This window comes from Leptodactylus fuscus, chromosome 9 (assembly GCF_031893055.1).
Source record: "Leptodactylus fuscus isolate aLepFus1 chromosome 9, aLepFus1.hap2, whole genome shotgun sequence".
NCBI lineage: Eukaryota > Metazoa > Chordata > Amphibia > Anura > Leptodactylidae > Leptodactylus > Leptodactylus fuscus.
The window spans coordinates 46,457,239-46,529,327 of record NC_134273.1 but is presented as its reverse complement, the minus strand read 5'-3'; positions in this window follow the sequence as shown (position 1 = coordinate 46,529,327).

Below are 72,089 nucleotides of genomic sequence, written 5' to 3'. Positions count from 1 at the left end.
TGCAGTCTCAGGCCTTACTATAACTCCTAGGCAGCATGCCCGCTGCCTAGGGGTTATGATTGACTCAGACCTTTCCTTCACCCCCCATATTGAATCACTCACACGCTCATGTCGCCTCCATGTCAAAAACATCTCCAGAATACACCCTTTCCTCACCAGAGATACACTAAAGACACTTATTGTCTCTCTGATTCATTTTCGCCTTGACTACTGTAACTCCTTACTAATCGGTCTTCCCCTCACTAAACTCTCCCCTCTACAATCTATTCTGAATGCAGCGGCCAGGCTCATCTATCAGGCTAGACACTACAGCGATGCCTCTGGTCTGTGCCAGTCGCTACATTGGCTGCCTATTCATCATAGAATAAAATATACAGTTATCACTCTCATCCACAAGGCTCTCCATAATGCCGCACCTCCCTACATTTCCTCCCTCATCTCTGTCTACCGCCCAACCCGTGCTCTCCGTTCACTCAATGACCTAACACTTACATCCTCTATTATCAGAACTTCCCACGCCCGTATACAAGACTTCTCCCGAGCTGCACCACTTCTCTGGAATGCTCTACCCCTGACAATCAGATTAAATCCCAATTTCTACAGCTTCAAGCGCAAACTAAAGACACATCTTTTCAGACAGACCTATCACAATTTCTAACGTAAACCCTTCCGTACCGTAATTAGAATCCCCAAAATCTAACCCTCCTCTGTCCCCGCTCCCACATTACCCCACATGATATGATGCCATTTCAGGCTAACTTTATAGGTCCAAGCTCCATCCATATGTTAAAGGACATGACTGGTGACGGCTCATAAAGTTTTATGTTTGTGTAATGACAGTCACCTCTATTACAACTTTCTTTGTAATGTCTCATGTCAAAAAATGCTTCAAAAAACCATTTTCTAATTCCTGAAGCGGATTTTTTCCTGACCATATTCCATGACACCTAACTATGTGTGAACTAGCCCTTATAGAACTCAGCCAGTAAGGGAACTTTGAAGAGCTGACAAACTGCTCCATTTTCATCAGTCACAGGAAGGAGAATAGAAGTGTCGGGAAGAGCCATTGCTAATAGATAGCAGAGGTTGTCTGAAATCTAGCCGGTGAACAGTAAGCACTGAGGAGACATATTCAGCAGTATCTGAGTAAGATAAAGCAATGCATTGAGTAAAACATGATCCTGGAGATGGTAATGCTCTTTTAATTGGCACCCACAGACTTCCTCTACTTCCATACTGCACACTCACTTGTCAATAAATTCAGAAACAGCAGAAAACAGAGGCACCTATTTACTAATAGTTGCACAGTATAAATGTAAAATGTAACTCCAGCTATAGACAACTTTTCATAAATGAATAGTGCATTTGAATATATGAAACTTTATATCTTATTAAGGAGATGTGTTCCCTTCACCAATTATTACGCTGTTGTCCTGCTCCATATCTGCAAACCGACTGCTTGTTTACATAAGAGTTGTCTCTGTTTTCAGCCTTAAATACAGAGCTCTAAGGAGAAAGGAGGGGTTGAGCAGGTGGTTGCTGAAAGTTGATTCATTGAGTTATTGCCTCATTCTGTGCATTAGTAGCCTCTTATCTACAAGCCTATCGACGTTAAAAGAGGACAAAGTAACAGCAGCCGCAATTATTTGAGTGCATTCTCTCAGCCTTTTCATCCCTCTTTCCTCTTCATAGACTAATATGTAGAAAGTAACTCCTAAGCAAAGCCTGAAAAGTGATAAGGAAAACATATTTCTTTAATAAAATATATTACAAATTTTGATGTAAAATTCTGGCTTGAATTATAAACTTAGACCAAGCCGTCTAACCATATGCCAGATCTATCATTCAGCACCAGCCATTGTGATAAATCAGAAGTATTTTCAGACTGCCTGTCTAGGTTTACACTGTCTAATTGGGAATAATCCTGGACCTCGCTGTTTCAGCTCTATATAGAACATTATAATTTGCAATATGTTTAATATAAAGGAAATACATAACTGGAGTCTCAGGTCTGTATGAAGCATCCTGCTTCTCTGGACAGCCTGGGTTGCCATGTTGAGGTTTTGTTCAGCATGTTTTGTTTTGCTTTCTTGAAGACAGGATTGGATTGTATAAAAGAGGAGGAGTAGCATGTGTCCTATATAGATTTTTTGGTTTGGGCTTAAAAATAAACAACCTGAACAAAACCTCAATGTGGATACTCAGTCTCATCCTCCAAACCCATGAAAATGAGTCAATACCACCTTTGAATGAATCTACAAAAGATTGCATTTTGTTCATCACCTGCTGTTCTGAGCAATACAACAATTAAACTATAAAAGTAAATGGGAGGATTTGTGAAGCAGTAGATAAATAGCAGTTAATCACATCCCCATTATTATGCCATTTCCCTGCTCTACTTGCAAAAGATCTGACATACATTTCCATAAAAGCATGAAGCAAACGCACACCATTACCGTACTTAATAAATCAACTTCTACTGCAAATTGGTACTATTATCCTGCTGCAATTCTAACGCAGTTGTTACTGAAGTATGTTATTCCTTACTTTTACTAACTGTATTATTTGTATGTGTTAATATAGTTCTTTCTTTGGTTGCTAAATGCTTAACCCTTTCATGACCAAGCCTGTGAGGACCATAATGACGCCATTTTTTTTAAAAAAAAATTCTCTTTTTTATCGTTATTTTTCGTATACACATAAGATGAACCAGTCAATAAAGGGCAGCTCATGCGTGATGAGGCCAAAATCACAACCTGGTGTACATAGAGAGGGGAGAAGAATAAAAGAAAATTCTCTCTTTTTTTTTTTTTTGTAAGTAGGACCTGATGGGGGTAAGGGAACTAAAGGAGTGTGGGATACATACATATGGCATGGCTTAAAGGGGTTATCCTAATAGGCCATCAATATTAGATCTGCAGGGGCAGTGCCTCAGTACCTACACTAACCACTCAGTTTGTAGGGAAAGTGAGCAGTGCAGCTGGCAGTATATAAACAAGGGGGTCTAATAAATGCGTAAAAAAGTAAAAAAAAAAAAAAAGTTCAATTCACCTTCCTTTCCCTAGAACACATATAAAAGTACTTAAATACTGTGAAACACATAAACATTAGGTATCCCTGTGTCTGAAAAAAGCCTGGTCTACAATTCTATAAAAATATTTTTCCTGTATGGTAAACTTTGAATATAAAGTGATCAAAGCAATAGCAATTTCCCAAAATGGTATAACTGAAAATTTGGTACAGTTTTGGATTTTCGTTAAGGCGTTAAAATGTAAATAAATCCATAAAAATTTGGTATCCTCAGAATCGTACCAAAACAGAATACAGTTGACGTGTCATTTTGGCTTCACAGTGAACGATGTAAAAATGAATCCTGTAAGGAAGTCGCACAAATGCACTTTTTCTTCAAATCCACCCCATTCTGAAATTTTTTCCTGCTTCCCATTACATTGTACGTCATAATTAATGGTAGCATCATGAAGAAAAATTTGTCCTGCAAACATTAACCCCTTCCCACCGACGGCATATTTAGATTTTCATTTTTGACTCCCCTCCTTCTAAACCCCATAACTTTTTTATTTCTCCGCTCTCAGAGTCATATGAGGTCTTAATCTTTGTGGGTCAAATTTTTCTTCATGATGCCACCATTAATTATTCTGTACAATATACTGGGAAGCTGGGGAAAAAATCAGTAAGGGGTGGATTTGAAGAAAAAATGCATTTGTGTGACTTTCTTACAGGCTTTGGTTTTACGGCACTCACTGTGTAGCCAAAATGACATGTCCCCTGTATTCTGTGTTTCGGTACAATTCTGGGGATACCAAATTTCTATGGTTTTATTTACATTTTACCCCTTAAAAAAATCCAAAACTGTGTTAATTTTTTTTTTCTATAAGTTGCCATATTCTAACACCCGTGACTTTTTTAATACTTCCATACATGGTGATGTATAGGGTGTCTTTTTGGCAGGGCCGGGTTTACTTTTCAGTTCTACCATTTTGGGGAATTGCTAATACTTTGATCACTTTTTATTCAAATTTTTATCAGAAGTAAAACAGTGAAAAAATGGCACTTTTGACTCTTTCCTGCTACGGCGTTTACCGTACAGGAAAAATATTTTTATAACTTTGTAGAGCGGGCAATTTCAGACACAGGGATACCTAATATGTATGTATTTCACAATATTTACCGTATTTTTCAGACTATAAGACGCACTTAGGTTTTAGAGGAGGAAAATAGGGAAAAAAATTTTTGAAGCAAAAACTAGTAAAATATTTAATATATGGGAGTTGTAGTTTTGCAACAGCTGCAAGGCCACATTGACAGGTGACCCTGCAGCTGTACGGGGATGCATAGAGTGTTTTTTTTTGCGGGGCCAGATGTACTTTTTAGTTATACCATTTTGGGGAATGTCTATTTCTTAGATCACCTTGTATTGAAAAAAAAACAGGAGGTGATTTAGAACTTTTATTTATTTCATATTTTTATTAAAGCTTTTTTTTTATTTTTACTGTTTTATTCCCCCCCGGGGGCTTGAACCTGCGGTCGCTTGATTGCAAGTCCCATAGACGACAATACAAGTGTATTGCCGTCTATGGGACATTCTGTATATTAGTATTACGGTGGCTCGTCATAGACCCAGCCGCAATACTAATATAGCAGTGACAGGCCTGGGAGCCTCATTAGGCTCCCGGCTGTCACCCGAACAGGTCGGCTCCTGCGATATCGCCGCGCAGGAGCCGGCCTGCAACTTCACAGGTACGGGGCCGGTGGGGACCGGCCCCAGGGGAGAAGGGGCCACCGACACTGACCCGGCATCCGCTGTACTAGAGAGGTGGATGCTGGCGAGGGATAGACGCCATCACAGGTGCCGGGGCCTGAGACATAGCTCCTCTGCCCTGCCTGAAGCCAGCGGCGGGGGGACGGAGGAGCGGAATAGCATCACTCCTCCCGCTGCTGGCTTCATGCAGGGCAGAGGAGCGCAGCGATGTCTCAGGCCCCGGTGTCTATCACTTGCCGGCTTCCGCCTCTCTATTACAGCGGATGCCAGGCGCCACATTCAGACTATAAGACGCACCCTTCTTTTCCCCCCAAATTTTGGGGAAAAAAAGTGCGTCTTATAGTCTGAAAAATACGGTAAGTACTTTTATATGTGTTCTAGGGAAAGGGGGGAGATTTGAACTTTTAATATTTTTAATTTTTAAAGATTTTTTAAAAACTTTTTTTTTTGCATTTGTTAGACCCCCTAGGGGTCTTGAACCTAGGGGGTCTTATCACTAATGCAATGCATTACAATGCTAATGCATTGCAAAATACCGGCACTACTATTGCAGGGTACCTAGCATAGCCTGCAATAGAAACAATAGAATGACAGGTCGGGAAGCCTTCACAAGGCTCCCCAGAGCTTACTCTGGGTGCTGGCAATCACAGCAAAAATGGTGGTGCCCAGGCACTGCCAGGAAAATGGCACCTCGGTAAGCTTTGACCAAGTCGCCGGAGGGGTTAATGCCCCTGATCGGTGCGGGCACCAACCGGGAGCATTAGCGCTGGTTGTCTAATGTATAAAACAGTAGACACCCGGCGGCTATGGCCGCGGCCATAGTTAAACACCTGGCATGCGCCGTACTAGTACGGCGAATGTCGGGAAGGGGTTAAGGCCTCATATGGCTCTGAGAGTCAAAAATGAAAAACGAAAATCGAAAAATGCCTGTGGCGGGAAGGGGTTAAAAATTGCAGCATGTCATGCTATGAAATGTATGATAACAATTAATGGTGGATTGTTAGATTGCTTTATCATGAAATTTTATATTGTAAACCAAGGTTGTTAATAAATGTCCTCAGTTGTCTGTGTCTGCCCCTGTATTAGACAAAAGGGGGAAAACAGTAACTCAATATGAGGATGAGATGATCGCAATGAGTTGTTTGTTCTTCAGCAGAAATGCATTGTGTTGGTCTCGAGGTGAGTGAAATCCACCTGCAGCAACTTCAGTATTCTGTCTAGAGTTGGAATGGACATCCCACAGAATTCAAGATATTTCTCCAGGTGTTGGCAAGGATACTGGTAGAAAGTGTGGACGTGTCCCTTCAAGGCCTGCTTGGAGACAGTGGGATGAACTTAAAAGCCCCCAAAATGGTCAGACATTTGGGAGACAACGGGTGACACACATCAATCGTAAAATGGAATGCGTCATTTAATTTTCACGATCAATTTGCATCACTGTCATGTGAATATAGATTTGTGTGTGGGATTGAAAGTAAATGTTGTTTACATAAAACTTTGTAGGATGCTTAACCCATTCTATACTGCAGAATGATAAGAACTATGTAGAAGAAAAGGAAAGGTTTTTCTTCTGTTATTGAGTCAAATACTGAGAAAAAGGAGTTTTACTACCAATTGGGGAATGGGAGATATTTTCCATAACAGCCTAAATCATTCAGGTTCAACAAAGCAACAGATGAAGGAAAACCTATAACAAGGTCTTTGATAATTGAGAAATTCATATTTGGAATGTTCAAGAGTATGAATATTAGTCAGAGACTAAAAGGTTAATGACCTAACTATGAAAGGATTGGGGCGAAGGTCAAGCAGATGTTGTGGAAACAGCTGGCTTTGGGACTGGTTGGAGCCACAATGACGTTTGTCTTAGAAGGTCTTTTTCCCACAAGCATGGTTGCTATAATGTATCAAATTATATAGAGAATAGAAAACTCACAACAGTATGATGACTGCAATATATCCTGTATACATATACATGCTCTGTCACAATGACTGGTTTCTAGATCTATGCAGCACTTATCTGGTATTATTCTGCAGAGAGATCACATGATGTAGACCTGTAGCAACTGGGTAAAAAATATGCAAAATTATTCTCCAGGATGTAATTAGAACAGTGCACTCTGTATGCTGCCCTCTAGAGGGCAGCATCCCTAACATCATGCATGACTCAGTTAAAAAGTCTAATATCATGATGTGGATTTAATTGCCAAATTAGTATTTCTATTCCAAAAGGAACAGATTCTCAACTATGGACAGCGCTGTTTCGGCCTATTGGGCCTCCTCAGCATAGCGCAGGGATACTGATTTGGCAGAGTGAGAGACTATAGACCAGGGTCAGGGGATAATCGTACACATCAGGGAGAGTGTGTGCCTACATAGGCAGTATGGAGACTTACAAGTCATTTCTGCTCCGCTAGGGATTCTGGGTAAAAAAAATATGCAAATCTATTCTCCAGGATGTAATTAGGAGAACAGTGCACCTTGTATGCCGCCCTCTAGAGGGCAGCATCCTTAACATCATGCATGACTCAGTTAAAAAGTCTACTATCATGATGTGGATTTAATTGCCAAATTAGTATTTCTATTCCAAAAGGAACAGATTCCCAGCTGTGGACAGCACTGTTTCGGCCTATTGGGCCTCCTCAGCATAGCGCAGGGATACTGATTTGGCAGAGTGAGAGACTATAGACCAGGGTACTAAATAATTGATGAAATGATCAGTGTTTCAGGGCTCATTTCTATCTGTGGGGCACATGGTTACCATTTCTTTCATGGGGCACACAGACATATGAATAACCCCATAGACTCTCATTATTTTAAAATTTTTGAATTGATCAGTTTTTTCTTAAAACCATTTTCAAAATTTAAAAGTGTATCTGCAGATTTTTGATTATGTCGCAGACTGTGAAAAAATTGTATAGTCAATAAAAAAAACACAGGTTCTTTTATTTAAATTTTTTAAAAATATTATTTAGAGATTCCAACAACTTCGACTCTTTGCATCTTTAAGATAGGTGCCGCTCCACTTATTCTGATGCAGTTGGAATTATTTTCCCTAATTTCCACCATTCAGCCCGGGCCACACGTGGCGAAATGCTATGGTTTGCCGTGGGGTTTTACAGTCACTGCAAAAGTGGATGGGATTCTAGCAAATCCCATCCTCATTTTGCAGTAAAATACGTGTAGTGGACATGCTGCTATTACCAAAACGTTGCAGTTTTGAAAATCGCAGCATGTCAAATATACCTATGGAGCTAGTAGTTTCCCTATAGGTATAATTGAAGTAGAAAGTCTGCAAAGGAAACCTCTGCAAACATTTTCTGCAAAGAGCTGCAGGAAGAACTGCAGTGCATTGCCGCCAGTGTTTTTCCCTCAGCGCAGGACCACTTACCTGACAACAAAAAGCCTTCCCTGCTGAAACTAACAGCAATTATTACCTGTGAGCAATATGGACTACAGAAAAAAGTGCAGCATCTATTGTAGGATGCAGCAAGCTGGAGTTTGTGGAGGTGGTGAAAGGTCCACTTTAAGATATGAAAGGTAACTCACGCTTACCTCTAATGGAATCATGCTTACCCTTGTCCCACCATAAGCTGCCTCAAGCTAGCCCTGTTCTCTGACCTAATCTTCAAATCACACATACAAACCCTCAACACCTCCTGCCGCCTCCAACTCAAGAGCAATCATCAAATCCGCTCTTTCCTCAATCCTGAAACCACGAAGATGCTAGTCCATGCCCTCATAATCTCCTACTTGGATTACTGCAATACCCTTTTTCATGGCTTGCCTGCAAATATTCTTGCCCCCCTCCAGTCCACCTTAAACTGTGCTGCTTGCTTAATCCACCTCTCCCCCTGTTCTTCATCGGCCGCTCATCTTTGCCAATCCCTTCATTGACTACCCGTTGCCCAGCGGATAGAGTTCAAGTTACTAACGCTGACATAGAAAGTGTAAATGCGGGACCTTCAGAGAAGGTAAGTTGCTGGGACAATCAGACGGAGGCAAGGATGTTCAGCTCACACGTGTAAGTTTATTGGTAATGGTTCAGAGAATCCAGCAGTAAATAAAACAAATTGGCTTTCTTCGGCAAAGGGATAACTCAAAATAGCTTTCCTCAGCACAAGGATAAATCAAAATAACATAAGCAGTCCTTACTTCAGGGTACAAGAAAATAAATTTCCAAGGTTTTTCTCACCAACACACCAGGGTATTTGTTTGGGCTTTTCTTTCTTCTTTTTTTTTTTAATTCAACAAGTTTTATTGATTTTCAAAAAATATTTTGTGGGGATACAGAAAGAAGAAAAGGGAAGGGGGTAGGGATACAATAAATCAAATCAACTTTAAACTAGTGATCATAAAAGCATGACAACAGCCCATTCTGTCAGGCCTATGTACAAGACATGTAAATCCTAACTGTCCGCTATTTACTAAACAACAACGAAAAGCGCTGTACGTCACATCTGCATATAAAGTAGATAAAACTTAAGGGCAGAGAGGGGGAAAGAAGAGAGGATGGGGGTGAGAGAGGAACAGGGGGAGGGGGAGGAAGCAGAGGTGTACTGTCTTACTAGAAAAGTAGTTATCTATACAGTTGTGCGTCCGAGGAGTCCTTATGGGTGGGTTGTCTTCCAGTAGGTGATCCAAGGATTCCAGTATTGTGAGAATTTGTCATGAGACCTTGACGACCAGCTGAGTAGCTCTTCAAATCTCGAAATCTCCTGGACCGTATTTTCCCAGAGTGTCAGGGGTGGGGCAATTGTCTGCAACCAGAATCGCGGAATTAGGAGTTTTGCTGCAGCTAGCAACTGGGTGACCAGAAGATCCTTCTGAGGCTTGTAGGTGGCAGTTGGCAGTGAAAGAAAAATAGTTTTGGGTGATAGGCCGATAGGGGAGCCTACAACCTGAGCAATTCGAGTCTCGACTTCTCTCCAGAAGGGAGCAATAACTGGGCAGTCCCACCAAATATGTAGGTATGAGCCTTCGTGAGATAGACATCGCCAGCATTTGGGGTCGGTGATGACCCCTCTTTGAGCCAGCCATTGCGGGGTTTTATACCATCTGGCCAAGAGCTTGAAATTGTTTTCTCTAATTCTCATACAGGTGGAGAATCCTTGGGAAGCTTTCAAGATTTGGTCTACTTCCTCTTTGTTTGGGCTTTTCCTCCAGACACATAAGGCAGTGTGTCTAACAAGGTTCTCCTACAAGAGACGACCACACCCCCTTCCCATGGGCAACCTCAGGTCTTTAATAGCTGATCACTTGGGTCAGCCAACAAAATCACTACTGGAGCATAGGCCTGGGTTTGCAATGACAGCTAAAACCTGGTCCTCTACTTCAGCCAGTCACCTTGTAGACAACAACCACCTCAGTGGAAGATACCTGCCATCTACAACTTTACCATCTGCTTGTCTACATAAGCCACCCGCAACCTGTCCTCTCCATATATCTCTGACCTAATCTCCCGCTACCCAGGGCCGCACCTCTAATGAGGCAAGGTGAGGCGGCGGCCTCTGGTGGCACTTTTTGACACAAAAAGAGCAAGCTGCCGGGAATGAGCCATATTTAATATTTTGTGTGACTTCCATGAGCTTGAAGGACTGCATCTATGTGTTTCGACAATGATTCATACAATTTATTGATGAAGTCATCAGGAATAGCATAGAATGCAGTCTTACATGCCTCCCAGAATTCATCAAGATTCTTTGGTTTTGTCTGCCAAGCTTCCTCTTTCATCCTACCCCAAACATGCTCAATGACGTTCGTGTCTGCTGACTGGGCTTGCCAGTCTTGGAGCACCTTCATCTTCTTTGTCTTGAGGAATTTTAATGTAGAGATGGATGTATGAGATGGAGCACCATCCTGCTGCAAAATTTGACCACTTTTATGATTGGGAATGTAAGAGGAAGGTAATACTCGATATTTTCGGCTATTGATATTGCCTTCCACCCTTCAAATGTTTTGCATACCCCCATACTGAATGTAACTCCAGACCATGATCTTTCCACCACCAAACTTAACTGTTTTCTGGGTGTATCTTGGATCCATATGGGCTCCAGTAGGTCTCTTGCAGTATTTGTGGTGGCTTTGATGTAATTCAACTGAAGATTCATCTGAGAAATCCACCTTCTGCCACTTTTCCAGTGTCCATCCGTTTAGCAGGCTGTGGGCCTTTAATTGCCTTTTGTTTAGTGATGGCTTCTGGGCACTGATTCGACCTTGGAGGCCATTTCGAGACAGAATATTACAAATTGTTCTAGTTGACACAGGGACTTCAGGTGACCAGGTCTGCTGCAGTGGAAGAGGGGCTGGCTTTTGATTTTCTAACCAACAAACGTTCCTCCTGAGCAGTTGTCTTGTGGGGTGTGCTGGACCTGGGCTTGCCAAAAACATCTCCAGTCTGTTCAAATCTTTTTGTAATTCTTTGTATTTGACGCTGAGACACATTGAAGGTGCCAGCCACCTCTACAGTGGATCTGGTCTTCAGCCTCTTTGACATGTTGTCAGAGTTGAAGTTGCAGTTCAATGAAAGTCTGGGTTGCTGGAGTTCTTTTTATACACACCCACTAATTAACCGAAAATGTGTACCTGTGAGGCTGTAAACTAGGATTGGGGGCATTATATGACAAGGCAACAATCTGACCTTTCTGTGTTCATTAAATGATCAATATTTCGCCAGTGAAGCCAATTTATTTTCTTAATAAAAACACATTTGGGAGGGTTTCAGCTTTCATATGAGTCATTTCTTAAACCAGTAGATGAATTTAAAGTCAGTTTATAAGCTTTTGATTCCACAACATGGATAAGCGACAGAACTTTTGTCAGGGACTGTATTCACTGTAATGTTACCGCTTTCACCCCCCCTGCTTCCTGATTTGGACAATCAAAAGAAAAATCACATAGCCCCACCCCCTCCCCCCATTCACCTGCCCCCCCCCCATTCACCTGCCCACCCCCCGGGGTTCTTTTAATCGTCCGCCTCAGGTAGCAGAGGCTACAGGGGTTCCTCAGGAAAACCCGATGGAAGTGGAGGGGTGGGGAATAAGTGCGCACCCCAAGAATTATCTTCAACAGTTTATTAGGCACGATGCATTTCGGGCAAACGCCCTTTCTCAAGTGCAATACAAACTACAAAAACAGTCCTAAATAGGAGCAACATATTAAAATACAATACACCAATACATATAGATTTCCGTAAGTATGTATGTATGTAATTCTTGGTGTGCGTGCTTACTTCCTAACCCTCCACTTTCTTCTGGTTTTCTTGAGGAACCACTGTAGCATTAATTCATGCTGTTCCATAGTGTTTGGGAAAGAGCTGCTGCATAACACCTTTATGTATGCCAACAAGATGTTGTGACGTATTCACATCAATAGGTAAGAGACCTACCACACACATATTCCAATATCAGTTTTAATTTACTACACTACATTGGTGCTCGGTGTCTTTCCCATTTTTGTATTTACTCAGGCAGCAGAGGGGCTAGGTTCACCACTGCTGCTACCTGCCCACGCATAAACCTCCAATCCTCCAAATACCTCCTACTCCGCTCTGTTCTTATCCGCACTTCACAAAACAGTCTCCAAGATTTCTCTTGAGCATCCCCCATACTCTGGAACTCCTTAACAAGACACATAAGACTGACCCCCACAATCACAAGATTCGATCATGTTCCATCATCCATAAAGTAGTTTAGTTGCCGTGAATAACTAATCCACTTTTCTTTTTCAGTAGCAAATTACACCACATAATATTATTATTGCTCTACATTAAATTGACAATGATAAACTGATAAAGTTATACGTTTCTCAGGACTGATTTCTATCCGTGGGTCCCCTGGACATGTGAATAGCCTGGTAGACTGTCTTTGTTTTTAAATTGACAATTCTTTTTTTCTTTTGCTTGATCAGTTTTTGGTTGCAATTCTTCATGCTATTAAATTCAATGGTGGAGAAAAAACTGGAAGCGGATTCATCAGGTGTCTGGGTATTTTGGCAGGAAAAGAAAGCACACCATACTGCAGTTTTATTTAAGGTGAAAGCAAAATCCTGACAGGATACAAACAGTAGTCTTCCCTTTGCATCAATCAAAAACTTACCAGGCAAAAACAAAAAAAAGTGATCAGGCCAGTTTCTAATCTATCTCTTAGATTGATGGATCCATCTAATAATGATATTGAGGGACTTCTTTGAGTATAATAAGTTGATTGTTTACTCCCTGACATCGCCAGACAAAAAGTTGTGCTTGGAGAACTTTTTTTTTGCTTGCACAACTTTTTCATCTATAATTTTAGAGCACTGGACTAAGGTTGGTTGCATGCGACTGTAGTGCGTAGTCCGTGTATTTCCCAGATAGCACACTGGCCCATTCTTTTCAATGGGCCTGTACTAGGGTTGAGCCGTTCTTGAGATTTCAGAATCGATTTTAAAATCCGATTTCCGATCATTTTCCAGCTGATCCCGATCGTGAAATTTGCTATATCGCTGATTGGGAGCGGTATCTTTCTCGATCCCAATTACTCAACCAAATTAATGATATATACATGGATAGGGTTGAGCCGATCTTGAAATAACTTCCAGCCTTGATCCCGCCAGAAAAGATCGGGATTGGAATTCCCGAATCCGATAACGATCACTTAACCCTAGTCTGTACACATGACCGTGAATTTCACGGTCCCGTGTGTGGGCTGACAGTCCGGACCGCAAAATATAGAACAGGTCCTAGTACTCTCGTTTGCAACTGGCCTAAATCAGTCTGGCCTACATCATTGCAGTGTATTTCGCTGGCTGCTGAATTGAGACTTGAATTACAATGGTCCACAGTGTTTTTAATTACCTAATGGACACAATGTAATAACTTGAAAGGAATGACTTAAACCTATTTAAAAAAAAATTACAAAACATGATGCATTTTGGAAAAAAAGACAAAGAAGGAAAAAAAATCTTCAAAATAAAAAAATAAAAATGCAATAAAATGTCAGGCTTTGCATAATTTAAACCATTTTTTTCCATAAAAAATTCTTCTTTTGTATTTTGTTCTGTTATTAAACAGATAATAGTTGTTAAGTAACCATTTGTAAGCACTCTCCGACAGAACATAATAAAGCTTCAAAATGAAGGAAAAAACATCTTACTTGAATTGTATAACACAAATGTCTGTTCCCGTGCCAGCTTCAGCACGTGATTTGTCCTTTTGCTTTTTACAACATTTGTTCTACCCAAGTTTTATGTCAATACTTAAGCCATAATTCACCTGCCATTTATCCAATTCCCTTTTTTTTCTAGATACAGATGTACATTAGTGTGAAAAGTGGCAGACTCTTGCTCCGCTATCTTAAGCATCGCAATTGTAGGCTGCAGAATGCTACATTGTTCCAGAACATTTCTATATTTTGAGGTTATACTTATTTCCACTCTTAGACCTGGCACATGGCAGAGTTGTGTGTATGGAGCCTTTACAATTCCCTAGTATAGAGCTGCGTGGCCCCTGTCTTTATAAGCTTCATCAATTACTGGATTTATCGAGCTATTCTCCCTTTAGAAGCAAGCTTTTCATGGGGTATGCCACAATATTTTACGGTCAGGTTGGTGTAGAATCTAAAAAATCTTTAAAATGAGAGGCATACAGTGGGTAACGCAAAGTATTCAGACCCCTTTATATTTTTCACTCTTTGTTTCATTGCAGCCATTTGCTGAAATAAAAAAAGTTAATTTTATTTCTCATTAATGTACTCTCAGCACCCCATCTTGACAGAAAAAAGAGAAATGTAGATATTTTTGCAAATTTACTAGAGTGAAAAATTTGAAGGGGTCTGAATACTCTCCATAACCACTGTATGTTAGATTATGCTTTGAGTAATATACTCTAAGACTATTATCACCATGACAATGCTCTTTCCATGTGCTGATCTGAAAAAAACAAATACCTCTATAAAAGGTCAGAAACAAAATACTTTCCATTTCTGCCTGTCATAATTTGCCTCAATTTTAAAAATCAATGGTCCCTTCCTACGGGTTTCTGTTTTCCCAGTGGAAAAAATAACAGACTGCAAAATTAAATAAATAAAGTAAAAAATAGAAATTGTGATTTAGTGTATGCTTGAAGAGGACCCTACATCACCTCCAGCAACTCTAGTTCTTACTATCTGTTAATAGCTGCTACTTCACAGACTCCAGCACAGTTGAAATAATTTTTCTATCCTCCACCATTCCTGAGCAATCATTGCTATTAGTTTTGATGTGTGATATACTACTTAGGCCCAGTTCACATCTGTGTTCGGTATTCCATTCAGGAGGTCTGCTTGGGGCCCCCCCCGAACGGAAACCTATATGCATTAAAAAGTGGTTAGCTAAGAAACCACACAAACCATAGACTATAATTGTGGTATCCCAAGGGATGCAGGTGTTATAGTAGGACCTAATGGGGGTAGTAGTCCCTCTGATAGCTGAGCTTTTGTAATGGTCATGGTAGCTGTAGTGGTGGTCTAGTGGGGCACCTCTCATAGGACACACAGCAAGTCAATTTTCAGAAGTAGTATAGCAAAAGACACAGTCCTTTGTTAACCAAAAGTTTCTTTACTGAGGACTCTGATAAAGTGCAGCAATATCTCACAGTGATACAGTCTCATGTACAATACAGCGGGTGCATGTGAGAAGAATTCCCTTGTAAGCTGACAGGTAATGGCTGATGCTGACACAACTTTCCTCAGATTTGGTATTTATAGTATTGAGGAGACACAGTCCAGGTTATAGCTACAGAAGAGGGATCTTCACTGGTTGGCTCCCGGCGGGCGACTAATTTGGGGTATATGTAGTTATTCACGGTTACTGGGCCGCGGTGTCCGATAGCCGGACGCAGACCTAATACACGTGGCCTGGAAGCCACGGAGCACTGGACTTGACCGGAGGCCTTCTTTAGGTCCAGGAATGCAGAAAGGCTCCTTTCTAGCTGCTCCTTTCTGTCAGGTTCTCTCCTTCTTGGAGGCAGGAGCAGTATGGCTGTTATCCCCTCTGTATGGACTGGTAAATGGTCCTAGGAGACTCTGTATCTTACATGGGCTGTGAGATTCACCATGTAGCTCCTAGGTTTGGCAGGAGGAATCTGAAAATCCTGCCTGGAGTTGAAGTAGCAGCAGGTGCTGTTACCTCACACACTACACTCTCCACAACATGGCTGCTCTGGTTTCCTTTCCCCTGCTAAGAGGAAGGCGGGGCTAAAGTCTCCACCCACAGCTTACTAGAAACTTCTCTGCAGCTTGTGCTGTGTATGGAGTGATTGGGATCCTATATCACATGCACCTACATAGAGTGAACCATAGGTGGCAGCAGAATAGTACATGGCAATAAACACAATGTATGCACACAGGAAATACAGATTATACAATAGATAGTGATACTCAGTATTAATACATTGTGAGAACATTACATTACATAGCATACAACTATTATAATGGCAAGAAGGAGTGTACTGGGACACTACATAATGGGGTTTGTGTGATTTCTGCTTGTTATCCGCACAAATCACCCGCAGAGAAAAGTACTGCAAGCAGTAACCGAGCAGAAACCACACGGACTCCCTGAACAGAATACCAAACACAGATGTGAACTGGGCCTTAGGCTCTGTACTGTCAGCTGAGCAGCGTCAGGCAGGAGAAAACGGGTTGTGATTCATAGCACAAATCAGAGGTGGACAGTGTCGGAGCTCAGAATCACACCTCATGTCTGACTCCGCCCTTCTGACAGTCCCAAGCCTAAATGGCATATCATGCAAAATATATATCAGGCACTCGTTTTTTGTACAAAAAATAAACTGTTTTTATTTGTAGATAATGCAATCCAATAGCACGGGTAAAACGTTTTTCAGTCTACAAAAAGGATCTTCATCAGACCCGGATTGCCCTATCGAAACAACAGAAGATAAAGACAGTAGCATCAGCAGAATACGTGAGAGTCTCACCAAGTAAATGATGCCAGGTAAGTATGCAGGCAGTAAAGCCTAGTAATTTGCTGCCTAGCCCTTGCCTCCATTTCTGTCCTGGGGTTCTGTCAGTAGCCTTCTGCCTGTATACACAGCTATAGGAGTCACCTAGAGGAGCCAGATCAGCTTAGCAGACATGGGCAGGAGGCTGCATTCCTTCTGTATGGTATCAGCCCCGGTTGCAGGGAAATTCAGTCTCCCCAACCAAAAGGAAGTGTTTAGATGCCTTCAAAGGTCTGTTATGACCTTATGGGGATGTAATGTAAAAATAAATCAATAGAAAAGAAAAATAAATAAAAGTAAAATAAAAATAAATAAATAAATAATACCACAATACCCACGTCACAGGATCTTTCCCCACCCCTGGCACAAAGCAAAATAAAAATTACCGTGACGGAGAGGAAAAACTATATTAACCACTTCAGTACCGGGCCTATTTGTGGTCCAGGACCAGACACATTTTAGGTTTATTTTGTATGTGCGGTTTTGAGGTCTGTAACATTTTTCTCGTATGTCTCAGTCAACTAATTTTTGCGTATTTTTTCGGGGACACATAGAGCTTTATTTTTATGTTGTTTTTATTTTCAAATGTGTTTTAATTTTTTTTTTTATATCCGGGAAAATATAAACAAAATAGGAGGGAAATTGAGTCTGGTTTTCAATTTATTTATTTATTTTTATTTAATAACGCAAAGTGTCACTGAAAAACTTTATAAAATAGTTTTTCCTCTCCGTTACAGTAATTTTTATTTTGTATGGTGTCGTCGGGGGTGGGGCTATAACCTTTAATAACAGCGTTTTATTAGCGTATTATTAATTTTATTATAATTATTTTATTTACATTTTTTTAAAAACTTTTTTATTATATTTTTATTTTATTTCTTTTTTGAGATTGTGTTCCCATAAGGTGATAAGAGACCTTTAGGGACATCTGATCACTTTTTTTTTGTACTGGAGGCTGATTTCTCCTATAACATTTAACCCCAGATGCAGAAGGAATCCAGCCTCCTGCACACTGTATATACAGCTTACTGAGCTGATCTGGGATCCTGTAGGACCCAGCAGCTCTTGTAAGACTCTGCTCCCGGCGGATCACGTGACCGCCGTGTCAGAGGGCAGGTGAATTATGGCAGCATCCATAGCTGTGTATACAGCGCTCATTGAAATCACAGCCGCAAAATAACGCGGCATTTACGATCCACGCTCCCATTGAAATCAATGGGAGCGTATACGGCCCATAAAATCTCACATAGCGTATACGTGCCACATCACGTGGCACGTTACTCCGTGTGAACTCCCCCAAAGTCTGACTGCTGGTTGCTTGTGCTGCAGCATTTGGAGTTGGGTCTGTCAGCCTTGTGATGAACTCCTCATTCTGGATCCCATTACTTTCAACAGTCTCTAAAGTCTTTTGACACTTTGAATTTTGTTCAGTTCCAAAGGACTCTGTGTTTAGATTTGGCTGAGTCGCAGCTCCAGAACATGCCTTGGAAGGCAAGGTTTCCTTTAGTGGCTCCATCTCAGCAGGATGATGATGATGATGGTGAACCTTGGTTAAATCTGGTGTTGGAAGGGAAAGTGGTTTCTGATCTACATCTAAAGTACTGGAGTATGTTGTTTGGGCTACTAACACCTGATCAGAACCCTGTAGAGGTAATGTAGAGTCCCATATTAGAGGACCATTATCGGTAGTAGTGGTTGCAGCCAATTCTCCACCTTTGCGCTCCTCTAAATAAAAGTTACCCCCAGGACTTAATGGCAAAATGTTATCAATTTCACAATCAAAATCAAGGTCAATGTCTGGGTCCTCAGTCCAATCCACTGCATCAATCCCACACAATGACAGTGATGGTTTTGGAACCACCGTTTTAGGGGCTAACAATTTTAAAGGGGCTAAAACTCTGCCGATGCAAGGCTCAACTCACCGAAAGGGCAAAAAACTCTGCTGGTGCAAGGCTGAACTAACTTAAAGGGCTTAAAACTCTGCTGGTAAAAGGCTCAAGTCACCTCAAGGGCCTCAATCTCTGCTGGTAGCTCAGCTTAAGGGACTCTTAACTTAATTTGGAAGGGCTCACATTAAGGGCCAGAAAAGTAAATTTTTGAAGGGCTTACCACATCACACACACACAATGACAGTTAAGGGTGGTTGCGGTTGGATTTCCCATTGCCCATCTGTGGTTGTCATGGGCAACGTGATTTAAAGGGGTGCATGCTAATGTTTCTTTAGCTTAAATTTGTGTCTCTGTCCATACTAATGTAGAGGAAAGAAGGTTTCCAAGTATTTTCCCACTTTCCATATTGAGTTTGGAGTGTCTAGTTGATAGACTGTGATAGTGGGGTAATACTGGGACTTGGGTGTGTTAGATGCCCCCAGGCATGCTTCCCCTGCTGTCCTAGTTGCATTACAGAGGTGTTGGCATCATTTGCTCAGGTGTCATAGTGGACTTGGTGACTCTTAGTCAAATAGTGGCTTCCCTGAAACGAGCATTTTTTCCCCATAGACTATAATGTGAATCAATATTCGGTGGAATAGTTGAATATTGAGGGGCTACTCAAAACAAATATTTTACTACTCGATCATCTCTATTTATTAGTTAAGCATAAAAAAAATCCTAAATAACAGATTTTTTCAGATTAGGGTAGGCAGAATCTACCCTTAACAAAAGAATTTGCCTGAACAGGACTGACTTTGTAAAAAAAGAATGATAATAATCATAATTAGATTATTGGCAATGAAGGAGTTAACTGTCCTTTGTCTGTTTAACTCCTGCAGTCAGGGCCACACAGGACAGATATTCTCCCTCACTCCTTTCTATGATTTATATCACTAATCTGCCTGTAATGAATTACATCTGACCAAACTGTGTTCTAATTCTCCTACTCCTAGCTGTAATGTAAGCTTTGCAGCACTCAGTGCTCTGTACCATGCATCCAACCCCTATTTCCATCATCTTTGATATGTCTCGTCTTCCAGTCCACACAACCTTATATGACATCAGCACTCTAAGCTGTCCATCTACCACTGACTAGTGGCTGAGAGGCTGTCAGGTGGTGTTAGAATGTTGCACAAGACTCTCTTCTGTATTTGCACTGTATAACATATGTGGTGGCAGCCATATTAGTTCATTCAAAACACATTGATATTCCAAGTAAACAATTTGCAATATTCAGGTTGAACCTGATTTGTGAACAATCAGTTCACCCATCTCTACTCCTTACACCTATGTGCAGTAACATCAATATTAAAATGTATAATTTATCTATTCTGAAGCTAGTGTACATTCCCAGCTCCCATGAAGGGTTGTTTCACAGATGGACAGCTATACATTCCAGACCCATTGACTTTGGATGACTTCATGGAAAAACATTAAGAGCTTCTCTTTTGCAGAATATGGACAAAAAAGTTTGGCAGCAGGGATCTAACCTTTTTAGTGACATAAAGGTCTAACACCCAGAGGACAGATGTTGATGAAAGTCGTACCAGAATATTTCCCTGTTCCCTTGAGGTACACAGAGTATATCGAATGGACCAGGATGTTCTGTTACTTTTTTATTTTATTTACTGAGAAATGTATTATGCTTGGAAATGTGATGTATGTTCAGAAACTTCTTTATTTACATCAATAATGCAAATTCCTTAATATTAGGCCATATGAAAATTTTGTGGCTGATGTCACAAATGTTTATAGACATGAACTGTCTGTAATTTTAAGGGTGGGTTAATTTTAACAGTGAGAGATAGACTATCAAAAATAAAATCCAGAAAATTACATTGTATAAATTTTATAAATTTATTTGCATTTTGCATAGAGAAATAAGTATTTGATCCCCTACCAAACATTAAGGGTCCATTCACAGGGAGGAAAATGGCGCTTTATTTGGTGCTGAATAGAGATGAGCGAGTACTGTTTGGATCAGCCGATCCGAAGAGCACGCACGCATTGAAATGAATGGACGTAGCCGGCACGCGGGGGGTTAAGCGGCCGGCATCAAAGTGGAAGTACCAGGTGCTTCCATTCATTTCAATGCGTACTGAATTTTCAGAGCTGAAAAAAAGCCTCCCATTGATTTCAATGGGTTCCACTAACTGTTTTTCCACTAGCGGACTTTTCCATGCTAGCTGCCAAGAGAGCCAAGGATGCTGCAGAACAGGATTTGGAGAAGAAAAAAATTAAAACTTTAATGAGAACTGTTAATAAAACAAAATGTTCTGTATAAAAAAAATCAAAAACAAAAACGGACGTCACATGGCCATTAATTACTGTTGTGTTAATGTAGCTTAAGGGTTTGGTTAAAACCTGAAACATATAAGCAAGTGCTGACGTTTGTCATGTCCCTTTCATGATTTTATATGACCTAATAAAGTCTTCAAATCCTTCTTATTTACTGCTAGAATCTATTTTTGTCTGTTCATGATAATTTTATAATTTTTTTTCCCATAATAAAGCATTTTGTAAGGAAAAGTTTCTTTTTGGGGGATTTTTCAAATTTTCATTAGTAAATCTCTGTTATTTCAAGATGTTTAGAAATACTTTGAACCCTGGGAGATGAATAGTCTCCAAAATGATGGCAGGGTATGCAGCACTTTAATAATAGGCTAGTTCTATCAAAGTATGGTAAAGGATTAGCTACACAATTGCTTCATGACTGGCAATTCAGATTGGCCAATTATATAATGTGTAGGAGGCCCTCCCAATGATCTCCCATTGCAGATGTAGCGGGGAAGAAGGATTTGGCTGTTACATAATGTTCTCAAGTAGATAAACCATTGCATAAGGCAGACCGGTAACAACAGAGGCCAAAACCTTTGTTACCTATGTAAGACCAGCCTTAAATTCATATACAGATAATAAAATATCTGCAAGTAAGTTCTTTTCTTTCTGCTTTACCTTTAAGTACGGTGAAACCAAACGAATAATCTGCAGATAAAAATACCTTTATAATTCTGTCATCTTATTTGTGCTTTCTTTTGAGGACGTTTAATGAGTGATTTTTTTTTAAGCTTTAACAAATTTCTGGCCTCATGCATGACCTGGTTTTGCATTTCAAAAAGATATGATCCCTGAATGTGAATAAAAATATGTCAGGTGTAGTGATGCATAAGCAAATACTTTTGGATCAACTTCAAGCTGTGTTGGGATATTCAATGCTAATCAGAAAATAATTTAATACCGCAGAATGCTATAAAATATGTAAGAAGGTACGTCAGTGGAAGCGCAGTCCTCTAATCGCTCATGTATTGAATGGTTACAACAGGACAATTAAATAAATCAAATCAGCAATGAGGCTGAAAGGAAGTCAGCATTGCCAAAAAACCATGGTATCAAAGGAAACTCTTCCCTTCAGTAAAGAAAATTTACATCCCTATTAGATCCATATACAAGATCCTTAGATTGCTCAAGTGTGCATTTTATTCCAGTGAGGAGATAAGCTGCATCCCAACATACCTGGCAGAGTTGGTTTTCCAAGGGATTCAGTAGATCTAGCATATTGAAATTCAACATGCACAGTGCTTGGATTCTCCAAACAGCAGTCATCAGGGGAAGTGAGTTTGCCACCGTACAAATCCATTTTTTGGCCTATCCCATTAAGATTGGTAGGGTTGGCCGATAATCATAAAATGTCTATTTATGGCAGGGTACTCGTTTGGAAGACTGAAGTTGGATTCACATTTAGATTATATTTAGAGATGAGCGAACACTAAAATGTTCGAGGTTCGAAATTCGATTCGAACAGCCGCTCAATGTTCGTGTGTTCGAATGGGTTTCGAACCCCATTATAGTCTATGGGGAACAGATACTCGTTAAGGGGGAAACCCAAATCCGTGTCTGGAGGGTCACCAAGTCCACTATGCCACCCCAGGAAATGATGCCAACACCTCTGGAATGACACTGGGACAGCAGGGGAAGCATGTCTGGGGGCATCTAACACACCAAAGACCCTCTATTACCCCAACATCACTGCCTAACAACTACACACTTTCCACATTCAAAAAAACCTCAATCAAAGTAGGAAAATACCTGGAAACCTTCTTTACTCCCCAAATGGATGGACACAAACCCCAATTTAAGCTCAACAAACAGTAACAACCACCCCTTTAAATCACGTTCCCCATGACAACCACAAATGGAATAGGCAATGGGAATTCCAAAAGCCCTCACCCTTAACTGTCATTTTGAGTGTGTGTGTGTGTGTGTGTGTGTGTGTGTGTGTGTGATGTGGTAAGACCTTCCAAAATTCACTTTTCTAGCCCTTAACATGAGCCCTTCCAAACAAAGTTACATGACCTTAAGCTGAGCTACCAGCAGAGATTGAGGCCCTTGGCATGAGTAGAGCCTTGCACCAGCAGTGTTTTTGGCACTTAGGGTGAGTTGAGCCTTGTACCAGCGTGTGTCCCTTAACATCAGGCGGGCCCTAAGTTCTGCGCTTTGCACAAAAGTTCCACATTAACTAGGCTGAATGGTACAAAGATTAGTAGGCCCGAGAACCAGGAACAGGTCTTGCAATGGCTGTCGGATAACGCTTAAAGCACATTGTCCACCAGCCAGGCAGCCTCTACCTCCTCTTACCCAACAGTCTTGTCCTCCTTCCACCCAAAATTCCCAATCTTCCCAGAACAACTGTGGCACCTCACTATGCCGTCCCTAGCCGTCTCAACTTCTCCCGGTGTGGCGTCCCCGCCTTGCACCAGCACGTGTCACTCAACATCAGGTGGGCCCTTAGTTCCGCGCTTTGCTGCAAGGTCCACTTGACCACCGACACTTGGACAAGCGCCTGTGGTCAGGGATGCTGCAGTGCTTATCTTTAATGACAGGCAGGGTGAATGTGGTGGAGTCTGTTCCCCGGGTGCAAACTGGGGTGGCCTATCTCCTCTCCCAGGCCAAAATTCATGGCAGGAGTAGACTGAAACCCTACGACGCTGCAACCTCCAACACAGCTACTAGCGGCAAACGCTAAAACACTGGTGTGGGGAGACGTCAGCAGGCGGTGCTGAAGCTCATCAGCTTGGGGGACAGACAGCACAGTGCCTCCGAGGTCAGGGATGCCATCCTGGCTGAGATGGAATTTTTTTTCCCTGCTACACCTGGGGCCTGGCATTTTTACGCCTGTGATAATGGCTGGAACCTGGTAGCGGCTCTGGAGCTTGCCAGCCTCCAACACGTTCCATGTTTGGCCCACGTCTAACCTAGTGGTGCAAAGTTTTTTAAAAACATACCCAAATGTACCGAAGCTACTGTTGAAAATGCGGCGCTTGTGCGCCCACTTTTGCAAGTGCACAGGAGTCGCTGCTAGCCTAAAAACACTCTAGCAAGGCCTACATCTGTCCAAACACAGGCTGTTGTCCGTCATTCACACACGCTGAAACCCTACAATACCATATCTTGAGCAGGGTGTGTGAGCTGCACAGACCTTTGATGGAGTTCCATCTACAAAACCCAAGGGTTCCTCAAAGTCAGCAACCAAAGTTTCTGCACCATGAGTTTCCAGGGGTGGCAGAGTTATGGCTAGGGGAAGAGGCATGGATAGGGATGATGTCTAGGGGCAAAAGCAGTGTGGATGTGGAGGCAAGCTAAGCAGGAAAAACTGGGGGTACAAGCTAAGGCATGGACTGGGGTGATGTCTAGGGGCAAAAGCAGTGTGGATGTGGAGGCAAGCTAAGCAGGAAAAACTGGGGGTACAAGCTAAGGCATGGACTGGGGTGATGTCTAGGGGCAAAAGCAGTGTGGATGTGGAGGCAAGCTAAGCAGGAAAAACTGGGGGTACAAGCTAAGGCATGGACTGGGGTGATGTCTAGGGGCAAAAGCAGTGTGGATGTGGAGGCAAGCAAAGCAGGGAAAATGGTGGCTAGAGGCAAAGGGATGTCCATAGGCAGCAAGGGCAAAGATGCAAAACTCTTCCGTTTCAAGAATTTTCCTGACTTGTTTCCCCACAAAACATTCCTGGGAGGAGGGCTGAAACACCACCCTCCTCCTCCTCCGCTGTTAGATTGACCCCAGCTACGAGCTGAAAACGCTGCAACACTGGTGTGGGGAGACGTCAGCAGGCTGGGCTGAAGCTCATCAGCTTGGGAGACGGACAGCACACTGCCTCTGAGGTCAGGGATGCCATCCTGGATGAGATGGCAATTTGTTTATCCCCGCTGCCCCTGGGGCCAGGTTTTTTAGCTTGTTGGAGGGCTCTGGAGCTTGCCAGCCTCCAACACGTTCCATGCCTGGCCCACATGTTCAATGTAGTGGTGCAATGATTTTTAAAAACATACCCCAAATTAGCTGAGCTAAGGGTGAAAGTGCGGCACTTGGACACCCACTTTCCCAAGTCTACAGTACCTGGAGCTAGCCGCAATACACTCCAGCAAGGCCTACATCTGCCTGAAGCACCTACTGTTGTGCGAGGTCACCACACGCTCTAACCCTAGATACCGTATGTTCAGCAGGGTGTGTGAGCAGCAGAGACCTTTGATGGAGTACCAGCTACAAAACCCAAGGGTTCCTCAGAGTCAGCTCCCTCACTTTCTGCACCATGAGTTTCCATGGGTGGCAGACTTATGGCTAGAGGCACAGGCATGGATAGGGGTGATGTGTAGGGGCAAAAGCAGTGTGGATGTGGAGGCAAGCTAAGCAGCAAAAACTGGGGGTACAAGCAGCCGGTGACATCATCACTGACAAGCACAGCTGTCTGTCAGCTGACAGGCTGACTTTCACCAAAATGAACAGACAATGGATAGACTCATCATATACATGTCAGTTACATGACAAATTTAGTGCAATTTGCAAGTCCAAGATGGTTTGGAGATCTGCGGAGAGGAATCTCACCACCTCTTGCGGGTGCCATCATTTGGAAGGCAAGCCCTGGGCTCAGTGGGTGAGAGCAAGCGCAGGATAATCGTCGTTTGGCCTGGCGGCCACTGCCTCTTCCACTGTTGACAGGGCTGGCGCTGCAGTCCAGACCAGGAGCCAGGACACCTCCACATCTGCCTCTGACACTTTGGGGAGTTCACCCTTATCCTCACCTTTTCCTGCCATTTCTCCTTTTGCCCGCGCCATCATGCGCCTCTTCCCAGCAACTCCCCATCTCCCAAGCCTTTCATTTCATGCTAAAGTACAGCGCAACCCACCCACATGCCCAAGGCTTCAACGGCCTCATCTCAAGAAATCTGGCCCAGGAGATGTTGGAATCCCGGCTGGGGGACACTCTGCCCTTTTTGGGCAGAGTGTCTACTGCGCCACCGCACTGTGCCGTCCACACCAGCACTTTCCCCCAAACATGAGGCGGTCCCTAAATTCAGCGCTTAGCCCTAAAGTTCCATGTGACCAGTTACGAATGGACAAGTGCATGCGGACAGGGACGCTACCTTTCAATTTGGGCACAGTGGTTGAATGTAGTTGAGGCGTGGACCGGGTCGCAAAATGTGGTGGCCTGACTTGTCTCCCCACACAACATTCCTGGGAGGAGGGCTGAAACACCACCCTCCTCCGCTGTTAAATTGACCCCAGCTACGAGCTGGAAACGCTGCAACACTGGTGTGGGGAGACGTCAGCGGGCTGTGCTGAAGCTCATCAGCTTGGGGGCCAGACAGCACACTGCCTACAAAGTGAGTCATGCCATCCTCGATGAGACGGCAATGTGGTTTTTGCCACTGCACCTGGGCCCAGGCATGTTGTCATGTGTGATAATGGCCGTAACCTGGGATTGGCTCTGCAGCTTGGCAGCCTGCAACATATTCCATGCCTGGGCCACGTTTTTAACTCATTGCTGCTAATCTTTTGAAAAAGGTACCCCAATGTTCCTGAGCTACTGGTGAAAGTGTGGCGCTTGTGCGGATAGTTTTTAAAGTGTATAGTTGCCGCTGCTAGCCTCTATGCACTCCTACAACGCCTGTACCTGCTGGAACAACGGCTGTTGTGCGACGTCTCCACACTGCTGGCACTAAACATATCATGTGTTGAGCAGAGTGTGTGAGCAGCACAGACCTTTGATGTAGTTCCAACTCCAAAACCCTCGGGTTCGTCAAAGTCAACTCCCTCAGTTGCTCAACCATGAGTGGCCATGGGTGGCAGACTTATGTGAAATCCCATCCCATCCATTGCACTGGACACGAAACATTAGCATGCGCTCAGCACAACTTCGGATATGGCAGATGCGTTAAGCAGGGTGCAGGGTACAACACAGACCAGGCCCGAGCACCAGGAACAGGTGTTAGAAATACTGCAGCATCTGCCATTTCCTTCCAATTTTGGGGTTTTGGACCCGCCACCGACTTGTCTGGACCTAAGTGGGGATCATGAGACACAGTTGCCATCAAGGCAAGCTGTGGTCATGTGCGGTTTGCAGTAAGGGGGCAGTGCGCAATTGGAAGAGGAGTTGGTGGATGACGAGGCCACCGACCCCACATGGACAGGGGTGATGTCTAGGGGCTAAAGCAGTGTATATGTAGAGGGAAGCTAAATCAACAAAAAACCTGGGTAGAAGCAAAGGCATAAACTGGGGTGATGTTTAGGGGTGAAAGCAGAGTAGATGTGGAGGGAAGCTAAGCAGCAAAAACAGTGGGTAGAAGCAAAGGCATGCAAAACTCTACCCTGTTGGAAGACTTATTCCTAGGTCTGGAACACGTTAATGGCCCCCCTGGACAAATTACTGCCACTCAGGGGCCTAGTGTCACCAGGAGGGACAAGTATAGGCGCATGTTGTGGGAATACCTGGCCGACACCAGCTCTGTCCTCTCCGATCCCTCTGTGCTCTACAGCCTAAACTTATTTTCTCATCTTTTTTTCTGAACTGCACATCTCTTGCCTGCTTCCTTTGGGATCTTAGAAATGGTGGTCCAGTTCCACAGATGGTAACTTCAATAGACAGTGTAACGGGAGTAGCTGAGGGATCGCTGTCTTAACCACTTTTTGGCACAAAATTAACTTCCAAAGCCAAATATGGTGCAAGTATATGATGCAAGGACACCTACACACCTATCTCTGACACATTGGGGAGTTCACCCTCATGCACCCTTTTGGCCTGCACCATCATGCGCCTCTTCCCAGCCACTCCACATTTCCCAAGCTTTTCATTGCAGGCAGAAGTACAATACAACCCACCCCCATGCCCAAGCCTGTAACAGCCTCATCGATAAACTGCTGGCCCTGGAGATGTTGGTGTTTGTTTATGCTTCTGGAGACCCAGGCCTTCCGTCAGCAGATGGCAGCTGGGGCACCTCCCTATGCTGGGCCTAGCCGTTACTACTTCTCTTGGTGTGCTGTCTCTGCCTTGCGCCTGCATGTGTCCCATAACATCAGTCGGGCCCAGAGCTCTGCGCTTTGCTGCAAGGTCCACTTGACCACCGACACATGGACAAGCGCCTGTGGTCAGGGATGCTGCAGTGCTTATCTTTAATGACAGGCAGGGTGAATGTGGTGGAGTCTGTTCCCCGGGTGCAAACTGGGGTGGCCTATCTCCTCTCCCAGGCCAAAATTCATGGCAGGAGTAGACTGAAACCCTACGAAGCTGCAACCTCCACCCCAGCTACTAGCGGAAAACACTGTAACACTGGCATGGGGAGATGTCAGCAGGCCGTGCTGAAACTGATCAGCTTGGGGGACAGACAGCACAGTGCCTCCGAGGTCAGGGATGCCATCCTGGCTGAGATGGCATTTTTTTTTCCCTGCTACACCTGGGGCCTGGCATTTTTGCGCCTGTGATAATGGCTGGAACCTGGTAGCAGATCTGGAGCTTGCCAGACTCAAACACGGTCCACGCATGGCCCACGTTTTCCAACTTGTTGGTGCCATGTTTCTTTGAAACCTACACCATTGTGCCTGATATACAGGTCAAAGTGGGGCCATTTTCGTAAGTGAGAACTAGCCTCTGCTAGGCAGAAAACATTCAGAGCACACTCCTCTCATCTTCGCACCGTTGGCTGGCGGAGGAAGACGAGGGGGTTGGAGTGGCATCTGATGTCCCTATCCCACACGAGGCTAGAGGGTGCACTTCAGTGCATCCCATTGCTTCACCACAAATGGTGTGAAGGGGAGTGGAAAATGGAGGAAATGGAGAGTGACCCTTACAGTTGGGGCCAGCAAAGGCATGCCAAGTAACACACTGGCACACATGGCTGACTTCATCTTGGGTTGCTTTTCAACACATATTTCACATCATGAAGAACAAATAATACTGGATTTTTTCAAGCCTCGAACCCCGGTCTAGGTCTAATGTCTGTTCTTTTCTTATATTAGGGGAGAGGGAAAAAAAATTACTTCAGTGATACGTTTAGCGTACATAGACTGACTATTAATGTGTATCCCACTTAGTGTTGTTAGGGTTACACACCGTCACAACCTGGCTAAAGCTTCTATAGCTGTTAATAAAGTCAACATAACTTTACGGTATCCAAAAAGACAGCTGGTACCGACAGAGAGCAAGACAAATGTCACCCAAAGCTGTGAGCTCTGAACACCCACAGTGACTTTGGCGTCATCATCATTATAAGGGAGCGGGTGGTAATAAATAACTTGGCAGTGCCTAAAACCCAAAAAGCTTATACAACTATATTTACATTAAGATACACAAATGAAACTTTTCAGTAGCATGTCATGAGACAAGCTGATAAGCTCTTCCTTTGTGCAGTGCTATTTGAAAGTTAAACGCTGCCTTTATTTTAATTCTGGAGAAGGTGCAGACATTAGATTTAGAACATGTTGTCTTCATTGTCCAAATCCTCTATATAGGTAACGTGTTTTTCGGGACGAGCTGTCTGGGAACGAGCTGGTGCAGCACTGACAACCTGGGTGAATATGGCAAGAGCCTGAGATGTAGGGTGAATGAATCCCCAAATTATTTGTGGAATTCCCAGTGAGACAATGGCACTGTATACCAGTATTAAAAATTGTGGGTGCACATAACCCCCATATATTCTTTGAATTCCCAGTCAGACAATGGCACTGTATACCAGTAGTAAAAATTGTGGGTGCACATAACCCCAATATATTCTTTGAATTCCCAGTCAGACAATGGCACTGTATACCAGTATTAAAAATTGTGGGTGCACATAACCCCCATATATTCTTTGAATTCCCAGTCAGACAATGGCACTAAATACCAGTAGTAAAAATTGTGGGTGCACATAACCCCCATATATTCTTTGAATTCCCAGTCAGACAATGGCACTGTATACCAGTATTAAAAATTGTGGGTGCACATAACCCCCATATATTCTTTGAATTCCCAGTGAGACAATGGAACTGTATAGCAGTAGCAAAAATTGTGGGTGCACGTAACCCCCATATATTCTTTGAATTCCCAGTCAGACAATGGCACTGTATACCAGTATTAAAAATTGTGGGTGCACATAACCCCCATATATTCTTTGAATTCCCAGTGAGACAATGGAACTGTATAGCAGTAGCAAAAATTGTGGGTGCACGTAACCCCCATATATTCTTTGAATTCCCAGTCAGACAATGGCACTATATACCAGTAGTAAAAATTGTGGGTGCACGTAACCCCCATATATTCTTTGAATTCCCAGTCAGACAATGGCACTGTATACCAGTATTAAAAATTGTGGGTGCACATAACCCCCATATATTCTTTGAATTCCCAGTGAGACAATGGAACTGTATAGCAGTAGCAAAAATTGTGGGTGCACGTAACCCCCATATATTCTTTGAATTCCCAGTGAGACAATGGCACTGTATACCAGTATTAAAAATTGTGGGTGCACATAACCCCCATATATTCTTTGAATTCCCAGTGAGACAATGGCACTGTATACCAGTATTAAAAATTGTGGGTGCACATAACCCCAATATATTCTTTGAATTCCCAGTAAGACAATGGAACTGTATAGCAGTAGCAAAAATTGTGGGTGCACGTAACCCCCATATATTCTTTGAATTCCCAGTGAGACAATGGCACTGTATACCAGTATTAAAAATTGTGGGTGCACATAACCCCCATATATTCTTTGAATTCCCAGTCAGACAATGGCACTGTATACCAGTATTAAAAATTGTGGGTGCACATAACCCCCATATATTCTTTGAATTCCCAGTCAGACAATGGCACTGTATACCAGTAGTAAAAATTGTGGGTGCACATAACCCCAATATATTCTTTGAATTCCCAGTGAGACAATGGCACTGTATACCAGTATTAAAAATTGTGGGTGCACATAACCCCCATATATTCTTTGAATTCCCAGTCAGACAATGGCACTGTATACCAGTAGTAAAAATTGTGGGTGCACATAACCCCAATATATTCTTTGAATTCCCAGTCAGACAATGGCACTGTATACCAGTATTAAAAATTGTGGGTGCACATAACCCCCATATATTCTTTGAATTCCCAGTCAGACAATGGCACTATATACCAGTAGTAAAAATTGTGGGTGCACATAACCCCAATATATTCTTTGAATTCCCAGTCAGACAATGGCACTGTATACCAGTATTAAAAATTGTGGGTGCACATAACCCCCATATATTCTTTGAATTCCCAGTCAGACAATGGCACTGTATACCAGTAGTAAAAATTGTGGGTGCACATAACCCCAATATATTCTTTGAATTCCCAGTCAGACAATGGCACTGTATACCAGTATTAAAAATTGTGGGTGCACATAACCCCCATATATTCTTTGAATTCCCAGTCAGACAATGGCACTATATACCAGTAGTAAAAATTGTGGGTGCACATAACCCCCATATATTCTTTGAATTCCCAGTGAGACAATGGCACTGTATACCAGTATTAAAAATTGTGGGTGCACATAACCCCCATATATTCTTTGAATTCCCAGTGAGACAATGGCACTGTATACCAGTATTAAAAATTGTGGGTGCACATAACCCCAATATATTCTTTGAATTCCCAGTGAGACAATGGAACTGTATAGCAGTAGCAAAAATTGTGGGTGCACGTAACCCCCATATATTCTTTGAATTCCCAGTGAGACAATGGCACTGTATACCAGTATTAAAAATTGTGGGTGCACATAACCCCCATATATTCTTTGAATTCCCAGTGAGACAATGGCACTGTATACCAGTATTAAAAATTGTGGGTGCACATAACCCCAATATATTCTTTGAATTCCCAGTGAGACAATGGAACTGTATAGCAGTAGCAAAAATTGTGGGTGCACGTAACCCCCATATATTCTTTGAATTCCCAGTGAGACAATGGCACTGTATACCAGTATTAAAAATTGTGGGTGCACATAACCCCCATATATTCTTTGAATTCCCAGTCAGACAATGGCACTGTATACCAGTATTAAAAATTGTGGGTGCACATAACCCCAATATATTCTTTGAATTCCCAGTCAGACAATGGCACTGTATACCAGTATTAAAAATTGTGGGTGCACATAACCTCCATATATTCTTTGAATTCCCAGTGAGACAATGGAACTGTATAGCAGTAGCAAAAATTGTGGGTGCACGTAACCCCCATATATTCTTTGAATTCCCAGTCAGACAATGGCACTATATACCAGTAGTAAAAATTGTGGGTGCACGTAACCCCCATATATTCTTTGAATTCCCAGTCAGACAATGGCACTGTATACCAGTATTAAAAATTGTGGGTGCACATAACCCCCATATATTCTTTGAATTCCCAGTGAGACAATGGAAATGTATAGCAGCAGCAAAAATTGTGGGTGCACGTAACCCCCATATATTCTTTGAATTCCCAGTGAGACAATGGCACTGTATACCAGTATTAAAAATTGTGGGTGCACATAACCCCCATATATTCTTTGAATTCCCAGTGAGACAATGGCACTGTATACCAGTATTAAAAATTGTGGGTGCACATAACCCCAATATATTCTTTGAATTCCCAGTGAGACAATGGAACTGTATAGCAGTAGCAAAAATTGTGGGTGCACGTAACCCCCATATATTCTTTGAATTCCCAGTGAGACAATGGCACTGTATACCAGTATTAAAAATTGTGGGTGCACATAACCCCCATATATTCTTTGAATTCCCAGTCAGACAATGGCACTGTATACCAGTATTAAAAATTGTGGGTGCACATAACCCCAATATATTCTTTGAATTCCCAGTGAGACAATGGAACTGTATAGCAGTAGCAAAAATTGTGGGTGCACGTAACCCCCATATATTCTTTGAATTCCCAGTCAGACAATGGCACTGTATACCAGTAGTAAAAATTGTGGGTGCACATAACCCCAATATATTCTTTGAATTCCCAGTCAGACAATGGCACTGTATACCAGTATTAAAAATTGTGGGTGCACATAACCCCCATATATTCTTTGAATTCCCAGTCAGACAATGGCACTGTATACCAGTAGTAAAAATTGTGGGTGCACATAACCCCAATATATTCTTTGAATTCCCAGTGAGACAATGGCACTGTATACCAGTATTAAAAATTGTGGGTGCACATAACCCCCATATATTCTTTGAATTCCCAGTCAGACAATGGCACTGTATACCAGTAGTAAAAATTGTGGGTGCACATAACCCCAATATATTCTTTGAATTCCCAGTCAGACAATGGCACTGTATACCAGTATTAAAAATTGTGGGTGCACATAACCCCCATATATTCTTTGAATTCCCAGTCAGACAATGGCACTATATACCAGTAGTAAAATTGTGGGTGCACATAACCCCAATATATTCTTTGAATTCCCAGTCAGACAATGGCACTGTATACCAGTATTAAAAATTGTGGGTGCACATAACCCCCATATATTCTTTGAATTCCCAGTCAGACAATGGCACTGTATACCAGTAGTAAAAATTGTGGGTGCACATAACCCCAATATATTCTTTGAATTCCCAGTCAGACAATGGCACTGTATACCAGTATTAAAAATTGTGGGTGCACATAACCCCCATATATTCTTTGAATTCCCAGTCAGACAATGGCACTATATACCAGTAGTAAAAATTGTGGGTGCACATAACCCCAATATATTCTTTGAATTCCCAGTCAGACAATGGCACTGTATACCAGTATTAAAAATTGTGGGTGCACATAACCCCCATATATTCTTTGAATTCCCAGTCAGACAATGGCACTATATACCAGTAGTAAAAATTGTGGGTGCACATAACCCCAATATATTCTTTGAATTCCCAGTCAGACAATGGCACTGTATACCAGTATTAAAAATTGTGGGTGCACATAACCCCAATATATTCTTTGAATTCCCAGTGAGACAATGGAACTGTATAGCAGTAGCAAAAATTGTGGGTGCACGTAACCCCCATATATTCTTTGAATTCCCAGTCAGACAATGGCACTGTATACCAGTAGTAAAAATTGTGGGTGCACATAACCCCAATATATTCTTTGAATTCCCAGTCAGACAATGGCACTGTATACCAGTATTAAAAATTGTGGGTGCACATAACCCCCATATATTCTTTGAATTCCCAGTCAGACAATGGCACTGTATACCAGTAGTAAAAATTGTGGGTGCACATAACCCCAATATATTCTTTGAATTCCCAGTGAGACAATGGCACTGTATACCAGTATTAAAAATTGTGGGTGCACATAACCCCCATATATTCTTTGAATTCCCAGTCAGACAATGGCACTGTATACCAGTAGTAAAAATTGTGGGTGCACATAACCCCAATATATTCTTTGAATTCCCAGTCAGACAATGGCACTGTATACCAGTATTAAAAATTGTGGGTGCACATAACCCCCATATATTCTTTGAATTCCCAGTCAGACAATGGCACTATATACCAGTAGTAAAATTGTGGGTGCACATAACCCCAATATATTCTTTGAATTCCCAGTCAGACAATGGCACTGTATACCAGTATTAAAAATTGTGGGTGCACATAACCCCCATATATTCTTTGAATTCCCAGTCAGACAATGGCACTGTATACCAGTAGTAAAAATTGTGGGTGCACATAACCCCAATATATTCTTTGAATTCCCAGTCAGACAATGGCACTGTATACCAGTATTAAAAATTGTGGGTGCACATAACCTCCATATATTCTTTGAATTCCCAGTCAGACAATGGCACTATATACCAGTAGTAAAAATTGTGGGTGCACATAACCCCAATATATTCTTTGAATTCCCAGTCAGACAATGGCACTGTATACCAGTATTAAAAATTGTGGGTGCACATAACCCCCATATATTCTTTGAATTCCCAGTCAGACAATGGCACTATATACCAGTAGTAAAAATTGTGGGTGCACATAACCCCAATATATTCTTTGAATTCCCAGTCAGACAATGGCACTGTATACCAGTAGTAAAAATTGTGGGTGCACATAACCCCAATATATTCTTTGAATTCCCAGTGAGACAATGGCACTGTATACCAGTATTAAAAATTGTGGGTGCACATAACCCCCATATATTCTTTGAATTCCCAGTCAGACAATGGCACTGTATACCAGTAGTAAAAATTGTGGGTGCACATAACCCCAATATATTCTTTGAATTCCCAGTCAGACAATGGCACTGTATACCAGTATTAAAAATTGTGGGTGCACATAACCCCCATATATTCTTTGAATTCCCAGTCAGACAATGGCACTGTATACCAGTAGTAAAAATTGTGGGTGCACATAACCCCAATATATTCTTTGAATTCCCAGTCAGACAATGGCACTATATACCAGTAGTAAAAATTGTGGGTGCACATAACCCCAATATATTCTTTGAATTCCCAGTCAGACAATGGCACTGTATACCAGTAGTAAAAATTGTGGGTGCACATAACCCCAATATATTCTTTGAATTCCCAGTGAGACAATGGCACTGTATACCAGTATTAAAAATTGTGGGTGCACATAACCCCCATATATTCTTTGAATTCCCAGTCAGACAATGGCACTGTATACCAGTAGTAAAAATTGTGGGTGCACATAACCCCAATATATTCTTTGAATTCCCAGTCAGACAATGGCACTGTATACCAGTATTAAAAATTGTGGGTGCACATAACCCCCATATATTCTTTGAATTCCCAGTCAGACAATGGCACTGTATACCAGTAGTAAAAATTGTGGGTGCACATAACCCCAATATATTCTTTGAATTCCCAGTCAGACAATGGCACTGTATACCAGTATTAAAAATTGTGGGTGCACATAACCCCCATATATTCTTTGAATTCCCAGTCAGACAATGGCACTGTATACCAGTATTAAAATTTGTGGGTGCACATAACCCCCATATATTCTTTGAATTCCCAGTGAGACAATGGAACTGTATAGCAGTAGCAAAAATTGTGGGTCCACGTAACCCCCATATATTCTTTGAATTCCCAGTCAGACAATGGCACTGTATACCAGTAGTAAAAATTGTGGGTGCACATAACCCCAATATATTCTTTGAATTCCCAGTCAGACAATGGCACTGTATACCAGTATTAAAAATTGTGGGTGCACATAACCCCCATATATTCTTTGAATTCCCAGTCAGACAATGGCACTGTATACCAGTAGTAAAAATTGTGGGTGCACATAACCCCAATATATTCTTTGAATTCCCAGTGAGACAATGGCACTGTATACCAGTATTAAAAATTGTGGGTGCACATAACCCCCATATATTCTTTGAATTCCCAGTCAGACAATGGCACTGTATACCAGTAGTAAAAATTGTGGGTGCACATAACCCCAATATATTCTTTGAATTCCCAGTGAGACAATGGCACTGTATACCAGTATTAAAAATTGTGGGTGCACATAACCCCCATATATTCTTTGAATTCCCAGTCAGACAATGGCACTGTATACCAGTAGTAAAAATTGTGGGTGCACATAACCCCAATATATTCTTTGAATTCCCAGTGAGACAATGGCACTGTATACCAGTATTAAAAATTGTGGGTGCACATAACCCCCATATATTCTTTGAATTCCCAGTCAGACAATGGCACTGTATACCAGTATTAAAAATTGTGGGTGCACATAACCCCAATATATTCTTTGAATTCCCAGTGAGACAATGGAACTGTATAGCAGTAGCAAAAATTGTGGGTGCACGTAACCCCCATATATTCTTTGAATTCCCAGTCAGACAATGGCACTATATACCAGTAGTAAAAATTGTGGGTGCACATAACCCCCATATATTCTTTGAATTCCCAGTCAGACAATGGCACTGTATACCAGTATTAAAAATTGTGGGTGCACATAACCTCCATATATTCTTTGAATTCCCAGTGAGACAATGGAACTGTATAGCAGTAGCAAAAATTGTGGGTGCACGTAACCCCCATATATTCTTTGAATTCCCAGTCAGACAATGGCACTGTATACCAGTATTAAAAATTGTGGGTGCACATAACCTCCATATATTCTTTGAATTCCCAGTGAGACAATGGAACTGTATAGCAGTAGCAAAAATTGTGGGTGCACGTAACCCCCATATATTCTTTGAATTCCCAGTCAGACAATGGCACTGTATACCAGTAGTAAAAATTGTGGGTGCACATAACCCCAATATATTCTTTGAATTCCCAGTGAGACAATGGCACTGTATAGCAGTAGCAAAAATTGTGGGTGCACGTCACCCCAATATATTCTTTGAATTCCCAGTCAGACAATGGCACTATATACCAGTAGCAAAAATTGTGGGTGTATATAGCCCCAATTCTATTGCTAGGGGACTTGCAGGGTATTTCTGAGGTGAAGGTGGGGGGGCACACCGTTGGAACGGGGATTTGGGGTGTATATATGGGGTATACGGGAATACACTGTCAGTGTGTTCTATTCAGGATCCTGGGAAAGCTGGGTTGCGGCGATTGAGCCCGTCAGTGCCACGTTACACTGACAAGCTTCTCCCTGGAATTGAAGTTATATGTAAGCCCAATATATTCTTTGAATTCCCAGTGAGACAATGGCACCATATGGCAGTAGCAAAAATAGTGGGTGTATATAGCCCCAATCCTATTGCTAGGGGACTTGCAGGGTATTTCTGGGGTGAAGGTGGGGGGGCACACCGTTGGAACGGGTATCGGGGGTATATATCGGGTATACGGGAATACACTGACAGTGTATTCCATTCAGGATCCTGGGAAAGCTGGGTTGCGGCGATTGAGCCCGTCAGTGCCACGTTACACTGACAAGCTTCTCCCTGGAATTTAGCTCTTACAAGAGCTGTTGTGGTTGTCTTCTCCTTCCTATCTAGCCTGTCCCTGCCTACCCAGAATCTAACCCCTAGCTAGCTGGACGGAAACCTCCGTCCCCGGTGAATTGCAAGCTCAGAATGACGCGAAGCTGGGCGGCGCTGTTCTTTTAAATTAGAGGTCACATGTTTTCGGCAGCCAATGGGTTTTGCCTACTTTTTTCAACGTCACCGGTGTCGTAGTTCCTGTCCCACCTACCCTGCGCTGTTATTGGAGCAAAAAAGGCGCCAGGGAAGGTGGGAGGGGAATCGAGTAATGGCGCACTTTACCACGCGGTGTTCGATTCGATTCGAACATGCCGAACAGCCTAATATCCGATCGAACATGAGTTCGATAGAACACTGTTCGCTCATCTCTAATTATATTGAACTTTTGAATAAAATTATATTACTTACAAAAAAATCATGCCTAAAGAAAAGGAAAACGTGCACCAGGCCAAGGACATTGCATATCAGCAAAATAAGTACACAAGTAACTCAGACTATGTTTACATTTGTATTAGAGACATCAATCGCAGAATCAAAAATTATGGGTGAAATATTACAGCAAGCTGAGCCGTTTCCATCAAGAAGATGCCATAATGGAAATATTTTTATTGGTAGCAATGTTTTTTTTTACAACAGTTATGATGAGATAATATAGACAGAAGCAGCAAGTGTCTATTAATTTAATTGAGGCAATATTGCACTGAGAGCATCTTTATAATTAATAATTTTGCAATTACTACCCAACCATGGTATACTTATGCCATTTACTATTTATCTATGTACAGAGTTCATTCACACCTATCGAGTAACAATAAGAAACCAAAAACATGGAGAAATAACTATTTGCCTGAGTGAAGTCATTCTATAATTCTAGTTTAGGCATAATAAGGTCATTGGAAAGTATTCAGAAAGGGATGAAAACACTAAACCTCTGCTGAACACACAGAGAATGAAGGAAAAGAGAACTATATTTAGAGAAAAAAAGGAAAATGTTGCGGGGAAGTGGAAAAGGGACCGGGGGAGAGGTGTTTAAAGGGGTTGTCCCATCTCAAGGATCCTATCTATACTGGTAGATTATGTAAATTGAAGACCTTTCCTAAATATATTGGTTTAGAAATGCTGCTTTGTTTTCCTGCTATGTGACCTTATACCTTCCATTGTTTGCACTGTGTTGCTATAACCTCGGACCTATAGGGCAAGTGACGTCACGTACTCACTGCTGTAGCTGGCTTCAGCTAATTCCACTTTGCTGATAAAGCCTGTTCTGTTAATACATTCATTTATAGTTTTAATACATTGAAAAAAATAAACATCAGTGCAAGAAAAAAAATCTGCCATATGACACAACTTTTTAAAATGTAAAAGTGCACAGAGCTGTGTAAGGTGTTGCTGTTTGCTGAAATAGATGTAGCATTTAGTGAACCATTTTGGGGAATGCCTGATGTTTAGATCACTTTCATGAAATTGTGCACAATGAGAATGGTATCTGCAAGGTACTGACATTATTTTGATACAGATTTTCTAGCTAATAGACTCCCTTAGGCAGAGTTCACACGGAGTAAACGCGCCGCGCATTGTGGCGCGTTTACGGCGCGTGTACGCCGCGTTATTTTACGGTGCGCGATTACGCCGCGTTAACGCCGTGTTTACGCGGCGCTAACGCGGCGTAATCGCGCACCGTAAAAAAACGCGGCGTACACGCGCCGTAAACGCGCCACAATGCGCGGCGCGTTTACTCCGTGTGAACTCTGCCTTAAAGGCTGTGGCCCCAAGAGTCGTAAACTCCAAACCACAGCGTTTTACAGTCTCTGTAAATTGGATGGGATTCTATTCCACATCAGTGCACATGTACTTGCATAGACTCAACCCTGTTACAAGCTCTTTCCAGGCACTGACTTCACTGTGTTATATTGTTTCAATAATTTTTATTAGGGGATTATTTAATTTTTTTTTAGTACAACAATCATACATTAACAAATAAGCAGTAATTAAGTTACATTAATTCTCAAATAAGTAGATATTAAGGGGAAAACATAAGACAAGACAAGAAACAAAAAGGAAAGGGAAAAACAAAGGAAGATCACAGTAAATTAGTGGTACAATATGAGCTTTCTCTCCAAACTCTCCAAATATTATTGTATTTGGCAAAAGACAAATCTCCCAATTCTATTGTTCGTTCATAAGTATGAGTAGTGTCAATAAGAGTTAAGAGTTCCCAAATAGAAGGAGCAGAAGGTTGTTTCCAACTCCTAACAATTACTAGTTTTGCGATAACTAAGATCTTGCATATTAATTTTCCATTTGGAGATGGGATCGAACTCAGTTCTAAATGGAGAAGAGATGTCTGTGGAGTTCAAGGCACAGAACCATCTATTAATTTATCCAAAATATCAAAAACTTCTTTCCAGTATTCAGTTACCCTGGGGCAGTCTCAGAGGATATGAAATAGAGATCCATTCTCCCCACATAACCTCCAACATGCCAGAGAGAATCTGATGTAAACGGGCCAGAGAAAAATACCATCCCAGGGTAACCTTTATATGGGAACTGCTTTTAAGTGAGGCATGTACCAGTGAGAAAGCGGCTTACCATTCTTCATTAGACCAACTTTTATCAAGTGTTCTCTCCCGTAGATGAATCAGGTGACTCTTTTGAAAGGATGAACGAGAATCAATAGAGTAGTAAATAGGTCGTAGACCACTACAGGGTAGTTTAAGAAAAAGTATAACTTCTGGGTTACAGCTTACTTTGAAGTAATCATAAGTTTGTATGCAATGCCTAACTTGTAGATATTTATAAAAATCACTGTTGGTCAGATCAAATTCTTTGGACAGAGAGTCATAATCCTCCGGAGCGCTACTGAGCACACGCCGCCGCCATTTTTGTTGTAGTTCTAAGTATCCTTAGAACTACGCGAGCATGCGCAGAACGCTTGCAAAGGTGTCCATATACAGAAGAAAAGACGATGAAGGCGGAGAAGATCAGGACAGGAGGACGTCGCTGGAAGAAGAAAGTAGAGGAAGGAGGGACCGAAAATGACGTCGGATCGTGCACAACAGCCCAGCGTGCACGTTCAGGTATCATTTACATATATGTTTTTATAGTTTTATTTTAAAACGGGCAGGGGGTTTAAAATTAGATTAATGATGCCTGAATAGCCTTTTTAAAGGCTATTCACGCATACGTGGGGTTCTATCAGCATAATTTTGCTGATAGAGCGCCTTTAAAATCACCACATTTCACCAAACCACCCTGGCGGATTCGAGAGACTAGACGCATGATCTTATTAAGACAGCGTTTTTTATATTTATTTATTTATTTATTTCTCTTTATTTCTTTTCTTCAAAATAGGTGACATTGGTTCCCTTATGGTCGTAAAAAACCCAAAACTGTGTTGGTGGTTATTGGGAGCATATACAGTAACTAATGTACACAAAACATTAAGATAACCCATTAAAATAATATATTGTCCCCTAGAGTCAATAATTTTATCTATCAATTGAAAAACAGTTTTTAAAAGCTATTAAAACTCCTCTAGTTTTAGAAGTATGATGGGAATGAAAAATCAAGGGGAAATTACAATTATTAACTCTATGGGAATCTCTACTTATCAAATGGGTTTCTTGTGCGCACAAAACATCACAGGATAGTGATTTAGCTTCAGACCACAAAAATGATCTCTTGCTAGAACAGTTTAAACCTCGGACGTTAATAGAAACAAATTTAATAGTCATAATAAAATACAGTAATCAAGCTGCAGTATAACTCACCACCCCATAACCCAATTAAGGAATACCGTATACACTGTAGGAAATCAACCACAAGGGTCTTCCATCTTGGACATGTACTGTTGACCTGAAGGGGGAAACACACTAGGAAGGGGAAAAAAAACACAAGACACAGACAAAAACATAACATCTTAGATGTAGAAAGCATAAATGAAAAACAATAACATCTGATAAGGTGGCCAGTATTCGCCTTATAACGGCATAAAGGGGAATAACCGTCAATCTCAGAGCCAGGCGACTTAGGACGACCATAAGGGAACCAATGTCACCTATTTTGAAGAAAAGAAAGAAAGAGAAATAAATAAATAAATATAAAAAAAATATAACCCCCCCAAAAAACTGTGTTATATTGCTGAATAAGGTTAGCTTATCCTCTTCTCTGATTTTCCTCTACTATACCACTCATTTACCTCTTCTAATCTTCACTTTTCAACTGCCCCATCTCTGCTTTACCATTAATTCAGTTCCAATGCACCTCTGGCTTTAATAGACTGTGTAGTGCTGGTGTCCTAGGAAACCTACTAAACCTGGTTACCTTTGTGTATACTATTGTTTCTTTAAGGATTGTTGTGTTCATCTATATGTTTTCTTCTGCCAAACTTTGTTTGTATGTATATATAAAATTCTGCTTAATGCATTCTGCTTTGCATGAGCAATGCTCTTCAGGGGTCAGCAACCTTCGGCACTCCAGCTGCTGTGAAACTACAGCTCCCAACATGCTCCATTCACTTCTATAGGAGTTTCAAGAACAGCAGAGCAAGTATGCATGCTGGGAGTTGTAGTTTTACAACAGCTGGAGTGCCATAGGTTCTCTACCCATGCTCTAGTTTCTAGTTTGTGTCCCTGTGTCATCTATGTGATTGGATAAATGTCCTTCTGCCTTTATTCTTGTGTGTTATGATGTCCTGTTTGGAAACATGTTTTTCTGCCAGTATTCATATGTGCCCAGCATGCCTGCGAAAACCGTGTGCACGCATTACAATACACAACTGTATTGATTCTTTCCCAAAAAATGTCCAACTGACTTTGCCAAAGTCCTTTTCATATTTTATTGAGAATAGACAGAACTGCTGCTCTGAACAAGACTCATAAGCTGTAATGTTTTATGTCTCTTCTCTTCTGGAGCACTGCCTTCCACAAGGCCAACCTAATCTAAAAATTGAGTCAAGTGAGATAGGAACATTTTTGCAGGTTGGTTTTCAACTGACGGTATGGTCAGATGCCATAGGCTTATTCCCATGAACATAACTATATTTAAATTTCTAATTTGCAATTAAAAGTTAAATATTTTGCACATATAAGTAATTAAAAATTTTGCTTGTATTTAAGATTTTTCTCTAACCATCTAAGTGGTGACAGTCTTCAGTCTTGATAGTTTGTAAATGGATACAATCATGAAACCCTGCCATGGATTCCTTATCAGTTATCTTCTCATGCATGTAGAGTAGGGATTAGGATAATTATTCCACAATAAGGACACATCATGGATGGGCTTCTGACAAGTCCCATATGGTTAGTGGAAATCTTGAAAACCCCTTAAAATGTTTTATTACTTATATTAGCAAAAATGTTTAACTTTTGTCTACAGACTTAAATATGGTTATAGTCATGGGGAAACCCCTTCAACATATACTTTGCAATATTGAAACTTTCAGATGTAGCAAAATTTAAATTGACAAGTCATTTAAATGGGCTCGTTCATTGGGAAAAGTCATTTTTATCTATGCACATACTTGCATAGCCTTTAGGGTAAGTTCACACTGGGTTTTTTTTTTTTTGCCAGGATTTTGAGGCCGTATCCGCCTCAAAATCCTGACCAAAAAGACGTCTCCCATTTAAATCAATGGGAGCCAGTCAGGTCTTTTTTCTGGAAGTGACATGCTCATTATTCAGGCCAATTCGCCTCGTGATTCGGCCTGAAGACACTCCCTTCTCCCGACTAGGTCCATTCATTGGGCCTAATCCAGAGCGGAGTGCGCGACTGGATGCTGGTGCAGATCAGATCTAAATCTAAACAACAGACACCCTAGTTGATGGACCCCATTATAAGTCAGATGGTCTATTGAGTGCAGCTGGTGCCCCTCGTGCTATGAATCTGGCACTGGATTGTGGTTCCTGCCTAAAGCAGAAACTACAATACAGATGTGAACAGAACATAAGGGAAATTCTACTGTTTATAGGGAAACTGCTTGTACTTTTATGGTGCCACATCTCTGGTCTTCATATTGGGTACTTGGGTTTTATGCAGGCGGATTTAGCTGCGGAATCCGCCTCCAAATCCATCTGCAAAAAATGCTCCCATTCATTTGAATGGGAGCCGCTAACTTTTTTTCCCCGCTAGTGGGAAAAAGCAGCAAGATGCCCCTCCTTCCCACGGATTCCGCAGCTGAGAAAGCCATGGTGCGAGACTCCCTCCTGATTAGACCTATTCATTCTGGCCTAATCAGGAGCGGAATCTTGCGTCTGAATGTCGGTGCACTGCATCGGCATCCTGTCACGGCTAGCTGAACAGTTCACATGACGGAATTTGGTTTCTACCGTGTGAACATACCCTAAGAGCTTTCTATATATTTTCCACTTTTTCTGTAGTCACTGCTAGGTTTGACTAAAAATAATCAAAGTAGCGTTTCCACGACAGTTACAGCCTAACCCAGTCACGGAAGGATTTTTTCCTCTAGTATCATACACAAAAAATGCATTTATTTACTTGAAAACAGTTTGTCAAGCCCATATTCAAGCAGGCAGTCTGTATCTTCATGTTTTTGACAAATCTGATAAAGATGGATGCATTTATCTCTGGATGTCCGTCTATCCATCCACTTCAATTGTGGTAAAATGGAAAAGACAAAAGGATCTTTGTGCACAATTTACTTCGAAGAAATTAGAATATGAATCATAAGTAGTCATTAATTCTGAGTCGTTTAGTCGTTTAGAATATGTAACTTTAAAGACTAGAATCTAATGTTCTTTTGAGTGCGCCACCTTTCTTTCTCATTCATTTCTCCCACGTACCTGTCAGTCACGGAGAACAAGCACTCTAGTTGTGTATGTGCGAAATGCAGGCAGCTGTCAGAATTGTCTTGTGTTCTTGAACAGCTTTCTTTTCTAAAGCCTTGTATGTTTTGTGGCAATAAAATAGTTATTTAGTTGTAAAGTAGAGAATAACTAGTAGTAGTTTGGAAGTTTTGTAGGCAAGATAATAGGAAATTAACCCCTAAAAATCCTTAAATGTTTTTTTATTTTTTACCACAAATACAGTATAACAAATATAGCTTCTCAAGCACACAATGTCCCAGCCTGATAACCTAGCCACAACAGAGAGGCCCCTTCATAAATCAGGCACGTGCCAGGATGGCAATCATGCTCATGTGCCGGGATGGCAATCGTACTCATGTGCCAGGATGGCAATCTATGCCAATGCAGACTGCAAGAAAAGTTGCATTAATAAATATGTTGTGCCAAGATGTTCTTGACCCAACCTACTCTACTCTCCTCTTTGTGAATGGGGCCCAGAAAGCTAATATAGGTGTGTTGATGATCCCCCCCCCCCCCCATTGTATTCTACCTAGGGCAGAACTGGCACACTAGCTTCAGTTTATACTATGGCACCCCCTCATAGCATAGAAAAACAGAAACTGAGGGGCCTCACAGTGGCTCAGTGGTTAGTACTGCAGCCTTGCAGCGCTGGAGTCCTGGTGCTCAAATCCCGCCAAGGGCAAAAAAACATCTGCAAGGAGTTAGTATGTTCTCCCTGTGTTTGCATGGATTTCCATCCCATATTCCAAAGACATACTGATAGGAAAATAAATGTACATTGTAAGCTCTATGTGGGGTTCACAATCTACATTTAAAAAAAAAAAAAAAAAGTAACTGCTGCACAATGCAGAAAATTTCTTTCCTTTGCCATGATTTACACTATTTCCTTAAATACATAAACCACATCATCAACAGTCAGGGGCACTCTGCCACTATACTAGTACAACCAATACAATACCGCCATACAGTTCAAAATAGTGCTTAAGATACCAGGTCTCCATAGTATTATCACACTGCAGACTATACAAGAGGATACAGCACTGAGCAAACAAAATCACATGCAAAATATACTATTAGTCAACCTGTCTCCACTCCCGACATGTCTGTCTTAGTATAGACATATACAGATATATTTAAAATCTGTTGCATAACAAAACGTATCCATGTAAACCAAGCCTTATTCATACTCCTCCAGGAGAAACAACAGAAATAACTCAACAAAAGAGGTCAAGCCTACTTATTTTCTTCCTTACCCTTGGTTTACATCTGCGTTTGGTAATCCATCTAGGGAGTCTGTATGGGGACCATCTGAACGGACTACCGAATGCATTTGCAAGTGGTGTGCAGTGAAAGCAGATGGACCCCATAGACTATAATAGGGTCCGTGTGCTTGCCACGAGATCTCCGCATGAGTTATGCGGACAGGAAAGTAGATTTTGAAGTACTTTCCTGTCCGCATGTTCCCTGAGGAGATCTCGTGGCAAGCACACGGACCCCATTATAGTCTATGGGGATCCGTGTGCTTTCACTGCACACCGTTTGCAAATGCGTTCGGTAGTCCATTCAGGGGGGTCCCTAAGCAGACTCCCCCGAATGGATTACCAACGCAGATGTGAACAAGGCCTTAGTCTCCTGCTGACTTTCGGGTTGGCATGTGGTACAAAATGTTTCTTCCCCCAAGTTAAGACCCTGAAAATTTTTTAAGGACTTAAAACATAAACAAACAACAATACAATACATTGACATAATGCATTTACTAATTCGTTCATTCATTATGCTTTTAAGGGAACAAATTATCTACACCTATTCCTTCTTCTTAGACAGGAGATCTAATGGTAACATACCGTTAGGTAGTTACTAGTTATTTGTGAACACAGATATGCAGGCAAGACATAAATCGTGTCTTTCAAGCATATCTCCAAGCCCCTTCTACACAGATTTTCCTTAGTTTCAGTCCCAATGTTGAAGCAGCACTGCTGCATTCTGAATGTCAATTTTGGCCCTTGTTTAACACTAGGAATTTTTTTTTTCTGCCTTCCAAACCACAAACCCTTGTCAATTTTTTGCTTAGTGAGCCATATGAGGGCTTAATTTTTGTGGGACAAATTGTATTTTATAGTGGTACCATTGTACTGTACAATGTACTGGGAAGCTGAGAAAAATAGGGTGGAATTGGAACGAAACTGCATTCTGGAAACTTTCTTTCTGGCTTTGTTTTTTACAGCATTAACTGTACAGCCAAAATGACACATCATCTATATTTTATGGGATGGTACGATTCCATGAATACCAAATTTATATAGTTTTTTAAATTATTTAACCACTTAAAAAATCCAAATCTTTGCAAAAATAATTTTTTTTTGTAAAGTCACCATATTCTGACATCCGTAACTTTTTTATATTTCCATGTACAGAGATGCAAAAGGCATCTTTTTTTACAGGTACTGATGTACTTTTTAGTTCCATTTTGAGGAATGTCTGATGTTTTGATCGCTTTTTATTACAATTTTTATGGGAAGCAGAAAAGCAAAAAAACAAATTGGATATTTTGATTTTTTTTTCTTGCACAGGAATGTATAATTTTCAAACACGGGGGGTGTATAATATGTTTATGTTTGTTTTGTTTATTATTTTACAAATGTATGGAAAGGGGTGATTTGGATTTTTAAAACATACACAATGTGTTTAAAAACTGCTTGAACCAGCAATCTATTGATTGCAAGTCTCATAAACTGCAATACAACTAGATTGCAGACTATGGTACTTTCACTACTAAGCTATTAGGGTTGGTTATATTACAATGATAGGCCTGGGAATCTTTATTAGGCTCCTGGCTGTCATAGAATCAGGATGGCGCCTGTGATCTCGCAGCAAACAAGATATGGGGCCGCTGGGGAGCACCCTTGGGGGTCTTTTTTTCTTTGGGGGATGTATCTTAATGCAATGCCTGTGATCAGAGTGGACTGTGATCACAAGCATTTTCTCCGCGTGTCCACTGTACAATACAAAGCAGCCACCATCTTAAAAGGCACGGCATTAACCGTAATAGTATGATGGAAGTTGGAAAGAGGGTAAGAAGAGCCTTCCCCACCTCTAGCTATTTAAAGACGACCTGTCACCAAATAAAAATCAGTACTAAATGCATCATCATCATACATCATATAACGCTAGCTGTGCCCCTGATCAATTTGCCATTTTTATTTTTAAAATCCATCAGTTCAAAATGATGAGCAAAAACCATATGTTTTTCTCATAGAAAATAAAGCGTCAACGACCACTTGATGAATAAGAACTAATTTACAGTGAAGAAAATAAGTATTGGACCCCTTGCTTATTTTGTAAGTTTGCCCACTGACAGACATTACCAGTCTATAATTTTAAGGGTAGGTTAACTTTAACAGTGAGAGACAGAATATCAAAAATAAAATCCAGAAAATCACATTCAATAAATTTTATAAATTTATTTGTATTTTGCATAGAGAAATAAGTATTTGATCCCTCCGGCAAACATGACTTAATCGGTGGCAAAACACTTGTTAGCGCGTAAAGCAGTCAGACAGTTTTGTAGTGGATGATGAGGTTTGCGCACATGTCAGGAGGAATTTTGGTTCACTCCTCTTTGCAGATCATCTCTAAATCATTAAGATTTCAAGGCTGTTGCTTGGCAACTTGGAGCTTCAGCCCTCTCCTTTATGTATTATATATCAACCATTATAACACAACGACTTGTAAGTTAATCAGGTAGTTCCCGAGGATGACCCAAAACTAATATTCTGCTTCCCATATTTGGGAAAGTATCTATAAAATGTGAAATTAATGTTTTCAGATTTAAGTTACTGTCATAAAAAGTGGATACAAATGAACCAAATTATTAAATCATCAGTAGGTGGCACAAAAGAATAAAGGATTACTTACAACTTATTATGAGGTACAAGGAGTATTGTATATTATTCTACTTGTGCCTGCTCCAAAATCTATGTGGAGTTGACAACTAGAGAACTCTGTAAATAAACAAGATCATGAACATGACATAGTGGCAGGCAGAGAAATAAAGGATATAATACAGAGAACATGTCAATAGGATATTCCATCACCTTCTGAACAGTAGGGGTCCAAATGCTGAAAATAAAGTGGTTGCAGAAATAGTTTAGCATTGCGGCCTCTTTATACAGTTTTTCCCTGTAGTGTTCCTTGAGCACAACCTGAAGACAAAGACAATTTACAAACTGGAAACTTATCTTTAAGGTTTACTAACAAATTGCAAACTGGGTTAAAAAAGACACAGGCTAAAAATATAAGTTGATAATTGGCAGTCAAGTCAAGTCTGCAACGTTTGGAAGTAATTATTCCAATGCTGAAACGTATGCAATGTCAGTCTGCTGTATCCAAAGTCAAGAGTATTATTTTACCCCTCTATGAAACACTGGTGCCATTTTGAGTGTGCCATACAGTTTTGGGTGAGAGTTCATAAAAAGACATTAGAGAGCTGGAGAGTGTATAGATAAGGGCAACAATATTAATAAGTGCTATGGAATATCTTGAATATGTGAGGCACATTGTGCAACTTTCTTATGGGTTCCATTTTTATGGTGTTCACTTGTATTCTATGTTTTGGTACAATTCTGGGAATAAATTAATGAAAGTCCAAACCTTTGCAAAAAATTTTTTCTTAAAGACGCCATATTCTGACACCCATATCTTTTTATATTTCCATATACAGAGATGCATAGGGCATCTTTTTTTTCAAGGCCAGTTGTACTTTTTAGTTATACCATTTTAGAGATTGTCTATTGCTTTGATCATCAATTTTTTTTTTTTATTCAAATTTTCCTTCTACAGTGTTCACTGTAATTTGATAAACCAGGCATTTTTGGACATAGGGATACCTAATGTGTATGTGTTTCACAGTAATTTTCTACTTTTATTTGTGTTCTAGGAAAATTAGGGTCATTTAAACTTTTAATTATTTTTAATAATTTTTTTTAAATACTTTACTTATTAGACCCCTGAGAGGTCTTGAACCCCCGGGGGGTCTGATTACTAATGCAATGCATTACAGTGTTATTGCATTGCAAAATACAAGCATTTGTATGATGGGCTTCTTTATTCAATCTCAAATGACTACCAGACAAGCCTGGGAGGCTTCAATAGGCTCACAACTGTCATGGCAACAGATTGGCAGCCCTGGCAGCTATGGCAGACACTCAGCTCCTGAGTGGTTGCCATATTTAAATACCCAACATCCACCATACTATTATGGTGGATATCAGGAAAGGGTTAATAGTCTAGTTGCCCATCTTTAAATCCTCTCTACCTCTCCTATATATTTTTGTAGAATGTGGAGCCCAACATTTTTTATTTGATATTCTGGATGTATTCTTACAAGGGATTTAGAGAAGTATACTTGCCGAGAGTTAGAATTGTATTGGGATCCTACATTTTAATCTCTCTTTTAATACACCCTAAACTAATTACAATATTAGTTCTATAAACTAAACTTAGAAGATAGTGTTGCCACTTATAGGTAAAGGAAGCACAGTTTTGTCACAAAGATCAGTAGCACTGCTTTACTGTCCAGATTATAAAATCATGAAGTCTGGGGGCAGTGAGCCATTGCCATGACAGCCAGGAACCTATTGAAGATTCCCAGGCTTGTCTGCTATATACTTGCTGCATCTTGCAGAGAACTTGTAAAATCACTTAAAGGGATTCTACCATTAAACTACCTTTTTTTTTACTAATGAACACGTCGGAATAGCCTTAAGAAAGGCTATTCGTCTCCTACCTTTAGACGTGGTCATTTTTGGGTAGCCGCTATTGCAGTTCAATACAGGAGCCGGCCGGCGGCCATTTTGGGGTGGCCTCTCTATGCTCCTGTATCGAACTACAAGAGCAAGAGAAGCCAGAAGAGGCGGAGTTGCTGCAGAAGAAGGAGGCGGGAGAGCTCTCGGGGATGCGCAATGGGGATGCGCTCATCGGCCTTTAAGCGCTGGAGCCCGCCCTCATTGCTGCGGAGAGCTCATTTGCATACCGGTTAAAACTGGTATTTCTATGGAACGGCACAGTGGAGACCACGTCTAAAGGTAGGAGATGAATAGCCTTTCTGAAGGCTATTCCGACGTGGTAATTAGAAAAAAAAAGTTGTTTAATGGTAGAATCCCTTTAAGTAAAGGGAAACACATACACATAAGGTGTCCAACTGGTCTACAAACTTATAAAAATGATTTTCTCATACAGTGAATGCCATAGTAGGAAAAAAAATTAAAATAGCCAAACCAACATTTTTTTTTGTTTCACGTCCTACAATTGAGATAAAAAGTGCTAAAAGCAATAGACATTACTCAAATTGGTACAAATAAAAAGTACGTCTGTTTATGTGCAAAAATAACATCTTATGTATCCCAGTACAAGAAAAAAAATTACAAAAAAGTTACAGGTGTCAGAATATGGTGACTTTTTTTTTTTTTTTGCAACGTTGCAAATATGCACATATTATTCCAATTTCTGCCAATTTCAAAGTCTTGGAAATGTATTTTTTCTCCAATTTCATCCGGACTTCGCATGGAATATTAAATGGTACCATTGTGAAGTACAATTTGTCCCATAAAAAATAAACCCTCAGGGTCCATTCATATGGAGGAAAATGGTTAGGAATTTGGTGTGGAATTTCAGCACTGAAAAAAACACATCAGAAAAGAGAAACCCATTGAAATCAATGGGAGGCTATTTTATCGGCGGTGAAATTCCACACCAAATTCCTCACCTTTTTCCTCCGTGTGAATGCACCGTCATGTGGCTCTGTGAACGGAAAAATAAAAAAAGCTTTAGGAAGTCAGAGAATGAAAGATGAAAATCAAAAAATGCCTGCAGTTAGAACTCTAGCACTGCAAGGTTGCAGTGCTAACCACTGATGAGTTGAATCCGAGACATACCTCCAGTCGACTGTGAGTATGGAACATGACCCTGAATCCGGGACTGTTCCACAGAATCCAGGACTGTTGGGAGGTATATGTCACAGCGCAGGCAGCATGGTGGCTCAGTGGTTAGCACTGCACCCTTGCAGTACTGGAGTTCTAGGTTTGAATGTGACCAAAGACAACATCTACAAGCAGTTTGCATATTCTTCCCAGGTACTTTGGTTTCCTCCCACACTCTAGAATGTAGATTGTGAGCCCTACAGTATATGGAGTAGTGATTGATAATGTCTGTGAATGCACTGCAGAACATATAGGCACTAAATAGGTAAGCAAATAAAATGACTACATAATTGTCAGATTATTGAAGGTTTGTACATGACAAATCTAATTATATGTTATGGTTCTGCCTCTTGATGATCGTGTATCCTATCCTACTAATATTAATTTTTGGATGTTTGTTCCTCAATCACGGCAAAACGGCCGCATGGATTTGGCTGGAATTTTACACACACATACATTGAGTACCGGTTTGAAACATAGGCTACATAGTAGCCCCCTGCACACCTGCACTTTGCCACCGCTAGCGAAAATTTGCCAGTCAAGCTACACTCAAGGACCTAAGATGACGTCATCCCAGATCTTTGAGCCATTCCCCGATTGGCTGGGCCAACTGTGTGGGCAGAGTTATCAGCCGGACTGCGAGCCGAACACAATGGCATCTCGGTACACGTTCGGCTTCGCTAATAGCCGGCCGACACATGTGCTGGACTGGATCGCACATGCCGGCTTAGCTTAGCTTAGGACTGGATCGCAGGGGGGGGTAGAGCCTAGGTAGGGGGCGGGGGAAAGTAGTAAATAGGGAGGGGACCCAATGGCATAAGGAGTACGGCGGATCATGGCCACCATGAATTCGCAACATAAACGTGGCTCAGCGCGGCAACCAACCCACAGACGAAGATGAAGCAGCACTGATGCATCACAGGCTATATACACAATAGTGTTTATTGAGTCCCATATATAATTTGTCAGTATGACATGAAATTAAACATCATTGTGATATCTTAATATATATACATTAGCAAGTGAAATACTTAATAGGGGACTTAAAAGAAAAAAACGTTTTTTCCAGCATCCCTCCAAAACCATGGATTAGTTATAATAAAACATAGCTTTTATTGCTAGAAGTACAAAAATATATGTGTGTACAGCGGCATAGTTCACAGCAGCCTATGCGTTTCGGGAGCGTACCTCCCTTACTCATGGCATAGTGCAACTGAATAAACGCACTGAATTTAAAACAAAAAAAACAGACTACACCGAAATCATGTGACCACACACCTGAAGAATTAACCCTGAAAGGGAAAGACTAAATTATATATAAACAGACAAGGAGAGAACAAATATATCAAACCAGAAAATATATGCTTACAAAAATACAAAAATACATAAATATGTTCAAATCTCAAAGAAAAAAACTTGATCAAAAACATATAAACATATCCAAAAGAAAAAAATGGTACAAAATTGAAAAAAGCTCAACAACAAAACAAACTTGTAACATCTCTGCCTGTTCTGGTCTCTGCGCCATCATCTGCTCACATGCTGTGGTGCAGGAGGCGTGTGCAGTTTGATAACTTGCTTAGAGTTTTTGGTTGCATTGTCTGAACACTGTCCTATTCCTTCACCTTGTTAATTGATTTTCCACCACACCCATCTCCTTCACCTTCATTTCCCTCTGCTCATCTAAGAGTTAAGTTTTGTTTTGCCCTGTGATTGACAGCCTGTCTTCCTATCAGGTTCAGGGTGGGTTCTTCCTCCCTATTTATTCTTGGTTCGCATTCACATTGGTGCTTGCTACTGCTTTGTGCGTGTTGGCTTCTTCTCTTGCTGTTTATTTGTGTATTATAATAATAATAATAAATTTTATTTATATAGCGCCAACATATTCCGCAGCGCTGTACAATTTGTAGGGTTCAAATACAGACAGAAAGATACATTACAAAGAAAATCATTTCACACAATGGGACTGAGGGCCCTGCTCGCAAGAACTTACAATCTATGAGGTAGAGGGGGTGACACAAGAGGTAGCAGGGGCGGCATTGCTTATACAGAGATCAGACACTTTTGTAATAGGGGGTGACTGTCATTGCATAAACATAAGACTTTATGAGCCGTCGACAGTCGTGTCCTTTAACATGTGGATGGAGCTTGGACCTATGAAGTTAGCCTGAAATGACATCATATCATGTGGGGAAATGTGGGAGCAGGGACAGAGGAGGGTTAAGGGTTTACGTTAGACATTGTGATAGGCCTGTCTGAAAAGATGTGTCTTTAGTTTGCGCTTAAAGCTGTAGAAATTGGAAGTTAATCTGATTTTCCGGGGTAGAGCATTCCAGAGAAGTGGTGCAGCTCGGGAGAAGTCTTGTATATGAGCGTGGGAGGTTCTGATAATAGAGGATGTAAGTGTTAGGTCATTGAGTGAATGGAGAACACGGGTTGGGCGATAGACAGAGATGAGGGAAGAAATGTAGGGAGGTGCGGCATTATGGAGAGCCTTGTGGATGAGGGTAATATATTATTCTATAATGAATAGGCAGCCAATGTAGTGACTGGCACAGACCAGAGGCATCGCTGTAGCGTCTAGTCTGATAGATGAGCCTGGCCGCTGCATTCAGAATAGATTGTAGAGGGGAGAGTTTAGTGAGGGGAAGGCCGATTAGTAAGGAGTTACAGTAGTCAAGGCGAGAATGAATCAGAGAGACAATAAGTGTCTTTAGTGTATCTCTGGTAAGGAAAGGGCGTATTCTGGAGATGTTTTTGAGGTGGAGGTGACATGAACGTGCGAGTGATTTAATATGAGGGGTGAAGGAAAGGTCTGCGTCAATCATGACCCCGAGGCAGCGGGCCTGCTGCCTAGGAGTTATAGTAAGGCCTAAGACTGCAATGGATATATCAGGGACAGATCTATTAGATGGTGGAAACAGTAGTAGTTCAGTCTTGGAGAGATTTAATTTCAGATAGAGTGAGGACATGATATTTGAGACAGCAGAGAGACAGTTGCTGGTGTTCTGTATGAGTGCAGGGGTGATGTCCCGGGAAGATGTGTATAATTGGGTGTCATCAGCATAAAGATGGTACCTGAAGCCAAATCTGGCGATGGTTTGTCCAATGGGGGCTGTTTAGAGAGAAAAGAGCAGGGGGCCTAGGACCGAGCCCTGAGGAACCCCAACAGCAAGGAAAAGAGGGGAGGAAACAGAGCCCACAAATGATATGCTTGAAGGAGGATGGGAAGATTCCAGAAGAGAGAGAGAGGTTAAATATTTTAGTAAGGTAAGTCGTGACAGCAGGGGACAGAGATTGGAGAAGGTGTGAGGGGAAGGGGTCACTACTGCAGGTTGTAGGGCGAGATGAAGAAAGTAGTTGGGAGACTTCCTCTTCTGTAACAGCTTCAAAAGATGAGAATGGACAGGCTGAAGTGCGGTTGGTGAGGGGATCAATGCCACCTGGGGCTTGGGCAGTAATTTCCTGATGGATCTTATCAATTTTATCATGGAAATAAGTGGCAAGGTAATCGGCACTAAGGTCTGTGAATGGTGTCTGCACCTTTGGTGTGAGCAAGGAGTGAAAAGTTTCAAAAAGCCTTTTAGGGTTGCTGGAGAGAGAAGAGATGAGGGCAGTGAAATAGTCTTGTTTGGCGAGGTAAAGGGCAGAACTATATGTTTTAAGCATAAATTTGAAGTGGAGGAAATCTGCAGGCGAACGTGATTTTCTCCAGAGATGTTCGGCACACCTAGAGCACCGCTGAAGAAATCGTGTCTGTGGCGTGTGCCAGGGTTGCTGCCTCCTATGTGGGACTTTACAAGTGGAGGGGGGAGCCACCTCATCCAATGCATTTTTAAGGGTTTCATTATAGTGACTGGTGGCCAGATTGGGACAGGAGATTGAGGAGATAGGGGACAGAGAGGACTGTAGAGTATCTGAGAGGTGCTGGGTGTCGATAGCACGTAAGTTCCTATATGTGTGTTGGGTAGATGTATCTTGTGAAGGGGAGAGGGCACTGATGGTGAGAGACAGAAGATTATGATCAGAGAGGGGCAGAGCAAAGTTAGTAAATTTAGAAACTGTGAGGAGTTGATGGAAAACAAGATCAATTGAGTTTCCACCTACATTTGTGGCAGAAGAAGAACATTGTGAAAGACCAAGAGAAGTGGTTAATGAGAGAAACTGTGAGGCAGCTGGGAAGTGAGGGGTGTCAATAGGGATGTTAAAGTCACCCATGATGAGGGTAGGAATGTCACTGGATAAAAAGTGGGGAAGCCAAGAAGCAAAGTGATCCAAAAATTGGTAGGGTGAGCCAGGTGGACGGTAGATCACAGCTACACGTAAGGAGAGTGGGCGGAAAAGTCCATGGACTTCAAATGAGGAGAATGTGAGTGAGGGTACCGGTGGAATGGCCTGAAAAATGCACTGTGGTGACAGAAGTAAGCCTACCCCACCACCCTGCCTGTTGTCAGGTCTAGAGGTATGTGAGAATTGTAGGCCACCATGAGACAGAGCAGCAGGGGAGGCTGTCTGCCTGCTGGATCCAAGTTTCAGTAAGGGCGAGCAGGCTGAGGGATTTACTAAGGAATAAGTCATTGATATATTCTAGTTTGTTACACACTGAGCAGGCGTTCCAGAGAGAGCAGTTAAAAGAGACAGGGGAGGGGTGAGGGGAAGGAACACGGTAAATATTGATGAGGTTTGTACACCTTCTATGTGTGCAGGAAGAAGAGTTAGTAAAGGAAGGAGGGCCGGGGTTAGGAGAGATGTCCCCAGCAGCTAGGAGGAGTAACATGGACAGAGACAGAAGTTGGTTCAGTGATTTATGTGTAGACAAGACATGTGGAGCTGAAAATGGCAGCCAAGTCTCAGAGCACTCCAAACAGAGATGTCTTTTCCTCTGTACTCAAGATTCTCCTCAGAGAGCGTTTTCCTCTGAAACTCCAAGCCTACAAGCACTAAAGTTTACGGACCTGTTTTATCCATCTCATCTGGGACTTCTACACGTATCTCTCTATCCAAGTAAGTCTTTGGGACAAATCTATATTTAAGAAGCCCATAGCTAGTCTGGTAGAATTTGAGGGTCTCCCACTGCTGACAATTCTATTTGCTCTTCTACATATGTGTACCCAGTTTGTTGAGGACTAACCCCCTGGATACAGGCCATCTTTACAAGTATATACAAGTTTAACTACCCAAGCAACTATTAATTAAACTATCCAAAGCATTCCTGCTCCAAGCTCCATCGCCTGCTCAATTGGACACTACCTACAAAGATCGCTGTATTGTATGTGAAGAATTACTCCATATGTACATTTTTATTACCTTGTCCTGCTAGTAAAAGAGCAACGGCTACCCCCGAGACCTGGTTGTCTGTTGTCATTGTCAGATATTACGTGGGGGTGGGTAGTTGGGGACATCAAAAAGGAGATTTTGTGCACATTTGGGACCCAGGGACCCCCTAAAAGCCGGCCACATCTGATATATTACCCGTGATACCAGCCCTGGCCCTCCTGAGTGCTACATCCTCCTTTTTGTGTATTCTGATTCTTGACCTCTGGCTTTCCCTATTGACTACTCTTTTGGATATCGATTTTGACACTGCATTGCTCGACTGTTACAGCACCCTGACTAGCTGACCTCCCTTTGTTGTTGTTTGTCTTGTCTGCGTTTTGTGTTTCACGTACATAGCAAGGGATCGTCTCCAAGTTGCCGCCTATTACATAGGATAGGACTAAGCAAGCAGGAAGGGACAGTGGGGGGCTTCAGCTTAGGGCTCACTGCCTCTTGTGCCCCTTTCCCAGGGTTTCCAGCAGCTACTGGGGAATCGCTGCTCCTATTGCAATTCCCTTACAAAACTACATAGTGACAATAAATATATAATGTGTATATAGAAAATCATGCATCATCTATAAATGCGTGACAGAATATATATAAATATTGAGATCATGATGCAATCAGTAAAAGTATAAGTTTGCAGAGTACTACCCTAAATGGGATTATAATATGTATATGATTTATATCATGCAGCATCATCTATGAATGCGCAACAGAAAATCAATAAAAGTAAAAGTTTGCAGAGTACTCACCCTCAATAGTATTGAAACCACAAATCCACTCCTGTATGGTATAACCTCCCAAACAAAATGAAACCAGGAACTACAACCCAAACAAGTGAAATGAACCACGTGATCAAGGTGCACATGATAATGATTAGAGATGAGCGAGTACTGTTCGGATCAGCCGATCCGAACAGCACGCTCCATAGAAATGAATGGATGCACCTGGTACTTCCGCTTTGATGGCGGCCAGCCGCTTAACCCCCCGCGTGCCGGCTACGTCCATTCATTTCTATGCGAGCGTGCTGTTCGGATCGGCTGATCCAAACAGTACTCGCTCATCTCTAATAATGATCACATGACCCTATACTGTACAAATGATATAGTAATAGCAGAGTGCAACTCCGACTGATACTACCGCAGACTCATATAGCAAATGAGAATTGTGGAAATGTTAGTTATAAAAAAAAAACAAAAACAAAAAAAAAAAACAATTGACAAACACTTGAGCACTTGAGGGACTTGAATAGTTCTCTATACCAAAATATGTAGATATGTTGATCACATTTTATAAAAGAAAAAAACAACAACAAGCCAAACACTTGAGGGACTTAAATAGTTCACTATACCAAAATGTGCAAATGTGTTGATAAATAGCATAGAAAAATTTTCGATAACAGATGGTTCTAATCACTGATCCAAACAACAACACTGTACAGGCGGCCAGCTAATAAAAAAACGCCAGGTCTGTTCTGAGGTTGAGGCTGAGTTCACATGGGGTATTTTGGTCAGGATTTTGAGGCCATATCTGCCTCAAAATCCTGACCAAAAAGACGGCTCCCATTGAAGTCAATGGGAGCCGGTCAGGTCTTTTTACCGGGAGCCGTTTGTTCCGGCTCCTGGAAAAAAGAATGGACATACTAATTCTTCCTCTGGACTATCAGACTCAAAGTACTACTTTATTTAACAGATTTAAAGAAAAGGGGTACCCAAAGGATATTGTTATGGCCGCCTGCTCGAGGGCAAGTCAGATGAGTCAGGCAGACTGTTTAGAATCCATACCAGCTTCTGTTTCTAAGGCATATAGTCTAAATTTGATTAGGCTTTTAGTGCCTCACACCATTATGTAAAAGATGTGATAAATAGATATTGGCCCATTTTACATAATGTCCATTTCTTAGAAGGGTACATCCTACGAAACCCAGTTTTACATTTCGGAGAGCCAGGACCCTAAAAAGTCTTGTTGCTCCAAGTAGATTACGTTCTCAAAAACCTTCCCTAACAAATACTGTCACACTGCCAAAAGGGAGCTTTCGCTGTAATCGTGTAAGGTGCAAATGCTGTAAAATTATTAAGAACCAGGTATCTGAGATAACTAGTTTCTCCACAAATGAAATTTTCCAATTTAAACATCATTTGGACTGCACCTCCACCTTTATAATCCATCTGCTAGAGTGCCCGTGTGGCCTCCAGTATATAGGAAGGACAATCAGACAATTGAGCGAGCGTTTGAGTAAACATCGCTCCAATGTTACAAATGGTTTTATTAAACATAGTGTCTCCCGGCACACAGCGGAATACCACAACAAGGATTTTAGTGGTTTTTCTGTGATTCCAATAGATTGGATACCTCCTGAAACCGCTGATAGAATGGGTACGTTAAATAACAGGGAAATGTTTTGGCTTTTAAAACTAAATACACTCTATCTAGCTGGATTGAATATCGCATCTGAGGATGTTAATAAATAATGATGGATGTTCATGTTGTTGAATATACCCATCATGCAGGTTCTGTATGCCATTTTTTCTTATTGTACCTATTCGATGATTCTCTGCTATACTTACTTGTATTATACTAACCAAGTTCAGTGTTGTCCAATATTCTTTTTTTTTTATTAGTTTACTTAGGATAGCATTTCACATCTCTACTTTTATTAATTTTTATTATACTTACCAAGTATAGTAGTTTAGTGTTGTCCATATCCCTACCTCTCATTAGCTTTTCCAAGATATTCCTTCCTCCTTCCCCCTTCCCCCTTCTTTTTTCCGGTTTTGGCAACGATAAACGACTCTGGCCAGACAAATCAAGTATTAATCCTTTTGAACATATACATATACAATGTGATACGCCTATCACATTGAAAGCAATAGGTAAAAAATCCTCCTATTGATTTCAATGGGTAGCGCACATATGCTGGCACCCTTTCAAGTCAATGGGATCTGTTTTTTATGCTGCTTACTCTGAATGAGTTTACGTTCAGAATGAGCGGAGTGTAAACTCCGTGTGAAGGCTCCCTAAGGCTGAGTGGACGCATAATTTTTTAGTCAGGAATTTGGTCAGGAAAAATCTGCTCAGGAAAATTGCAAGTTCTTTTCTATCCTAGACAAAACCCGAGACACAAAACACAAATGGTTGGGGTAAATCTTCTAGCCAACCACATAGGCCCTCATTCATAGACCCTATGCCCGATATAATGGGATGTATGGGGGGAGGAAAACCAGACTTATGAATTTTTGGAAGGCCATGAAATAATGGCAAAACTGGAAATTTAACAAGTAAACTATTGGCAACACGATCCAAAATAAAGCCCAGGTTTACTCTCTCCATAATAAAACGTGTGAGTTGTTCCATGAAAATCTGAGAGGGATCATTCTCCAGATTCCTATAAGTGCTACTATCCTCCAAAATCTGAAAGCAACTGGTCCTATAATCATGACTATTAAAGATGACATTTTTTCTGCCTTTGTCCGCCATTTTCACAACCAAATCATTGTTGTTTTTGACTGCTTTAATGCCAAATCTCTGATTTGCTCAAATTAAAGGCAGAATGAGAATGCTGCAGATCCAAATTATTTAGATTATACTCTACAGCATTCTGAAAAAGAGTTAAGGTGGGTGTTCTAGAGTGAATGGGATAAAAGTGTGAATTGCCTACAAATCCTGCCGCAAATCCTGTAAGGATAAAAGGGACAATTGCTTTTTAAATATGAGATCACAAAATTCATTTTTGAAATTGGCAACACTAGATCTACACGGATTATAAGGAGAATCAGTAGAGTCATCAGAAAAAAAAATGCCCTTTCACCTGACAAAACCATTAACATCCAAAATGGTATAAAAAATATTGCAATTGGCAGTAGGAACAAAGCTGAGTCCCTTGGACAGTACTGAAACATGTTCAAGGGTCAATTGAAGAGAGGAAAAATTCAAGATGTAGTCAGAGTCACTCTCCTGCATTGGGGTTTCTGTGTTATCACTCATTCCTGGTGTCACCACCGCCTCTGTGTGTTTGAGTGGGTGAAATAACGTGGTCTTGACTCTCTGATGGTGTTTCCTTCCCACCCTGCGATATCATTTTTTTGAATGATGAGATCTAGATGTAGAATTCAACGAATCCATAGATCGAAGAGACTGATCAGAATTAGTATCCCCTGATACAGAGCTCAAGTTGGAAATATCCGAATTTAAATCTGAAGCATTAAAGGAAACCCTGCGATGATTATAGCGAGGTCGAACATCTCTAGACTCCTTTTCAAGATAGATCTAGGAGCTTGATTGCATAAAGAAAAAACTTTGTAGGGAGAAAATGAAACCTGATGAGTAATCATTGGATTCTCGTGTGATTTTTTTTCTTTTTGAGTGACATGATCTGTTTTTCCATAGTATCCAGTTTGTCCTTCAGCTTTTTATCCAAATCATTATAGATATTAGTGTTAATAAAAACACTTAGTTTTTCATGTGTGGTTTTAATATCTTGTTTAACGCTCTCCGATTTAAGTTATTCTTTTCAACAATTAATTTCATTAATTTAAGAGAACATTCTGAAAGGATAGTATTCCAATTAGTAAGAAAAGTATCTCAGAAGATGTTTGTTGGAACTTTCTCCAATCTCAGACCTCTTGGAATCATGTCCTTTGAGGGATATTTTTCCAAACTGACAGAGTCCCAAAAAGATTTTAACTCTTGTATAGACAGCTTTTCCAAAGAGGAAAACAGTGTTTTACATTCCACATAGTCACTGTTATCAGGTTCTCCATAAGTATCAAACACTTCAGCCACTCTTTTTGAGCGCAAATCAGATAGTGGTTCCGGTTGCATAATGAAAAAATTATATCAGACATATCAGAAGAAACATGAAGTCAATAAGTGGGGAGCACATAGAGAGGTCCAAAGTTCCAACAGAAAAGCAAATAAAAAAAACTCAACAGCTCACCAAATTGTGAAACGATCCCATATAAACAGATGAACGGAAATTGAAGCTCAGGACTGCAACTTGAGGTTATTCAAACAAGAGAAAAAGCTTAGCATGGATTAGTTATAATAAAACATAGAAGTTAAAATACATGTATTTTTGTAAGCAAATATTTTCTTTCCCTTTCAGGGTTAATTCTTCAGGTGTGTGGTCACATGATTTGGGTGTAGTCTGTTTTTTGGCTTTAAATTCATAATGGTAGTCGTAGACTGACTCATACTACCTTCCTCTCACTCCCTCCCCCTCCCTTTCTCACACCCTTCCCTGTCTCCCTAGCTATCTCGCCTCCAAGCTAATTAACTCAGCCCACCTCTGCACCCCATGATACTTGTATGTCTTCCTGTCCAGATTTCCCTTCTGCAACAATGGCTCTTCCTTTTCTTTTGACTCTGTCAATGCGTTTGTGAGAAGCAGACAAATATACCACACTTGCCTATGCTTGACAACCTGTATATCCTGCATGAGTACCATTGGGTATAGTTGCAGAATGTATGCTGATTACATATATTGTATGGACTAATGCCTATAGTATTGCCCTTTGATCACAAGATGCCACTGTTTTACTCCCTGCTGTTCCTCCACAGACATTGTCAGAGACTTGTTCAAAGAAGGAAGGTGTTCACAGGAAGCTCTGATGTGATCAAGTTCGTTGGATAGTCTTTTAGCGTCTGTGAAAGGCAGAGATGCTGGGAGAGAATCTGTCGCCATCAGCTCTGGAGAACGTTCTGGCAGAACCGAGAACTGCTCAGGGTGAATAGAGACGACCTGTTCTACACTCCTCACCTTAGATAGGAGGAAATCATGCAGAATAGTGCCGCTGGGGAGAAATAAAAGCCGGGCCTTGTGAGAAGGCGCATCAGAAACCACAACTGAATGTATGACGTCCAGAGGCAGTGCTGCTTGCAGTGGAGGAGACCCCACATCATCAGAAGCTGTTTCAGCCAGAAACGCCCACGACCTGGGTCAGTAAGCCTGAGCTCAGGTCCACTGTGTAGCAGTGGTCTACAACATGAACGCAACAATGCTTAGCTTTGGCGCAAAAGTGTAGTATTGGGGTGTTATCACTTTCCATGGACACTCAGTTCAGCCTGTTGCTATTAGTTAAAGACAATGTCTTCAGTTAATTATTACTTCCATTAAGAACTCTGGATTCTTCGCCATTTCCTATTGCAACCTAATCTCAGAGGATCCTGTGATATTACCAAGGTCATCAAATTGCCTGTTTCCACTTGCTCAGGATTTAATACTGATATTCACTAGGAGTGATCAAGGAGGACTGGGTTTAGAGGTTTCTATAAGTTTGCTAGCCATGCTGCATCACCGGTAAGCCGGCTTCTTTCTTTATCAGAGGTATTAAAGGGGTTGTCCCATAACAAGGATCCTATCTATACTGCTAGCTTATGTGGATTTAAGACTTTTCGTAAACACATTGCTTTATCAAAACTGCTTTGTTTGTGAGCTCACAATGTACATTTTCCCTATTAGCAAGTCTTTGGAATGGAAATCCACGCAAACACGGGAGAACATACAAACTCCTAGCAGGTGTTTTTGTTTTTTTTGCCCTTGGCAGGATTTGAACACCAGGACTCCAGCGCTGCAAGGCTGCAGTGCTAACCACTGAGCCACTGTGTGGACCCTGACACTGTGTTTCTATGACCACAGGGCTCATCTGCTCAGTCCCCAAGTGACTAGCTGTCTGCTCTCAGGGAGGAGCTTAGTGCACAGGAGCAAGCCTGTATTTCTTTTTTTTTTTTTTTAAATGTACATTGTGAACCCCATATAGGGATCACAATGTACATTTTTTTTCCTATCAGTATGTCTTTTGTACAATGGGAGGAAATCCACACAAACACAGGGAGAACATACAAACTCCTTGCAGATGTTGTTCCTGGCAGGATTCCAACGCAGGACTCCAGCGCTGCAAGGCTGCAGTGCTAAGCACTGAACCACCATGTTACCCAGAGCGAGCCTGTATTTCTGAGCTGTTCCTGTCTCTGCACCAGCTCCCTGTTCTCAGATAGAGGAGGGGGGAGGTGAGTGCTCGGAGCTGCTTGCATTTCTGAACTTTTTATCTTCTGCTCTCCCAGTTATCAGCTCTGCTAATTGAATTTTGTTGATTATGGCAGAGACAGGCAGTCCGTTACCTCTGTATGCTTTGCATGTGAAACCCCGCTCACCAATTGACACCGAAAACCAGAAAGAAAAATGTCTTTACAGCAGCGAAGGGTGGTGAGCAAGGAACATGGGAATACCCCTCTAATAGGTAATTTGGGCAGCCGTCCTAGATGGGCCCATTGTTAGACAAAGTATAAAGAGGTAGTTTGGACATATAGAGCCTACCAGGTTATGGAGCACCGGGACCTTCGGCTATCCAGTCGAGTGTGTGTGAAATTCTATGTGGTTCTTTTACTGTGGTATTAGTAAAAATATGTTTTTAGCTAAACAGGTATTGGGTCATTCTTCGCATCTGTGATTTTGCTGTATTCTGGGGAGCCCTCCCCATTACGGCTTACACATTCGCAGGACGGAGGTGCCTCTGATATCTGCATAGTAGAGATGGCACTCCATTTCTACTGCACAGGCGTTGGAGGCACCTTTGGCCTGCAAATGCACTGACAGAATCAAAAAGGAGGAGGAGCCATCCCCTCAGAAGGAAGTCTGGACAGGAAGACAGGTACATATGATGGGGTGGAGGAGGGGGGAGTGTTGGTGACATTCCATTTCCGGAAACAAGGAAATGGAACATCACCGGATAATCAAAAAATGTACCTGGGGTGGTCACATGGCTGCCCCAGGTATACATTGTCTACCAATAAATATTTGGACACCTGTGGTAGGATAGAAAAACATAATTTATTTAAATTCAATATGGATGGTTTTGATAGACACAATACTCCCGAATACCTGTTGAAACTCCTGGTATATGTGAGCCATCAGTTGGGTGCGGTTTCTCTGGCCAGTACTTGTCGCTCTCTATCTCCCAGTTTTGGGGCTCTGCCGAATCGGGGCACAATCACCATTCACCTTCCACTTAGTAATTACATAGGCCCCTCTCGATTTTGGATAATTTAGTTCATTTGCTATGTCCCTTAAGGATCGACCATTTCTGTGGTACCCACCAATTACCCCTTTCTCAAAATCGGACAATGGCATCATGCATGTGATATAAAAAAACAAAAAACTTGAGAGTCTTCAGGAGTTGATACCTTGATTTTTTATGGCTAACTAATAATGATGGTAAATTACAATGTTTTGAAGCTCTCGGATTCTTCTTCAGGTATATCTAAAAACAATTTCTGAAGGATGCATATTTATGTACAGAGGGACACATAGGAATAGAATTCTAGGAGGGAGGGTAAAAGAAGGTTATTGGTTATACAACTAAACAATTCATCAGCTTGTAATGTTCTTATCAGTTCACAGAGTGTCTTTATGGCTGGCTGTCTCAGTTCAGTTATATCTGTAGGATGCCATGAACCCATGTGAGAGATTCATCCCTTTCTCGAGAGTGTCAAACAAGGTCATAAACTTGTACTCATAAATCGTCTCTGTTTCCTGGATTTAAAATTCCCTCTCAAAACCAAAATTTTCATGTCATTGGTGATATTATGATCTTCTTTGCAGAAATGTTTTGACACAGGAAGGTCCATTCTTTGTTCTCTAATTGTATGACGGTGTGAGTTCATCTGCATTCTAAGCTTCTGGCCTGTCTCTCCAACATACAGATTTTCAGTGGAACACTTGGTGCATATTATTAAATACACTACATTAGGTGTGTTACAGGTGAACGTATCTGGGATTTTATATTCTCTGTTTTGAATTCGGTATCTCTATCTTATCCGTGGTCAGTATGTGAGGGCAGGTTTTGCACCTTTTCTGTCTCCATGGAAATGTTCCTGTGTTAGTTGGAGGTGACAGTGAGCTGCTAATCACCATATTCCTGAGGTTTGGTGGCTGTCTATAGCACAGGAGAGGGGGGTCTGGAAATATGGATTTTAGACAGAGACAGGAGAGAAACAGGAGAACAATCGGGTGCTCCATCACATATAACACACACCTGGAGATGCTTAGAGGAATCACACACAAATTACATCCGCTACTGCAAAAAGACGACCGTTTAAAATCCAAGCTATAGATTATAGGACAATATACAAGAACCAAAAATATGCACTGAAATTTGCCCAGAGATTTAATATATTTTTTCACTTTGTTTAATTTGCAAATTTAATTTCAGTTTAGCAGCAAAATACAGAAATAGAACCTGCTAATGTACTAATGCCAATGCTGTTTCCTATTTAACGGTGGAAGGGGTAACGTACATCACGACCGCAGATATCTTCATTGTATGAGTAAAATGTACATTTTTGCTAAAGTAAGTAATTTAGAAATAGGTGGGGACGTGTGTCTAGATTAGTGTAGGAATTGCATTTTAATGGAAACATTCCTCAATGTTCACCATAAAAACACACAGCACCATTTAGGGGTTAAAAGAAATTCTAGCAGCCCTAATGAAAGGACGTAGCTTTTAGCCAACAACATGATATTCCATATTTTTTAGATTACTTGGGTTTATATAAAGGAGCAGGTTCTATTTCTGTATTTTGCTGCTAAACTGAATTTAAATTTGCAAATTAAACAAAGTGAAAAAATATATTAAATCTCTGGGCAAATTTCAGTGCATATTTTTGGTTCCTGCATATTGTCCTATAATCTATAGCTTGTGATCAATGGTGGGGGATTCGGTGAGCGTTTCTATAAACACAAATCAATCATTCAGATCAAAGCTCAGTTGTTAGATAATATTGCTTCTCTGACTACTGGAGCTTCCTATTGTGCAAATGCATCCCCATGGAGACAGAAACATTATAGATTTGTCTCAATGCATCATCCACTAAATTGTTTTTAGACAAGAAATCCATTATAAATTGCAGGCAGGAAGTTACTATGGAAACAGTAGAATGAAGGACCAACTGCACCCAGCAGGTATACAGTAGTTGTAAAGGCAATGGGTATGGAAATGCCCCTTTGTATTACAGACACCTCATCGTATTAAACCAGTGTTTTAGCACAGCTCAGAATCCTTTTGCAATAGACTCCCTACTTAAGAATACGTCAGCAGCGATTCGCTACACTACAGTACACTACACAAGCATCTTAACAAGCTCTATTTGGTGATGCAGAATGTGGTGAGACGTTGAAAATCACTATTAACTCCTTTAGAACCAGATCTCACATTAAAAGATCTATGTGTTTGTTAATTTATTGTCTAGGTTGTTACATTTCTGTTATTTGTTGTCATCTTGGATCTTTCAGGTCCTTCAGTGTGAACCCACTGGGGTCATGCAGGGACGTACTCAGGGGGATAGTTTCATGGTTAAACTTGCCACCTTGCAGACGGCTGAGTATCACTCTCCACAATAATTACTCAGGAGAGCAGTGACCTGGCAATCAATGAGCATCAGTAGTGATGGAAGTGCTCATTGGCTGCAGCAAGGCACAGGAATTACTGGTGAGTATGATTCGCAGTACACCCTGCCCCTTCTGTACACTCTCATGTATATGCCAGGATGTGAGGAGTCCTAGGAGTGGGAAGTAATGAAAACCATACTTAATTGTACAGCGCTGCGGAATATGTTGGTGCTATATAAATAAAATTTATTATTATTATTATTATTATTATTATTATATTACTATTACTGCTCACTCCCCGAGCGCCATGTAGCGAGGGCTTGGCACATTATACTGTGTGGACCTGGAGGCACTACTGTATACTATGTAGAATCTGGGGACAAAAAAAAGTATAAGAGACCTGGGGACACTTTACTGGGGCAAAATATTGTGTGTTTGTGGGGCTGGGGACACAATCGTGTTTGGGAGCTTGGGGTGATTATACTATGTGACCATGATACACTCCCCAGCGAAAAAGTCTTGTGGACTCCAGTTCAAGCTTTGTCTGGAGTCCCCTATCCCCTCCCTAGAGAGTAATAGTGATGGTTATGGGTACTGCAGCAGTCTCACCATAATACACTTCCCAGTGCAAAAACTCTTCTGGGCTCCGGTGCAAACTTTGCCCCTTATCCCTTTGTGCCCTATCCCTTTCCTGCAGAGTATTTTTGATAGTGATGGTTATAAGTACCGCAGCGATATCTCATATACTTGAAAGGGATACAACCCTATAGTCAGGGTCGGTGTCAGCACCTGGCAAACCCAGGCAAGTGCTGGGGCCCTTACCTCCTGAGGGGGTTCACTGGGCTGACAGGTGCTGACTATAGAGGGGGCATCTGCCCCTGCAGACACTGATATGATTAAAAATCTTCCTGCAACTTGGTTGCCTTGTCAACAGCAAACAACATGAGGCCTGCGGTTGACAAGACGAGAACAGAGACAAATGTCTGCTTCTCAGGCTGCTCAATGACGTCATAGCATCGCGTCAGCTGTGCTGAGACAGACGCCCTGTGTGTGGACAGGCAAGAAGCAGCAGCACCATTCATCATGATCGCAGGTAGGTATGAATTTTTTTGTTCTTTTTTTAGCTTAGTTGTGGGTATTTTAATAATATAAGGGTTCGTTAGGAGGGGTAATTATAACTATAAAGGAGGGGACATTATGAACATAAGTGGGTCATTTATATAAGGGTTATTAGGGAGCATCATTCATATTAGGATTAGCATAAGGGGGTGGTCATTGATATAAGGGATCATTAGGGGTGCAGTATTTATGTCAGGGGGTATCAGGGGCATAATATGAGGGGGAAACTAATTTAATTAAGGTGGCACTAGGGCCACGTAGCAGGCTGCAGAATAAAAAGTGCTTTCCTCTATGGACTTTCTGCTTCTATTAAACCTATAGGGAAACCGCCAGTGTTTTCATAGTTATAATTGACATGCTACAGTTTTGGAAATCACAACGTGTCCACTGCTCATATTTTTCCACAATGTGGATGGAATTTGCTAGAATCCCATTCACTTTGCAAGATCTGTAAAATGCCAGGTTTTTTTCTTGTGCTGTTTTCATCACGTGAAGCCCCATCCCCACTTTGCGGTAAAATAAGATACATGCTGTGATTTCCAAAACAGTCGCAGTTTTGGAAATCATACCATACCTACAGAAATGCGGTGGTTTAGATATAATTGAAGTAGAAAGTACACAGAGGAAACCTTAGCAAACTTTCTGTGTAAAGAGCTGCAGGAAGAAATGTGATGTGTCACCTCCGCGGTTTTTCCCGCAGCGCTTTTTTGCTGCAGGTCACATGGAACCTAAGGCTAAAGGCTATTATTCATTATGGGGGGTTATTATATATTATTATAATTGTGGAAAGCAGCAGGATGGGGGCTTTGAATAGGTGATGACATTGTGAGACAGGGGTCTGGAAAAGTGAGGAGCCAAAGAAATCTGTGCTACAAACTTTACAGAGACTGGAAGAAGTGGTCATGGTGGTCCAGATGGAAGAGACAAGAAATGTGAACGATTAGTCAGAGACGCCACCTGTAAGTCATAAAATGTAACTGTAAGATATTGACCTAAATCGTCTGCAGAGCGTCTTACAAACTCAGGAAAGACCAATAGCTTTATGATCATGTACATAAAGAAATACAGCCATACAGAAATATACCAGCAAATCTGAGCGAATAATTAATTAAAGAAATACGCTTATATCTGTTAGCCCAAGAGGGCCCATTGTATTCGTTCTTAGGATCCATTTCCCTTCACATTGAAGTAAAATTTTTCCACAATCTCCTCCCTGCTTTGGTAAGTTAACCTGTTCTATCTCAGCAAATCTCAATCATTCAGCTTCTCCATTGTGCTCCTCACGGACATGTTTTATTAAGCGAGGAGATCCCCTACCCTGTTCACACTAGGGATGCGTTTTTCTAGTAAAAGCATGATTACGGCCATTTATTTTCAATCTATAGTTTGGGCTATTAATCCATGTTCATACTTACCGATGTGTTTTGCCAATGTGATTTGGAGTTTGTGGTTTTTTGTTTTGGTTTGTTTTTTGTATACATTCCCCGTTAACTTAAATTCCCCGCTTTGTTACAACGAAGCTAAGCATATGAAGCTTCATCTTCAGGTCTGATGTGCACGGGGGAGGAGTCAATGCAAAAAGAGGTAGTATTAGCCTCATTCTGATTGGTTATGAGTAGTTTTGCACCATAGCTGTCTAATTAAACCTGATTAAGACTTGTTGCATTTAAACCTATAACCTCATGCACTTTGTATTCCACACAAGGCTTAAGAAAGCGCTTTGGAGAGCGCGAAACGGCTGTTGCCTCTTTGCCTACGATGCACTTCCTCCCAGGAGATGTTTTTAATGCACTTTAAATAAAGGACTGTGTTTTTAAGAATATATTTTGTCATGTGGTGAGTGCCCTCCCGTTTTTGTTCTTTTTTTACTTACACTTTGGGTTGCTGAGCACCACCACACTAGTGGCAAAGACAATTGTCAAGTCCCATATTAAGGTTTTTTATTTGATACATTACAGACAATGGTGAACCTTTGGTTCGAGAATTAGCAGTGCCACCTTTTTCTACTTTTTTGCACTTTATATATTTTTATATGGTCACTGTATAGTGATAATAATTGCTATACCTAAGTTAGGGACCCACTTGGACATGTTCTCCCTCTTCCCCATGCTGAGCCCCTAGATACAACTCTGGCCAGGTGGTTTGGTTCAATCTGCTATGGAACATTATGCTGTGTGGCAGGGCTGCTATGGGTCATTATGTCATGTGGAGGGACTGCTATGGGTCATTATGCCATGTGGAGGGGCCACTATGGGTCATTATGTCATGTGGAAGGACTACTATGGGACATTATGCCATGTGAGGGGCTGCTATGGGTCATTATGTCGTGTGGATGGACTGATATGGGACATTATGCCATGTGGAGGGCCACTATGGGACCTAGTGCTGCCTGGAGGGGCCACTATGGGACATCTTACCTTGTGGAGGGGCTGTCGTGGAACAGTATGCCATATGGAGGGGCCGCTATGGGAGACACTATATTGTTAGAAGGGCCACTGTAGGACATTATAGTGTGTTTAAATGGGGTGTTATACTGTGTGGGTCCAGGAAGGGAGGCACAATGACATGGAGGCACCCAAATCAAAAATATGCTATGGGGCCAAGTCTTCGCTAGTTACATCCCTGTAAATCTAGTGTAAACTGAGTGTAAAGTGTATAATGTATCCCTGTAAATAAAGTATATAGTTATTATACCTTGTCTGTGTATATATTTATATATGTATCTGTGGTTGCCCACTCAGTCTCTGCATTGAGCACTTCCATTAATACAGCTAAACAGCAGCAGATTCTTCCCTCATTCTGACTCCCAATTTAAACAATTAGTGAAGGACGCTGAAAAAAAAGCATCCTGCTGGATCTTGCCACGGATTATGCAGCTGATTCGGAGGCCACGGCTTGAGACTCCCCACTGGATAGACCCAGTTATTTGGGCCTAATCAGTGGTGGAAACACGCAAGGGAATGCTGTTGCTCTATAGCCACCAGCATGAGCCGAGGGGCAGAAAATAAAGAGAAATCCGAGGCAGATGTCAGCCTAAATTTGCTCTTTACCTTCTGATGTCTGAACAGGTTCTATCTACTTGCATGGAATGATCTGTATTATACTCCACTCCAGTAGGTCCGCCTCAACAATTTTGGTTGTTTTTTTGCTGCGGTGCGCATTGGTTGCTCCAAAAAGGGCCAATGAGGCTCTGTTGCCTAAGGGCCCACAAAAACCTGAAGCCGGCCTTGCCTGTAGTACCCACAACTGTAGTTATCCAAGAATATGGTGATTGAGCAGCGCCCCACATGTAAACAATACTGGGAGCTGTGTGCTGTAAGTAACAGTTGATCTGCAGGTTCCTAACAGTCTAAAAGATCAGTCTTGAAGATCAGCATTGAACATACAATGCTTTTGTGAGCGTTGTGACTCCATCGCTATTTACATTGTACAGGATCTGTTTTCTAATCACTATGCAACTCAACCCCTAAACCAACACACACCCCCGCAGGAACCTTAACCGCCTTGACAACCGCATGCTCTCAGACTCTCTCCCACCACTTGCTGACATATCCTCACTCCAGGACGTAGATGCCGC